General features: G+C 37.2%; 3 protein-coding genes and 2 pseudogenes across 3 annotated transcripts in view; all 5 read right to left on the bottom strand.

Annotated features, from left to right (window-relative positions):
* The window catches only part of LOC101123793 (olfactory receptor 9G1-like), a 924-nt gene extending 478 nt beyond the window's left edge, over positions 1 to 446 (bottom strand). Inside the window, exon 1 of the mRNA XM_004051145.5 lies at positions 1 to 446. This exon is cut by the window's left edge and continues 478 nt beyond it. Coding sequence (XP_004051193.5) covers positions 1 to 446 — 446 coding nt within the window.
* A 20697-nt stretch (positions 447 to 21143) lies between these two features.
* LOC129525542 (uncharacterized) lies at positions 21144 to 21753 on the bottom strand (annotated as a pseudogene).
* Positions 21754 to 39351: 17598 nt separating this feature from the next.
* Positions 39352 to 40268, bottom strand: LOC101152574 (olfactory receptor 9G9). The gene is given in 2 exon segments (XM_004051140.5): positions 39352 to 39746; positions 39749 to 40268. Coding segments are annotated over 2 exon segments (915 nt in total).
* A 7614-nt stretch (positions 40269 to 47882) lies between these two features.
* On the bottom strand, positions 47883 to 52668 carry LOC115936189 (olfactory receptor 9G1). Its single transcript, XM_055356421.2, has 2 exons — positions 52573 to 52668; positions 47883 to 51392 (listed from the first exon to the last, which is right to left on the bottom strand). The coding sequence occupies exon 2, from the start codon at positions 51372 to 51374 to the stop codon at positions 50457 to 50459; it is 918 nt and encodes a 305-aa protein (XP_055212396.2). The 5' UTR covers positions 51375 to 51392; positions 52573 to 52668; the 3' UTR covers positions 47883 to 50456.
* Positions 52669 to 60293: 7625 nt separating this feature from the next.
* On the bottom strand, positions 60294 to 61490 carry LOC101152211 (transmembrane protein 230-like; annotated as a pseudogene).
* Positions 61491 to 72089: the final 10599 nt, after the last annotated feature.

Genomic DNA, 72089 nt, shown 5'->3' with positions numbered 1-72089 from the left:
GTATAGGAATATAAAACCAAACAGATGCACAATCTCCTTGGCATGGTCTGAGCATAAAGCAGGGGCTTGGAGATGGCCACATAGCGGTCATAAGCCATGGTAGCCAGTAGGTAGCACTCACAATAGGCCAGCCCAGCAGAGAAGAAGAACTGACACAGGCAGCCAGCAAAGGAGATGCTTTTGTCTTCAGAGATGCAGGTCACTAGGATCTTTGGGGTGTAGACAGAAGAATACCAGAGATCCAGAAATGACAAATTTCCAATGAAAAAATACATGGGTGTGTGTAGGCGGGAGTCATTACAGATCAACACAATGAGGGTGCTATTTCCTACCACAGTCAGACAGTACACACCCAGGAACACCACAAAGAGGCCCAGCTGCATCCCTTGATCTGTGGTGAAGCCCAGCAGGATGAACTCAGTCACTGTGTGATTGCTCCTCTGCATGGCTTATGGATACCATGCCTACAAATAGAGTGGAAAAGAGTTTAATTGCCTCAACCGATACCAAATGACGGCATTTTCTATGCTAAGCACCTGACATATAATCAACACTAAGCAGAAATTTTGGCTGCCTTGGGCAGGTGATGGGAGTTTTCTGAGCTTCAATATATTTATTACAATAAAACGCATTTAATAACAGAAAAGCCTTAATTGAAATGTTTATTAATTTTTTTTTGAAAAACAAAATATTTATTGAGCCCTGTGTGCTATTCCAGACAGTGGGATATAGCGGTGAAGATGATAGGGCTGACTCCTATCCTCCTGAGCTTTTATTCTAGAAGGGAGAGTTACATAAAAAACAAATAGGTACAGTGTCAATTAATGTTAAATGCTAATAACAAAATAAAACTAGATGATGGGATAAAAACAAACTAGGAAAGAGCTCATCTAATGTAGATACTGAGAGAAAAAAAAAATCCTTTTCCTGTTCCCAGTTATGGATGGACAAATTGTTCAGAGCCTATGAAAACTGGGAAGGACCCTATGGTTTAGAAGGTGGTAACACTGTATTTTTCCACAATCACAGAAAAAATTGTCTGCTTAGTTACTCTGTAGGAGTCTTTGGTACATTTATCATAAATTCCAGGGAAGGAATCAGGTTGAGAATTAGCGTGAAGCTCAGGTAAAGACCAGTGAATTTATCTGTATATGCCAAGTAAAAAATGTGTGATGTTTTTATGTGTATTTGGGGTATAAAATGTTGAGACTCAGCATTATCTCTCAGCCTCTATAACTAGCCATGAACATAGTTCTTAAAAGGACAGTTAGCCCAAGTCGATATTGTCTATAGCAATAGTTCTGAATGTTATCACACTGGAAAAATCTTGTCAAACAAACATTTAGAAATGCTTCCTTTAGATTCTTGAAATAATACGTGTAGTTAATGTAACCTAAGTATAAACATGTATATATGTATGTAAACTATCCTAAGTCTAATGTAAAAGAGATATGAAAGAAAAATAATTCATAATACAATTGTATGAAATAATTATAATATAGGATTTATTATAAAATAATTTGAATATTCAATATATAAATGCTGGATCACTTGGTGAGACATAGATAGTAAAATCAACACATGTAGAATCATCATTAATGTGTTGGTGACTCAAATATCAGGGGTCACATTGACATTGGTGATGTTTTCCTGACAAGTTGGTCAAGTCTTGATGAAGTTTCAAACAAAATAAATGACAATCTTTCCTCAGTTTTATTAAATTGTTATATAGGAGAACCTTGCAAAATATGTTTTCTTTGTCTGTAGAGCAGAGTAGATTTCAAACTGATGTAATTATAACAATATTTTCTAATGCACAAATACGCATTGGGAGTCTGGATGTAGGGAGTGCAACATTTTTCTTTGCATAAGGCTGTCCCTATGGATGCAGGATGTGTTCATACTTGTCTACTAAATACTAAATATCCAGTAGTCCTCTTATCTTTGTGATAATAATAAATCCAACCACACACTTAAGAAATGCCCTTCAATGGTAAACTAGATAAAGCAAATGTGACACATATACACCATGGAATACTATGTATCCGTAAAAAAAAATGAGCTCATGTTCTTTGCAGGGACATGGATGAAGCTGGAAGCCATCATTGTCAGTAAACTAACACAGGAAGAGAAAATCAAACACCACGTGTTCTCACTCATAAGTGGGAGTTGAACAACGAGAACACATGGACACAGAAAGGGGAACATCACACACTGGGGCCTGTTGGGGGTTGGAGGGCAAGGGGAGGGAGAGCATTAGGACAAATACCTAATGCATGTGGGGCTTAAAACCTAGATGACGGGTTGATAGGTGCAGCAAACCACCATGGCACATGTATTCCTAGGTAAGACAAACCTGCACGTTCTGCACATGTATCCCAGAACTTAAAGTAAAATAAAGAAAAAAAAAAGAAAGAAAAAGAAAACCCAGCAGCTATAAGCACACACAAAACACAAGTTTTGGTAACTAAATACCATTTTTCCACTGGAAGGACCCAGAACTCCTTGAAACTCCCAAGTTTTGGTCAAGGATTGCATAAGATGAGTCTGGGACATCTTGTGGCGGAAACTAAGAAAATATTCAAAAATTATAGGGACATGTTTAAACGACCCAGAAGCTAGCTTGAAGAAGTTTCCACTGGATGCATTTTAGACAATTTCATATTAAAAGTATAATGACCATAATTGAATAAAACATATTGAATATAAAATAAAGAAAGAACCACTCTTTAAAGGATGTTTTCATTTATTGAGACTCCACTACTTCAAAACTTTGCATTTTACTTTATGAATCTTCATAGGCTTTTCTAGGAATTGTGTAAAGAAATGCAAAATAACTGGAAAATGTTGCTAAATGGTCAAATTACCTGTGGCAGTACAGCTCTCTATTTACTTTTTTTTTTTTTACTGGGTCACTGGGGTAAAGCGGAGATAGAAGCCCACAGCATAGAGCAAGGATTTTTGTTTCTTTTGCTTGTTACATATCTCCACTTCTTAGAATAGTACCTGGCATATAATAGATGTACAATAAATATTTATGGAATAAACGAATGGGTAACCCCGACTCAGAAGACAAACAAGTCAAGAGAATTGATGTTCTGGGTGTCCTCTAATGATGTCATTATACCCAAAAACCACTACAGAATTGTTTGGTATTCCACATGCATTTCCCAGCACCAGCAATCCCAGGTCATTTGTGTATTTTGCAGACAGGTGCAGGGACAAACAAAGAAATCAGTCCACAATACAGTCAGCCTAAACAAATATTTGTTTTCCCAAAAGGAGTGTCTGTGAAGAAATTGTTTTTCATCTGAGCAACAGATTGCCTGTCATTATATGTCATGACGTTTAGGAAGCATGCCTAAGAAATCAGAGCTGACTGCTCACCCTAGAGACAGATGGGATATCCTTGAAAAAGCATTTGTCTTTCAACAACTAAGAAGGATTCAAGTTCTCCATCACTAGTCAACAATGTAAAGCCTCAATTTCTTCATATGTAAGATAGGGATAATTCATCTCTTTTTAGGGTTGTTGTAAAGGAATTTACTCAAGTAAGGACTACATACAGTGCCTAGCATGTTATAAACACTCAGGTAACAAATGGTTCTCAAATTCTTTTCACCTAAGAGGGCCCCAGTGTTTCTAACTTAGGAGGTTGCAGGTCAGCCCCCAGGAATCTGCTTTCATTAAAGCAGCCCAAGCGCTTGTAATGTGGGTTGTTTGTAGATTATGTTGAGAAATACTAAAATGAATATCGGTTGCATTTATAAAAGTTTCCGGAATCGAAATGAAGTCACTAGTGTTAAATAAAAACAAGTGACAAATATGGCTGGGCATGGTGGTTCATGCCTTTAATCCCAGAACTTTGGGAGGCTGAGGCAGGAGGGTCTCTGCAGCCCAGGAGTTCATAAACAGTGTGGGCAACACGGTGGGACCATGTCTCTATAATTAGTAAATACATACATACATAAAAAATAATTTAAAAAGTGACAAAAAGAGCCGCGAAGGGAATTAAGAGAGGTGTCTCATGCTTGTATTCCTGATAAAACTATCATAAAAGACTGCAAAAACCACACCTTGCACAAAGGTCATCACAACTTTACAGAAAAAGAGTACTTCTGCAAGGACACCTACCCAGAAACTGCCTGTCCAGCCAAGCAGCGACCAGGCCATGGACCGCCTGCTACTGCTGGGTGCTGGAGAATCTGGTAAAGGCACCAATGTGAAGCAGATGAGGATCCTACATGTTAATGGGTTTAATGGAGAGGGCACTGAAGAGGACCTGCAGGCTGCAAGGAGCAACAGAGATGGAATATGTTACCCCTGGATGATGGCTACAGCTTCTCATCTTCCTGGCTATGTCCTCTCACAATTCGCATGCTGGAATTGCTAGGTCTTAGGAACTCCTAGTAAGAATACTATTCTGTTGTCTGGAAGGGAGCGGGGATGGGGCTCCTACTTCCTGACCTTGAACTATGATTGAAAAAAATAATAAAAAATGGACTGAAATCCTTAATTGGTAAAAATGTAGTATGACAATTATCCAAAAAATCATCTATATAAGAAATGACTAATTGACAATCTAAGGTACCAACAGTTGGCATTTGAGCAAAATATGACAAGTCCTTAGTGAGCAACCTACTGTGTACTGAATGTTGTGCGAACCCTACTAATACCTTGCCTGCATATCTCTCTGTGACTCTGTTCTGCAAGTAAATATAAGTATTAACATTTGTGATAAATAAAAATTCTCTGCATGTTTCAGCAAAACCAACAAACAACAAAACAACAACAACAAAAAAAAACAGGCATCACCCTTGCCATCAATCTTTGTAGCCAAAGATTATTATTTCAAAATAATCACATAATTCTCATTTTTAAAAAAATCTTTGTCTTCCATTACCTCCCCAAATATGCATATGGTTTACTGCGGCATTTGTATTCCCACAGCAACACTCTATTCTCAGATAAACCTATTTTTCTTTTAGATAGCCTCTCTGTGTTTGTTATTTAGGTTGACATATATGATGTCAGAAATAGAACCCGAAAAAGATAATGATCCAAAGAAACTGGTGATTCTTGAACTGATGTGCAGTGCTCACTTGAGGCCCTTGTGCTTTCCTCCACTTCCTTGGCTCACTTTTCTGCCCTGATGAGTCTTCTCTTAGGCTGAGCCTGCCTCTTTTAGTAGAGGCTTTTTTATATTAGTCAGGATCTGTTTTTTTATAAAGTCACCTAATAAGGGACTATGCATCCCTCCTGGGGTGATAAAATACTTTTTGTCTTTTGTGGTATATCTTTTCTGGTGTAAAGACATGTGTCTTTCTGGATTGAGTCCTCTGGTTCTACAGAATTTACATTCTATCTAGAAGGCATGTCTTTTGCAGTGAATTCACTTTTGGTCTCTGTGCCTAGTTGAATATTTTGTTTGATCTCTATGCCGAGGTTGAAATTTTTATGAATGCTCTTATCTTGGTTTCTTTTGATTTGGTTTGATTCTTTTCCCTTGCTTTTTAAAAAATTATTCTGAAAGCAAAAATATAATCCAAATGTTGGGTGCAGAAAGGTTAATTAAAAGCCATTAGTGCAATTGCTACCATCTAAAACACTGCTCTAAACTCCTGACATTTCCTGAGAGGAATGATGATATTTTCTTTGTTCTCAAGAGATGAGTAAGAAACAGAATGGGTTTTTTAAACATAAAGGCATGACAGGTTTTTGGGACTCCAGCTAGCCACATTTTATGGCCCATGCTTATGCATATTTTAAAATTGACAAGCAATGTTACATCAAGAAAAATTCAGAGCTCAAATGTTTATTATTTAAACTCTTTTTAGAGATCTGCAACTACCATGCTAAGCATGTAGAGACTTCTAAGTTCACTGTCTCTCTTGTTTTTTCTTACTGCCTACTTTGAATCTGCTGACTTTTCTACTGGGGTTGACATAAAACTCACCGCTTGTGGCATTCTAGTCAAGACTTTTTTAAAAGTATTAAAGGGCTTTTAAATTAATAGCTTCACAAATTTCAAGAGCTCCATGGTAACCAACAACCCAGACACCATTAGAAAATGTAAATTTAGGTTTACCTGACTAAAATTTGTTTATGGTGATGAAATAATTTATTGAAAAATTAATAATCTATAAAAAGAGCTAGATAAATATGTATAAATGTTAGGCTCTCAGGTCTAACAGGTCAAAATCTTGAACTCAAAACAATACAAATCATCTTTGTCTGGCATAAAAAATTTGCTTTTTCTGCCACACAAAGACTAACCCCCCCATCCCCTGCGAAAAAAACAACAAATCCTGCTAAAATTCTTTCTTGTCTCCATTTGTTAATCAAGCAAAACAGACCTGCAAAAAAAAAAAAAAAAGATAGATTTGTTACTAGTTCAACACTGAAGATTTTGTCTTTCTAATACAATTCAACCAGTCCTAGCTACAATGTAAACAATTGAAAATTTAACTCTAAACTCATTTGAGACTGAATAAATAAAATATAAATGTTAAAGAGGCTAAGAAAAACAAACAAACCAACAAACAACAATAAAACCCAAGCTACTATATAAATTGCTTCACCCAAATTTTGGTCTGCAGCCTTCATTAGATTACATATTGAGGAAAGTTATCACATCTTTGTGTGTGTGCATATATGTGTTTAGGTGCATATATGTGTACGAACATGTATTATGTGGCACGTTGTTTCTACATGGTAAAATCTGGCATAGTTGGCAAAAAATTTCCTATTTTTATTTTTATTTTTTTGAGATGGAGTCTTACTCTTTCACCCAGACTGGACTGCAGTGGCACTATCTCAGCTCACTGCAACCTCTGCCTCCCGGGTTTAAGCGATTCTCCTGTCTCAGCCTCCTGAGTAACCCTCCTGGGATTACAGGCACGTGCCGCCACCACTCCTGGTTAATTTTTGTATTTTTAGTAGAGATGGGGTTTTGCCATGCCAATTGGTCAGGCTGGTCTTGAACTCCTGACCTCGTGATCTGCCTTCCTTGGCCTCCCAAAGTTCTAGGATTACAGATGTGAGCCACTGTGCCCTGCGGCAAAAAATTTCTTAAGGAATTCTATTCACATATCTTAGATAAATGAGCACTCATAAAAAATGTATAATAACCCAAATGCTTTTTAGCTCATGTGACTTAAGTCCATCTTTAATAAATAAGCTGGTTTTAAAATTATCAGGAAATTGTCAACATATGTTTTTGCCCAGGTGTACTGGTAGAGTTTTATTTTTGTCTTTGCTAGATGTTTTAGGGTGTTGGGGTTTGACCCAAAGGTTATAAAACTATGAACTCAGCCTAAAACAGAATAATCTTTGTCAACTCTTTGATAATTAAGGCTAGTTTAATGATGTTTGTTTAGTAAAAAAAAGCTATATCTTCTAAGTTATAAGCAAAATATTCATATAATTTAAGATTTCTACTTAGGTGCACACCTGATATTCATAAGTTATACAAATAGGAAAATAACTAGAAATGATGATTAGCTTTATTTCATATCTCAATTTTCATAACTAATCTATGTAAACTGTAAAAAATTGAATAAATTAGATAATAGAAATGAGGTAAATGTCTGTAAATATAGTTTTCATGTAATTTGAAATCTTAAAGTTATGTTATATTGATTTAAATGATATTCATTAAATGTCTGAGTCATTTCCAAATAATATCATAAAACAAAATTCTGACCATAAATATAAGTTTCTTTTCTTGGATTCTAAAATAATATAGAAAGACTAAATAGATTTGGTTCCATGAATATATGTAAAATTCTGTTATAGAAAAACATGTTTTTAAAAATTATAAAGATTTTCATATATAAAATACTGATATGACAGATAATTCAAGATTTCTGGCTTCCTAGGTTTTCACTAAATTTAAGGTTATTAAATTAAAAATACTAATTAATACCTCTAGAACTATAATATAAAATCTCTCAAAAAAGTAAGACGTGTTTTAATAAAAAATTATAAGAAAGGCATAAAAGCATATTCTTTATCAAGAAAAAAAGAATAATTCTGCATAATTTAGAGTTATTTAAAGGTTTTTTTTGCAAAATATAAATTTAACAAGTATAAAACAATAGGCTACAATGTGATGGAAAAGTAACAGTAAGTAGGAGAGAGACAGAGATAGGAAAAAAGTTATGGGTATGAAAATATATTTTTGCAAAAGAAGTTGAAAAGAAGATATTTTTGTATGAGAAAGAATCTTCTGTGGTAACTTTTTGTTCTAAAGTAAAATGACTGGTTATTTAAGAAAGATTAAGTATAAGACATAACGGAAAGTTTAAGCATGCTGTAAATGGTCTGAGTAGGTATGGTGTTTGTGAAAGGGGGAATTTATAAAAGAAATTTTGTATGTGATCAAGTTGGCTATACTTTAAAAAAATTTATGACTGTCTAAAAAATGAGACTTAACATTGAAAATATACTAATATTAAACTACAAAATTTGGTCCCCTATATTAGAAAAAGATTTTCTTAATATATTGATTTGCTCTTAGTAAGACTGCAAAAATTTTTTATTTTTAATTCTGAAATGTGTTTTTCTTAATGGTGATATTCTAAACTACAGACAATTTCTATTTCTGCCATATTTCTTCCTGAGATCTATTTAATTTCTCTAGTTTTCGTTTTGAAATGCTGTCTTTTTCATCCAGAATTGTACTTTTATTTTTGGAGGTAAATTTTTTCTGGAAGCATTTCAGATTTATGTCTCCGAAGTTTAACTTTTGCTGTATCTTGCTGCATATAATTGGCAGGTCCTGAATCACTGTCTTCAGCTCTCTTTCTTCCCTTAAAAATGTGTGGGTTTGTTGTTGTTGTTGTTGTTGTTGTTGTTGTTTGTTTTTTTGCTTGGCTGGAGTGATAGCTCTTTCTTTCAACCTTTTCATCAACTCTTTTTCTTCCTGGTTCTAACACTGTTGTTATAGCCTGATGCTGAAATACTTATCTTAAAGGCCTAGAAAACCAATGTTTTCCCTCAGTATAATTTGATTTTATACTTTAGGTTTTTCTTGCTGTGTGTGAATTGTGACCAGGAAAGTTTCCACGTTGTTACTAAGAGCCACGTATTCCTCTGTTCAAGATATTAGTTTTCTTGTTTACATTCCTCTATAATATAGCGTAACCTTACAACCTGGACACACTCCTCCTGTGTCTGGTTAAATTCAGGTGCCCTTTTCATCAGGTTTGACTTCCAGGTTATCTAAATGAGCTTCCCTTAAGGAAAAACAATGAAACTGCAGTACGTTTATCTTTACCTTTTTAATAACTGGCTTTATAAAAAATAAAGATTTAAAATTTTATAAAGATAATTTCCTATGTTGTCTTTATAAAATTTTTGATTACTTAGAAAAACTGAGCTTTAACAGGGTTAAGGTTCTTACACCCATGTAACTTTCTGCATTGATTTTGAAGTCATATTACTCTGGTTAATGACTGATATTTTACAGAGACCTGTGATTCTGTTTTGATCAAGTCTTTTGAAACTTTGACATCTGGTAGACTTCCCTCAGGTCAAAATCCTAAATTAAATCTTTTGACCTAGAATTAACTTAGAGATTTTCAGTTAAGTCCTTGGAGAGACTTAAAGAATGTAGCTCTCATTTTGTAGAAATATTAAATGATTAGGCTTATTTGGTAAATTAAAGAATTGTCAAATGATAAACGATACTAGATTTTCTTTCAGTTACATTTACAGATATATTATTGTCTAATTTTTTCAAAAATATATACATGCTACATTTAATGTTATGAGTCATAATTTTGTTTGTTATGTTAAATATTTTCTAAAGTTATGTGTGTGTGATATGTTATTAATGTGAGTATTCTAAAGATTATATAAAATTTATAAATGTCTACAAGTTCTGATGTGATGCTATCAGTTATGGTTCTTGTTGTCATCTTAAAATGTACATAAATAGGCCGGACGCAGTGGCTCACGCCTGTAATCCCACCACTTTGGGAGGCCGAGGTGGGCGGATCACCTGAGGTTGGGAGTTCAAGACCAGCCTGACCAACATGGAGAAACCCCGTCTCTACTAAAAATACAAAAAAATTAGCCGGGCATGGTGGCCCATGCTTGTAATCCTAGCTACTCAGGAGGCTGAGGCAGGAGAATCGCTTGAACCCGGGAGGCAGAGGTTGCAATGAGGGGATATCATGCCATTGCACTCCAGGCTGGGCAACAGGAGCAAAACTCCATCTCAAAAAAAAAAAATGCATAAATACAAATAACTAAATTAAAATCCCTTGTCAATTGTGAATTCTCATTACATTTTTAACCATGGCTATTCTAAGTTTTTGTCATCCACAGTTGTTTTGAATCCTCTGTAAAATCATTTGTAGTCACCTATATTGCTTTTCATGGAAAAGACTATAACAAGTACTCTTGAACATAGATTTCTGATACCCTTAAGATTGAAAGACAAAAATCAAAATGTTCAGAGCTCTAACAAAGAAACGGATGAGTTCATGAAGCAGTTAATCAAGATGAAGCAAAACAAAAAATTAATTATATAAAATTAAATAATCGATGGTAATGTTTTTAGAACTTATTTAAATAATTGTTGATTCTTTACTTAAACAATTTGTTTTCTGGGTTTAAGGACATTTTCTCTCATACACTATCTATAGTTTATAACAATTCGGTAAAGTATACTTTTGTGAACAAAGGTGGAAGCATTTGATTTTTCTCCCTACTTGATTCCTGCAATATTTGGAAACTATTCATGAGTATACTTATTGCTTTATAACAATAGGATTGTTAACATACATTCAATAAAATTTTGTTTCCTCTTTTTAAGAGAATAAAATTGGAAACATTGGTTATATTGCCAAGGTTTTGACTAAACTAAAATATTTGAGAATGAACTTTAAATGCTTGGCCTCATAGGGTTTTCATCCTTACAGTGAATAAATAATAATTGTCACTTCCTGGCAGGACTAGGAACCTTAAGAATGGAAGTAAAATGTAAAGCCTACCTTGGTTTGGCTTCCTAGCCTCAATAAGGTTTCAACTTGGAGATTTTTATGTCGTCAATACAGGAAGAAAACATTATGATTCTAAAAAAAAAAAAAGCTATAATAAACATTAGATTGTAGTCATATGCATTGCTTTCAAGTTCTTGTTATCCACCTTGTTATCCATCTTGTTAACTAGATTAGATCCTGAATGTATAGAGAAAAATTGTTTCTAAAGAAAATTATAATACACTTGTTATTAGATTGTGGTTCTGTGCATTACTTTTAAGTTCTTATTACGTATCTATAGACAGGATTAGAACCTGAATTCTCCTCCAATATTTGGCTACAATTAACAACAAAACCTGATTTTTTCCTAAAGCCTTATAAGCTGAAACGAGATGAATTTTAAGGGACAAGAATTGTGTCTGATGTGTGGGCCACCCAAAAAGTTTACCAAGCTACCTGATGTCATGACCAGAGACATTCTAACCAGGAGGAGAAATTCACATTTTTTTTTTTTTTTGGTCACTGTATACAGCTTTCCTAAAGAAATCACAATGACTCCATGTCATAATAAGACTCTTACTCCTCTTAATGCTACCTTTCTTACTTGGCAAAATAGTAGTGTAATTAAAGTTTTACAATCAGTAGTTTATGCTGGTATCTTAACAAAACCTAATACAAGAAATTATTTATTATCCACTGGTAAAATAAGAAAATGTCTGTGCTATTGCTAATACTACATTATGTACTTGGATAAACTCCTCCGGGGAAGTTGGGACCCACATATGCAAAATAAGAAAACAGGCCATCTGATTACAACAGGTCTCACCTAATCCTCTAATGTCATTTGCTTTATTCAGCTGGTTGCCTTTAAGCCTGGGTTTATGACTGAAAACTATTATATAAAATGGAATTGTGATATTACTATTAATTTTACTTTGTATTTTCCTTTTTTAAACTTTGTACCTGTTACTTCTTAAATATTTGTGGAAATACAACTCCTAAGGATATAATGTTGGCCCAGCACTTTGGTATGGTTGCAAAAGACTACAGAACAGATAAAATTCAACTTAATAATAAACTCCAGGTAGACTTAGCCTGTGTCCCACTCCCTTCAAACTTCCCTTGTTGCTCAGTGTGGCTAAAGAGGTTTTAACACTGACTGCTAGTCACCAAACTCTCCCCCTAGGGTGGGATGAGGCCAGCCCAGGCATAGGTCCATTCCAGCACCAAGGGATATCAAAATCTAATTACATGATTATTGTTCAGTGATGCCTTTGGAGAAAGTCTTGATCAAAAGGGAGAAAATATGAAAGTTGTCAGAACCAAAATGGAGTCACTAATATACAAAAAAAAAAAAAAAGAAAAAAAACTCACAAAGTGAGCTGGGGAAAGCATGAAGAGAGGGTTCTCAAGCTTGTATGCCTGAGAACAAAACCATCACAAAAGATTCTGCAAAAAATAACAGCCTTGCACAAAGTCCATCACAACCTTGCGTAAAAAGTATTTCTGCAATTATAACAAACTATCTCTCAGACCACAGTGCAATCAAACTAGAACTCAGAATTAAGAATCTCACTCAAAACCGCTCAACTACATGGAAACTGAACAACCTGCTCCTGAATGACTACTGGGTACATAGCGAAATGAAGGCAGAAATAAAGGTGTTCTTTGAAACCAATGAGAACAAAGACACAACATACCAGAATCTCTGGGACACATTCAAAGCAGTGTGTAGAGGGAAATTTATAGCACTAAATGCCCACAAGAGAAAGCAGGAAAGATCCAAAATTGACACCCTAACATCACAATTAAAAGAACTAGAAAAGCAAGAGCAAACACATTCAAAAGCTAGCAGAAGGCAAGAAATAACTAAAATCAGAGCAGAACTGAAGGAGATAGAGACACAAAAAACCCTTCAAAAATTAATGAATCCAGGAGCTGGTTTTTTGAAAGGATCAACAAAATAGATAGACCGCTAGCAAGACTAATAAAGAAAAAAAGAGAGAAGAATCAAATAGACACAATAAAAAATGATAAAGGGGATATCACCACCGATCCCACAGAAATACAAACTACCATCAGAGAATACTACAAACACCTCTATGCAAATAAACTAGAAAATCTAGAAGAAATGGATAAATTCCTCGACACATACACTCTCCCAAGACTAAACCAGGAAGAAGTTGAAACTCTGAATAGACCAATAACAGGAGCTGAAATTGTGGCAATAATCAATAGTTTACCAACCAAAAAGAGTCCAGGACCAGACGGATTCACAGCCTAATTCTACCAGAGGTACAAGGAGGAACTGGTACCATTCCTTCTGAAACTATTCCAATCAATAGAAAAAGAGGGAATCCTCCCTAATTCATTTTATGAGGCCAGCATCATTCTGATACCAAAGCCGGTCAGAGACACAACCAAAAAAGAGAATTTTAGACCAATATCCTTGATGAACATTGATGCAAAAATCCTCAATAAAATACTGGCAAAACGAATCCAGCAGCACATCAAACAGCTTATCCACCATCATCAAGTGGGCTTCATCTCTGGGATGCAAGGCTGGTTCAATATACACAAATCAATAAATGTAATACAGCATATAAATAGAGCCAAAGACAAAAACCACATGATTAACTCAATAGATGCAGAAAAGGCCTTTGACAAAATTCAACAACGCTTCATGCTAAAAACTCTCAATTAATTAGGTATTGATGGGATGTATTTCAAAATAATAAGAGCTATCTATGACAAACCCACAGCCAATATCATACTGAATGGGCAAAAACTGGAAGCATTCCCTTTGAAAACTGGCATAAGACAGGGATGCCCTCTCTCACCACTCCTATTCAACATAGTGTTGGAAGTTCTGGCCAGGGCAATTAGGCAGGAGAAGGAAATAAAGGGTATTCAATTAGGAAAAGAGGAAGTCAAATTGTCCCTGTTTGCAGACGACATGGTTATATATCTATAAAACCCCATTGTCTCAGCCCAAAATCTCCTTAAGCTGATAAGCAGCTTCAGCAAAGTCTCAGGATACAAAATCAATGTACAAAAATCACAAGCATTCTTATACACCAACAACAGAGAAACAGAGAGCCAAATCATGAGTGAACTCCCATTCACAATTGCTTCAAAGAGAATAAAATACCTAGGAATCCAACTTACAAGGGATGTGAAGGACCTCTTCAAGGAGAACTACAAACCACTGCTCAAGGAAATAAAAGAGGATACAAACAAATGGAAGAACATTCCATGCTCATGGGTAGGAAGAATCAATATCGTGAAAATAGCCATACTGCCCAAGGTAATTTACAGATTCAATGCCATCCCCATCAAGCTACCAATGCCTTTCTTCACACAATTGGAAAAAACTACTTTAAAGTTCATATGGAACCAAAAAAGAGCCCGCATTGCCAAGTCAATCCTAAGCCAAAAGAACAAAGCTGGAGGCATCACACTACCTGACTTCAAACTATATTACAAGGCTACAGTAACCAAAACAGCATGGTACTGGTACCAAAACAGAGATATAGATCAATGGAACAGAACAGAGCCCTCAGAAATAACGCCGCATATCTACAACTATCTGATCTTTGACAAACCTGAGAAAAACAAGCAAAGGGGAGAGGATTCCCTATTTCATAAATGGTGCTGGGAAAATTGGCTAGCCATATGTAGAAAGCTGAAACTGGATCCCTTCCTTACACCTTATACAAAAATCAATTCAAGATGGATTAAAGACTTAAACGTTAGACCTAAAACCATATAAACCCTAGAAGAAAACCTAGGCATTACCATTCAGGACATAGGCATGGGCAAGGACTTCATGTCTAAAACACCAAAAGCAATGGCAACAAAAGACAAAATTGACAAATGGGATCTAATTAAACTAAAGCGCTTCTGCACAGCAAAAGAAACTACCATCAGAGTGAACAGGCAACCTAAAAAATGGAAGAAAATTTTCGTAACCTACTCATCTAACAAAGGGCTAATATCCAGAATCTACAATGAACTTAAACAAATTTACAAGAAAAAAACAAGCAACCCCATGAAAAAGTGGGTGAAGGACATGAACAGACACTTGTCAAAAGAAGACATTTATGCAGCCAAAAAACACATGAAAAAATGCTCATCATCACTGGCCATCAGAGAAATGCAAATCAAAACCACTATGAGATACCATCTCACACCAGTTAGAATGGCAATCATTAAAAAGTCAGGAAACAACTGGTGCTGGAGAGGATGTGGAGAAATAGGAATACTTTTGCACTGTTGGTGGGACTGTAAACTAGTTCAACCATTGTGGAAGACAGTGTGGCCATTCCTCAGGGATCTAGAACTAGAAATACCATTCGACCCAGCCATCCCATTACTGGGTATATACCCAAAGGACTATAAATCATGCTGCTATAAAGACACATGCACACGTATGTTTATTGCGGCATTATTCACAATAGCAAAGACTTGGAACCAACCCAAATGTCCAACAATGATAGACTGGATTAAGAAAATGTGGCACATATACACCATGGAATACTACGCAGCCATAAAAAATGATGAGTTCATGTCCTTTGTAGGGACATGGATGAAACTGGAAATCATCATTCTCAGTAAACTATCGCAAGAACAAAAAACCAAACACCACATATTCTCACTCATAGGTGGGAATTGAACAATGAGATCACATGGACACAGGAAGAGGAACATCACACTCTGGGGACTGTTGTGGGGTGGGGGGAGGGGGAAGGGATAGCATTGGGAGATATACCTAATGCTAGATGACAAGTTAGTGGGTGCAGTGCACCAGCATGGCACATGTATACATGTGTAACTAACCTGCACAATGTGCACATGTACCCTAAAACTTAAAGTATAATTAAAAAAAAAATAAATAAGACGGTGGCACCCTAGCACAATAAAGAACAGTGCTGGCAAAAAAAAAAAAAAAAAAAAAGAAATTAACAAATTTAAAGATTTGCTGCATAAAGTTATAAATTTTGTTCTTTTTAATTTTAAAGTTATACATTTTATTCTTTTTAATTTTAAAGTCATAAATTTTATTCTTTTTAATTTTAAAGTTACAAATTTTATAAGATGATCTATAAACATCTACATTTGAATCCTGATGGCAACAATTTCTATAATAGGGACTTTGGAAAACTCATTTAAATTGCTTTAATTTTATTTCTTATCTATTAAATGAGATAATAATTTCCTCATATGATGGTAGAAAAATCTAGAGAGATATTGTATATAATGTGCTTAGTATATTTTAACTAATGATGTTACACTGTTGTAAAGCAATGGATTGCTTTTGTTTTTTTTTTTTGAGACAGAGTCTCGCTCTGTTGCCCAGTCTGGAGTGCAGCGGTGCGATCTCAGCAGCTCCCTGAGACCTCTGCCTCCCAGGCTCAAGTGACTCTCCTGCATCAGCCTCCCCAGTAGCTGGGATTACAGACATGTGCCACCACACTCGGCTATTTTTTTTGTATTTTTAGTAGAGACAAGGTTTAACCATGATGGCCAGGTTGGTCTCAAACTGCTGACCTCAAGTGATCTGCTTGCCTCAACCTTCCAAAATGCTGGGATGGATTGCTTTTTTATGTAAAACATTTCAATGTATTAAATTTTTATATATTATCACCTACTGACACTTTGATGTACTTTCTTCTCCTATCAGCATTCTCTTCTCCATCCCATCACCATTAGCCTTTGCTCAACAGTTCACAGGTCTAACTATTCTTATGGAGCCCAGGGTGATGCTCTTTCCCTTTGACTCTTCCATCCCTTCGTTCACATATTTTGCTCTGAGGTTCATTACTCAGAAAAGATAATTGAGTTTTATTGAGCTCAGCTACCTCTGAGACTGTTAAGAAAAGTATATAATTCTTCTCACTGGAAAAAACAATGCTCATAATACACCCTGGGACACACACACAAACACACACACAATGGTAAAACACACATTTCCTTTGTGTTTCCCCGGATACTTACTTATGTACACTGGTAGAGAGGATGGTTTGACAAGCCAACATCTGTATTTCTTAATCAGAACAAGAAGACTATAATAGCTGGCAGGAAGTACTAACCAACTAACATGCTATCCTTCCTAACTAATATTATATTTTTATATTAAAAGCTAAAAGTGCATTCTTCATCCAAAATTATTAAAATACAACTTTTTCTATTTAGAGATATGCTTCTATTGTTGGAGGTTTCCTTAAAATTACCATGTGCCTTCACACTTTCTTAAAGAATATCAAACTTTAAAAGCAACATATTAAGCTTTTCTTGATGTCTTTTGGCCGTTAGACTGATAATATCTTCCATTTTATTCTTTCTTCTCATTCTTGCTCTTGAGATATTAACAAGACTATTTCTTTTGTTAGTGGCTCCTAATCGTTGCCTGTTTGTGCATTTTTTTTTCTTCCCTTGCAATTTTCTGTGTTGTTAATTGCTCTTTTTTTTGAATCTAATAGTGTGAAATTCTACTTCTGTGTGTGAGCTGCCAGCAGTTTTAGAAATTAAAACAGGAAGATGATGAATATATTTCAAAACAGGGGCAATAGCTCACACCTGCAATCCCAGCACTTTGGGAGGCTGAGCGTAGGAGTTCAAAACGAGACTGGGCGACAAGGTGAAATCTTGTTTCTACAAAAAAAAAAAAAAAAAAAAAAAAAAAAAAAAAAAAAAAATTAGCCAGATGTGGTGGGGTGCACCTCTAGTCCATGCTCCTCCAGAAGCTGAGGTGGGAAGATTGCTTGAGCTTGGGAGATTGAGGTTGCAGTGAGCCACGAAAGCACCACCACTGCACTCCAGCCTGGGCAACAGAGTGAGACTCTGTCTGAAGAAAAAAAGAAAAGCTTTCTTTAGCACTTATCATATATTACTATGTAAATGGTTATTGGACTGGTTATGAGGAAGAAGAAAAATTTTCCATCTACATTTAACATTTGAATTAAGCAACTTACCTAAAATTCTCAGCAACACCATCATCTCAATAGAATTTAAGTTTGCCTTTCCCAGATTCTTTTATGTCAGAATATGAATTCCCAGGGTTACAGATTCCTGAAACCCCTCAGAGTTTCACAATTTGGAGAATAGCTAACAAGGCAATTAAACTAAATTTTGTATTGACGAATTGGGGGTTATTACTGAGAAAGGAGGAAAAATTTTGGAGACTATGATTCCCTTGTGAAAAATGTAATTAGTTATAATTTTTATTCTCATTCTCCCTTGAGTTGTGTAGAAGCTTAACTATAATATGTATACACATATATTATGTGTGTTATTAATATTCATATGTTTACATTTGCATATTAAAACACATATGACCTTCCTTACTAATATTTCTGTTGTATGTTGGATATATCTCATTTCTCCCTCCAAATCCATTCTCCATCCTTCTAAACTCCTTTTTTTGCTCCAGGATGTTCACCTGTATTAATTTGCATCAGTGGGATCTTTGCTTACTATTTAATAGGTTTACCCAATGGTTATCGATGGCAGGGAGGACAGTGAAGGCAGAGAGTTTCTCCCAGGCTCCTTATCTACAGACATGGCACAGCTGGTGTATCCATGGCCTTAGACCGTAGCTACTAACAGGTGACCCTTTTTCAAAACTCTTTCTTCAGTGCCCATAACCTCTCTCTCTTCTTGTATGATTAAGGATAGAGGTGGTAACAGTGCTCAGAAGTTATTAGTTCTAGGGTGTATTAGTAAGGGTTCTCCAGAGAGACAGAACCAATAGGAGATAGATGATAGATAGATAGATAGATAGATAGATAGATAGATAGATAGATAGACATAGAGGTTTACAAGAGGGGGTTTATTAGGAAAATTGGCTCACGTGATTAAGGAGACTGAGAAGTCCGACAAAAAGCAGACTATATGCCGGAGACCCTAGAATTCCAGTAGTGTGGTTCAGTCCAAGTTCAAAGGGCTGAGAACCCAAGAGGCTTGTGGTGTAAATCCTGGAGTTAAAAAGCTAAACAGCCTGGAGTTCTGACATCCAAAGACAGGAGGAGGAGTACATCCCAGCTCCAGAATAGAGACAAACCAATTCACATGTCCTCTGTTTTTATTCTGTCTGGGCCCCCAGTTGATTGGACGGTGTCAACCTGCATTAATTGCAGATCTTCCTCATTTAATCCATTCCAGCTCACATGCCAATTTTCTCTGGAAACACCCTCACAGACATACCTTAAAATGACGATTTATTATTTCTCTAGGTATGCCTTAATCCAGTCAAGTTGATACCTAAAATTAACCATTAAATAAGCTTATTCCCAGAATTTCCTTGGAATTACCTACATCACATATGTTTCTTTGTAGTAATCCCTTTATTAAACCCTGCTCCAATGAACCAATTTTAATGGTCATCTTTACTTGCAAGATTTGTGACTACCACTGGTCCTAGAAGTAGTCCAAGAAGATAAATATTCACATGGGATTGGGTTGTTTACGTATTTGAAGATTAGGTGGAGAAATATGTGATGGAAGAAATGAGACGTTAATAATGTATGAAATCTGTTAAATGATCACCAGTGGCATCAAAGTATGAAGGGCAGATCAAGGGCAAGGCACTGAGAGATAAATTTACTGTGACAAAGGCATGAATATAGTGATTATAAATCTTATGTGGTGAGCTGGATTTGCTGAAATTAAAATCTGTTACCATCCAACTGAAAAAACAAACAGGAAGTCAAAATGATTCTTATCTTCTGTAGTCCTTGGAAAAATACAGTGAAAAACAAATACTATGGGCCAGACGTGGTGGCACATGCCTGTAATCCCAGTGCTTTGGGAGGACAAGGCAGGAGAATCAGTTGAGGCCAGACTAGCCTGGGCAACATAGTGAGACCTTCGTCTCTATAAAAAATAAAAAATTAGCTGCATGTGGTGTGCACCTGTAGTCTCAGCCACTCAGAATGCTGAGCTGAGAGGATCACGTGAGCCTGAGGATGTGAGGCTGCAGTGAGCTATGATTGCACCACATCACTCCAGCCTGAGTGACAGAGCAACACCGTGTCCCCAGAAAAAAAAATGCTATGTCCTGATTGCTGGCACTGCAAAGATGTAGCCCAAATAAATGCTTAACGTCGGCAAGTATTTAATGAGAAAGGTGTGATGTCCTGAGACATAGGATTGAGGGCATTTAGGCCGAGAAAGACAAGTCTGAGAATTCTGAACCTCAAATTCTCTTGAGCCTCTTTTTAAAAATAGGTTTTTTTCCCCCCAGAACCTGAGAGAACAAGGACTTTCCCTGGATGAATGCATTTTACTGACTGCACCTGAAAGAGGAGATCACATGCTGTTACCATTCTCCTCAATGCCCAGTCCCATTATTCCACATTACTTCTGGGTTCCTGATGAAACTTAAAAATCATCATAGCCCAGACAGTGAGATATCAAATCTGATCTGGTAGGCTGGACATAGTGGCTTATGCCTGTAATCCCAGTGCTTTCAGAGGCTGAGGCGGGCAGATCATGAGGTCAGGAGTTCGAGACCCTCCTGGTCAACATGGTGAAATCCTGTTTCTACTAAAAATACAAAAAATTAGCCAGCCATGGTGGCAGTCACCTGTAATCCCACCTACTCAGGAGGATGAGGCAGGAGAATTGCTTGAACCCGGGTGGCGGAGGTTGCAGTGAGCCAAGATCATGCCACTGCACTCCAGCCTCGGCAGTAGAGTGAGACTCTGTCTCAAAAAAAAAAAAAAAAAAAATCTGATCTGGTAATATTTACAGGACCTTATCAATTTCTACCGGCAAGTGTCTGGGGAACAAGTTCAGGAATGGATTCTTAGATATGAGACCAAAGAGAAAAAAATATTGAGTTTCATATGGCCAAGTTGATTGACATGGGCATATTCACCATGGATTTGAGATTTAATGGGATCGCTTGAGTTCCTGGAATAATGGCAATAATTTTCTAAGCTGTTTAACTGAATGTTAAACTGAAAGCAGTTATAGTTATGTGAAGGGGGCCAGCCCCTCCACACCTGTGGGTGTATCTCGTCAGGTGGGACGAGAGACTGAGAAAAGAAATAAGACACAGAAACAAAGCATAGAGAAATAACAGTGGGCCCAGGAGACCGGCACTTAGCATACCAAGGACCTGCACCGGCACCGGTCTTTGAGTTCCCTTCAGTTTTTATTGATTATTACTTTCACTATCTCAGCAAGAGGAATGTGGTAGGAGAACAGGGTGATAATAGGGAGAAGGTCAGCAAAAAAACATGTGAGCAAAAGAATCTGTGTCATAATTAAGTTCAAGGGGAGGTACTATGCCTGGATGTGCACATAGGCCAGATTTATGTTTCTCTCCACCCAAACATCTCAATGGAATAAAGAATAACAAAGCAGCATTGCTGCCAACATGTCTCAACTCCCGCCACAGGGCAGTTTTTCTCCTATCTCAGAATAGAACAAAGGTGCAATCGGGTTTTATACCGAGACATTCAGTTCCCAGGGACAAGCAAGGGATGGTGGCCTTCCTCTATCTCAACTGCAAGAGACTTTCCTCTTTTACTAATCCTCCTCAGCACAGACCCCTACTGGTGTCGGGCTGGGGGACGGTCAGATCTTTCCCATGCCATGAAGCCATATTTCAGACTATCATGTTGGGAGAAACCTTGGACAATACCCGGCTTTCCAGGGCAGATGTCCCTGCGGCTTTCCACAGTGCGTTGTGCCCCTGGTTTATAGAGACTAGAGAATGGTGATGACTTTTACCAAGCATACTGCCTGTAAACATTTTGTTAACAAGGCACCTCCTGCACAGCCCTAGATCTCTTAAACCTTGATTCCATACAACACATATTTTTGTGAGCTCAAGGTTGGGGCAAAGAGGTTGGGACAAAGTGGCTGGGGCAAAGTTACAGATTAACAGCATCTCAGGGCAAAGCAATTGTTCAGGGTACAGGTCAAAATGAAATTTCTTACATCTTCCCTTTCTATACAGACACAGTAACAGTCTGATCTTTCCTTCTTTTCTCTACAGTTATGGAGGTAAAAATGTTTGAACAACCTGACAGACTACAGAAGATGATGTCTGAAAGTATATGAAGATAGATATATTGTAACTGATGCCATATGTGTAATCCGCTCTGTCACTGCCTAACTAACCATCACCGCCTGCTCTCCCCCCACCCCACAATCTCTCATCTGGCTCACCCTAGGGCTCCAGGGATCTCATTTTATTAATGCATTAAGGAATACACTGTTGACAAAGTCATTGTCATTGTTGGAAAGCTCTGCAGGGCTCCCAATGTAGGTTAGGGATGATGATGAGTAAAACTGCTGTGGAATTAAGTTTCCAGGGTAGTAGAAACTGGTTTATGGTGCATAACTGTCAGAGATAAGATGGGAAGCAATTTCCCATACATACTGCAGGATGTAGGTGGTAATCAGGTATTTTGTTGTGCAGACATCTGTAGCAACGTCTTATGGATTTGGTGGATGCTAAGTAATGAATTATATGGCTAACAAATCAAGGTGCTTTTTTCTTTTTTTTCATTTTATTATTATTATATCTTAAGTTTTAGGGTACATGTGCACAATGTGCAGGTTAGTTACGTATGTATACATGTGCCATGCTGGTGTGCTGCACCAATTAACTCATCATTTAGCATTAGGTATATCTCCTAAAGCTATCCCTCCCCCCTCCCCCCACCCCACAACAGTCTCCAGAGTGTGATGTTCCTCTTCCTGTGTCCATGTGATCTCATTATTGAATTCCCACCTATGAGTGAGAATATGTGGTGTTTGTTTTTTTGTTCTTGCAATAGTTTACTGAGAATGATGATTTCCAATTTCATCCATGTCCCTACAAAGGACATGAACTCATCATTTTTTATGGCTGCATAGTATTCCATGGTGTATATGTGCCACATTTTCTTAATCCAGTCTATCATTGTTGGATATTTGGGTTGGTTCCAAGTCTTTGCTATTGTGAATAGTGCCACAATAAACATACGTGTGCATGTGTCTTTATAGCAGCATGATTTATATTCCTTTGGGTATATACCCAGTAATGGGATGGCTGGGTCAAAAGGTATTTCTAGTTCTAGATCCCTGAGGAATCGCCACGCCGACTTCCACAAGGGCTGAACTAGTTTACAATCCCACCAACAGTGTAAAAGTGTTCCTATTTCTCCACATCCTTTCCAGCACCAGTTGTTTCCTGACTTTTTAATGATTGCCATTCTAACTGGTGTGAGATGGTATCTCATTATGGTTTTGATTTGCATTTCTCTGATGGCCAGTGATTAAAGCCTTAAATGTTAGACCTAAAACCATATAAACCCTAGAAGAAAACCTAGGCATTACCATTCAGGACATAGGCATGGGCAAGGACTTCATGTCTAAAACACCAAAAGCAATGGCAACAAAAGCCAAAATTGACAAATGGGATCTAATTAAACTAAAGAGCTTCTGCACAGCAAAAGAAACCACCATCAGAGTGAACAGGCAACCTACAAAGTGGGAGAAAATTTTCACAACCCACTCATCTGACAAAGGGCTAATATCCAGAATCTACAACGAACTCAAACAAATTTACAAGAAAAAAACAAACAACCCCACCAAAAAGTGGGCAAAGGACTTGAACAGACACTTCTCAAAAGAAGATATTTATGCAGCCAAAAAACACATGAAAAAATGCTCACCATCACTGGTGCTTTTTTCTTATAAAAAGGAAACATTTTATTTGTACAGGAATGTAAAAGAAGTCAATTTCCTCTAGTAGGGAAACACAAGCTCATAAAATTCTCCCACCTATGCTCAGCTATTTCACAACCACTGAAACCATACATTGAAAGAGAGGATAGAACCGTTTGTGAAAATCTCTGAAACTTAGCCTCGGGTATACAGTCTGTGTTGCTTAATGATGGGAAAATGTTCTGAGAAATGCATTGTTAGATGGTTTAATTATTGTGCAAACATCATACAGTATAATTACACAAACCTAGATGGTGCAACCTACTACACACTTAGGCTGTATGGTATAGCCCATTGCTTCTATGCTAAAACCTGTATGGCAGGTTACTGCATTAAACACCATAGACAACTGTAACTTAATGATACATGTTTGTGTATCTAAACATAGAAAATGCACAGTAAAACTACTGTAGCATACTTGGCATGAGTGGAGCTTGCAAGACTGGAAGTTGCTCTGGGTGAGTCAGTGAGAGTGATGAGTGAACGTGAAAGCCTATGACATCACTGTACACTAGTGTATACTTTATAAATACTAGACAATTAGGCTACACCCAATTTATACAAACATTTTTATTTCTTCAATGATTAATTAACCTTAGTTTACTGTACTTTTTTAACTTTATAAACTTTTAAATATTTTTAAACTTTTTGATTCTTTGTAGTAACACTTAAAACACATATTGTACAGCATTAGAAAAATATTGTCTTTCTTTACATCTTTATTCTAAAGTTTTTTATTTTAAAAATTATTTATTTATTTTTGCTTTAATTTTTCTTTTGTTAAAAACTAGACACAAACACACAAATTAGCCTAGGCTTACACAAAGTTGGGATCATCAATATCACTGACTTCCACCTCCACATCTTGTCTTACCGGATGGTCTTCAAGGTCAATAACATGCATGGAGCTGTCACTTCCTGTGGTAACAATGCCTTCTGCTGGAATACCTCCTGAAGGACCTGCCTGTGGCTGTCTTATGGTTTACTTTTTTATTTAAGTAAAAAAAGCATTCTCTAAAGTAATGATTAACAGTATAGTGTGACAAATAAATAAGCTGGTAGCACGGTCACTTATTGTCATCATCAAGTATTATATATTGTGCGTAATTGTAGGTGCTGTACTTTAAAATGACTGCCAGTGTAGTAGGTTTGTTTACAGCAGCATCACCACAAACATGTGAGTAAAGCATTGCACTATAATGTTACAAGGGTTATGATGTCACTAGGTGACAGAAATTTTCATGCTCCATTATAATCTTATGGGGCCACCATCACATATGCAGCTCATCATTTACTGGAATGTCATTCTTAAGGGCATGACTGTACTTACATCTTTCTCCGTGCATTTTCATGAATGATTTTCAGACATTTACCAGAGTAATCCTACACTCTGCAAAACACATCCCAGACATTTTGGGTATTGTTGGATATCGGCTTTGGAATGACACTAATGTCTAGAGGTAGGAAAATGCCAGTGAGGTACATTCTCAACAGTGTGGCTAATGAAAGCAATTTGAAAGATTATTTTGGCCTGAGTGCATCTCTAGATGGGTTCAATGGCACCAAGTATATAGCTCATGATTATCTACCCAGGCCCGAAAATTATATTGGGTATAGACACACAGAATGAAGCAAAATCTTCATTTTAATTTCCTTTCTCTGACACTTGAAATGAGAATTATAATTGTTGAAAGGTTCACACGCAAATGAAGTTCTTGAAATTGCTCCCTGAAGACACTCTCTGTGATAATAGTAAAGAAAATTCAGCATCACATCCCTGAGAAAAATGCTTTTTGATGGAATCCCCAAGGCTTCATGACTGAGTTCTGGAAACAAAGAAAAAAGAAATACTTTGTCAAGCAAGATGACATCTTTTTATCTTTCAATACCTTTTATCTTTGAATCTTTGAATCTCTGAAAACCTACAAGTCATCCCTTTATTGTACCATGGGAAAAGTGTATCACCGTTACAAATGGATTTGAAGAGAAATTCCTCTATGCAACTCACCTAGTGCTCATTTGTGCAAGCCCACTCTGGAAGTTCAGAATGGAGGAAGGACTGATGGAAGGCAAGGGACAGAGATCATGACAAAACACCCTAGGTTTGTGAGGGACCACACATGCAGTGCCAGTGGACAGAGCTGCTCAGGGAAAGCTTGTCCTGGGGCAGGGGCCAGAAGTCATTTTGGGGAAAGACAGAAAGAAGGACCAAGGATTGCATATATGTAACATATGGGTGATTAAGGATCTTCTGTGATTAAGGAGATCTCATTAAACAGAATGGAAAGATGAGATTTGGGTAGTTTCTACCTCTGTAGGTAGAAATGGAATCAGAGGCTTTGCGGTTGTTGAATTGTGACCCCATTATAAATCACTAGCCCCTCTCACCAACTGAACACCAATCTGACAACTTTACAAGATAATGGGTCAGGTTTCTTTGCAGGATATGTAAAGGTCATACATTACAGCCTTTCTGTCTAGGCACATCTTCTGCTACTCACCACCACCATGCCCTTGTTAGTGATGACTCACAGAACTCAGTGCTGTTACCTGGAAAAACCTCCAGTATTACCACCTGTAAAGTTTGTCTGTGGTTTTCTTTTTTTTGTTATGTCCTTTGCTGGCTTTTGTATCAGTGTGATGTTGGCCTTATAAAATGAGGTAGGGAGGATTCCTTCTTTCTCAATCTTTTGGAATAGTTTCAGTAGGATTGGTATCAATTCTTCTTTGAATGTCTGGGAGAATTCAACTATGAATCCATCTGGCTCTGGACATTTTTCTCATTGGCAATTTTTTTAATTACTGATTCCATCTCACTGCTTGTTATTGGCCTGTTTCTATTTCTTCCTGATTCAAGCTGGGAGAGTCATGTTTCCAGGAATTTATCCATTTCCTCTACATTTTCTAGTTTATGTGCATAGAGATGCTTGTAGTTGTCTTGAATGATCTTTACCATTTCTGTGGTGCTGGTTGTAACGTCTCCATTTTCATTTCTAATAGAGCTTATTTGAAACTTCTCCCACAGGCCAACATTCAAATTCAGGAAATACAGAGAACACCACAAAGATACTCCTCGAGAAGAGCAACCCCAAGACACATAATTGTCAGATCAAGGTTGAAATGAAGGAAAAAGTGTTAAGGCACCCAGAGAGAAAGGTCGAGTTACCCACAAAAGGAAGCCCATCAGACTAACTGTGGGTCTCTCAGCAAAAACCCTACAAGCCAGAAGAGAGTGTGGGCCAATGTTCAACATTGTTAAAGAAAAGAATATGCAACCTAGAATTTCATATCCAGCCAAACTAAGCTTCATAAGTGAAGGAGAAATAAAATCCTTTACAGACAAGCAAATGCTGAGAGATTCGTCACCACCAGGCCTGCCTAACAAGAGATCCTGAAGGAAGCACTAAACATGGAAAGGAACAATCAGTACCAGCCACTTTAAAACCATACCAAATTGTAAAGACCATCAATGCTATGAAGAAACTGCGTCAATAAACAGCAAAATAACCAGTGAACATCATAATGACAGGATCAAATTCACACATAACAATATTAACCTTAAATGTAAAAGGGCTAAAGGCCCCAATTAATAGACACAGACAGGCAAATTGGATAAAGATTCAAGAATCATCAGTGCGCTGTACTCAGGAGACCCATCTAATGTGCAAAGACACACATAAGCTCAAAATAAAGGGATGGAGGAAGACCTACAAGCAAATGGAAAGCAAAAAAAAAAAAAAAAAAAAAAAAAAAAGCAGGGGTTGCAATCCTAGCCTCTGATGAAACAGACTTTAAACCAACTAAGATCAAAAGAGACAAAGAAGGCCACTACATAATGGTAAAGGGATCAATTAAACAGGAAGAGCTAACTATCCTAAATATATATGCACCCAATACAATAGCACCCAGATTCATAAAGCAAGTCCTTAGAGACCTACAAAGAGACTTAGACTCCCACACAATAATAATGGGAGACTTTAACACCCCACTGTCAATATCAGACAGATCAATAAGACAGAAGGTTAACAAGGATATCCAGGACCTGAACTCAGCTCTGCAACAATAGACGTCTAATAGACATCTACAGAACTCACCACCCCAAATCAACAAATGTACACTCTTCTCAGCACCACGTCACACTTATTCTAAAATTGACCACATAATTGGAAGTAAAGCACTCCTCAGCAAATGTAAATGAACAGAAATCAAAACAAACAGTCTCTCAGACCACAGTGCAATCAAATTAGAACTCAGGATTAAGAAACTCACTCAAAACTGTACAACTACATGGAAACTGAACAACCTGCCCTGAAGGACTACTGGGTAAATAACGAAAAGAAGGCAGAAATAAAGATGTTCTTTGAAACCAATGAGAACAAAGACACAATGTACCAGAATCTCTGGGACACATTTAAAGCAGTGTGTAGAGGGAAACTGATACCGCTAGATGCCCATAAGAGAAAGCAGGAAAGATCTAAAATTGGCACCCTAACATCACAATTAAAAGAACCAGAGAAGCAAGAGAAAACACATTCAAAAGCTAGCAGAAGGCAAAAAATAACTAAGATCAGAGCAGAACTGAAGGAAATAGAGACACAAAAAATCCTTCAAAAAAATCAATGAATCCAGGAGCTGGTTTTTGGAAAAGATCAACAAAATTGATAGACTGTTAGCAAGACTAACAAAGAAGAAAAGAGAGAAAAATCAAATAGACGCAATAAAAAATGATAAAGGGAATATCACCACCGATCCCACAGAAATACAAACTACCGTCAGAGAATACGATAAACACCTCTATGCAAATAAACTAGAAAATCTAGAGGAAACGGATAAATTTCTGGACATATACACCATCCCAAGACTAAACCAGGAAGAAGTTGAATCGCTGAATAGACCAATAACAGGATCTGAAACTGAGGCAATAATTTATAACCTACCAACCAAAAAAAATCCAGGACCAGATGCATGCGCAGCCAAATTCTACCAGAGGTGCAAAGAAGAACTGGTACCATTCCTTCTGAAACTATTCTAATCAAGAGAAAAAGAGGGAATCCTTCCTAACTCATTTTATGAGGCCAATATCTCCTGATACCAAAGCTTGGAAGATACACAACAAAAAAAGAGAATTTTAGACCAATATCCCTGATGAACATTGATGTGAAAATCCTCAACGAAATACTGGCAAACTGAATCCAGCAGCACATCAAAAAGCTTCTCCAGCACAATCAAGTTGGCTTCCTGCCTGGGATGCAAGGCTGGTTCAACATATGCAAATCAATAAATGTAATCCATACATAAACAGAACCAATGACAAAAACCACATGATTATCTCAATAGATGCAGAAAAGGCCTTTGACAAAATTCAACAGCCCTTCATGCTAAAAACTCTCAATAAACTAGGTATTGATGGAATGTATCTCAAAATAATAAGAGCTATTTATGACAAAAACTGGAAGCATTCTCTTTGAAAACTGGCACAAGATAGGGATGCCCTCTCTCACCACTCCTATTCAACATAGTGTTGGAAATTCTGGCCAGGGCAATCAGGCAAGATAAAGAAATAAAGGCATTCAATTAAGAAATGAGGAAGTCAAATTGTCCCTGTTTGCAGATGACATGATTGTATATTTAGAAAACCCCATCATCTCAGCCCAAAATCTCCTTAAGCTGGTAAGCAACTTCAGCAAAGTCTCAGGATACAAAATCAATGTGCAAAAATCACAAGTATTCCTATACACCATTAACAAACAAACAGAGAGCCAAATCATGAGTGAATTCCCATTCACAATTGCTTCAAAGAGAATAGAATACCTAGGAATCCAGCTTACAAGGGATGTGAAGGGTCTCTTCAAGGAGAACTACAAACTACTGCTCAATGAAACAAAAGAGGACACAAACAAATGGAAAAATGTTCCATGCTCATGGATAGGAAGAATCAATATCATGAAAATGGCCATACTGCCCAAAGTAATTTATAGATTCAGTGTTATCTCCATCAAGCTACTAATGACTTTCTTCACAGGATTGGAAAAAACTACTTTAAAGTTCATATGGAACCCAAAAAGAGTCTGTATTGCCAAGACAATCCTAAGCCAAAAGAACAAAGCTGGAGGCACCACGGTACCTGACTTCAAACTACACTACAAGACTACAGTAATAAAAACAGCATGGTACTGGTACCAAAACAGAGATATAGACCAATGGAACAGAATAGAAGCCTCAGAAATAACACCACACATCTACAACCATCTGATATTTGACAAACCTGACAAAAACAAGAAAGGGGGAAAGGATTCCCTATTCAACAAATAGTGCTGGGAAAACTGGCTAGCCATATGTAGAAAGCTGAAACTGAATCTCCCTTCCTTACACCTTATACAAAAATTAATTCAAGGTGGATTAAACACTTAAATGTTAAACCTAAAACCATAAAAACCCTAGAAGAAAACCTAGGCAATACCATTCAGGACATAGGCATGGGCAAGAACTTCATGACTAAAACACCAAAAGCAATGGGAACAAAAGCCAAAATAGACAAATGGGATCTAGTCAAACTAAAGAACTTCTGCCCTGCAAAAGAAACTACCATCAGAGTGAAAAGGCAACCTACAGAATGGGAGAAAATTTTAGCAATCTACCCATCTGACAAAGGGCGAATATAGAGAATCTACAAAGAACTCAAACAAATTTACAAGAAAAAAACAAACAACCCTATCAAAAAGTGGGCACAGGATATGAACAGACGCTTCTCAAAAGAAGACATCTATGTAGCCGACAGACACATGAAAAATGCTCATCATCACTGGCCATCAGAGAAATGCAAATCAAAACCACAATGAGATACCATCTCACACCAGTTAGAATGGCAATCATTAAAAAGTCAGGAAACAACAGATGCTGGAGAGGGTGTGGAGAAATAGGAATGCTTTTACACTGTTGGTGAGAGTGTAAATTAGTTTAACCATTGTGGAAGACAGTGTGGCGATTCCTCAAGGATCTAGAACTAGAATTACCATTTGACGCAGCAATCCCATTACTGGGTATATACCCAAAGGATTTTAAATCATGCTACTATAAAGAAACATGCACACATATGTTTTTTTGCGGCACTGTTTGCAATAGCAAAGACTTGGAACCAACCCAAATGTCCATCAATGATTGACTGGATTAAGAAAATGTGGCACATATACACCATGGAATACTATGCAGCCACAAAAAAGGATAAGTTCATGTCCTTTGCAGGTAAATGGATGAAGCTGGAAACCATCATTCTCAGCAGACTATCACAAGGACAGAAAACCAAACACCACGTCTTACTCATAGGTGGGAATTGAACAATTAGATCACTTGGACACTGGGCAGGGAACATCACACACTGGGGCCTGTCAGGGAGTGGTGGGCTGGGGGAGGGATAGCATTAGGAGAAGTACCTAATGTAAATGATGAGTTGATGGGTGCAGCAAACCTACATGGCACATTTATACCTATGTATCAAACATGCACATTGTGCACATGTACCCTAGAACTGAAAGTATAATTTAAAAAAAAAGGAAAAAAAAGAGAAACTTCTCTCTTCTTAGTTAATAGCTAATGGTCTACCAATTTTGTTTATCTTTCAAAAAAACCATTTTTTTAGTTTGAATTTCATTTAGTTCTGCTCTGATCTTTGTTATTTCTTTTCTTCTGCTAGATTTGGGTTTGGTTTCTTCTTGTTTCTCTACTTCCTTGAGATGTAACATTAGGTTGTCAATTTGTGATCTTTCAGACAGAGTAACATATGCATTTAGCACTATAAACTTTCCTCTTAGCACTGTTTTTGCTGCATCCCAGAGGTTTTGATAATTTGTGTCACTGTTATCATTAATTTTGAAGAATTTTAAAATTTCAATGTTGATTCCTTTATTAAACCAAAAATCATTCAGGAGCTGATTGTTTAATTTCCATGTGTTTATGTAGTTTTGAGGATTCCTATTGGAATTGATTTCTAGTTTTGTTCTCTTGTGATCTGAGAAGATACTTGATATGATTCTGATATTTTTACGTTTGTTAAGACTTGCTTGTGGCCTATCATATAGTCTACCTTGGAGAATATTCCATATGCTAATGAGAAGAATGTATATTCAGCTCTTGGGTAGAATGTTATGTATCTGTCAGGTTCATTTTTTTTTTTTTTTTGGAGTTCAGTTTAAAGCCCAGTGTTTCTTTGTTGACTTTCTGCCTAGATAATCTGTCTAGTATTGTCACCAGAGTACTGAAGTTCCCCACTACTATTGTGTTGCTCACTATCTCTTTTCTTAGGTCTAATAATAATTGTTTTATGAGTCTAGGAGCTCCAGAGTTAGGTGCATTTATATTTATAATTGTTACATCTTCTTTTTGGATTGATCCTTTTATCGTTATGTAATGACCTTCTTCATCTTTTTTTTTTAGTGTTGTTGCTTTAAAGTCTGTTTTATCTGATACAGGAATAGCTATTCTTGCTTGCTTGCTTTTGGTTTCCATTTGCATGGAATATCTTTTTCACCCCTTTACCTTGAGTCTGTAAGAATCCTTACATGTTAGGTGTGTCTCTTGAAGACAGCAGATGTTTGGTTTGTGATTTTTAAAAATTTATTATGCCATTCTGTATTCACATTCAGTGTTAATATTGAGATATGGGGTACTGTTCCAGTCATCATGTTTGTTGCTACCTAAGACTTTGTTTTCTTCATTGTGTTCTTATTTTAAAGGACCTGTGAATTTTATGCTTTCAAGGTGTCCTATTCTGGTGCGTATCAACCTTTTGTTTCAAGATTTAGAAATCCTTTTAGCATTTCTAGTCTGGTAGTGACAAATCTCCTCAACCTTTTTTTGTTTGAGAAAGACTTTATTCCTCCTTCATTCATGAAACTTAGTTTTGCTGGATAAAAAATTCTTGGCTGACCATTATCCTGTTTAAGGAGGCTAAAGATAGGACCCCAATCTCTCCTAGCTTGTAAGGTTTCTGCTGAGAAGTCTGCTGTTAGTCTGATAGGTTTGTTTTATAGGTTACTTGGTGCATTTTTTCTTATTGCTGTTAGAATTCTTTCCCTTACGTTGACTTTAGATAGCATGATGACCATATGCCTTGGTGATGACCTTTTTGCAGTGAATTCCCCAGGAGTTCTTTAAGCTTCTTGTGTTTGGTTGCCTAAATGTCTTGCAAGGGAAGTTTTCCTCAATTATTCCCTCAAAAAAGGTTTTCAAACTTTTTGCCTTTCCTTCTCAATCAGGAACACAAATTATTTTTAGGTTTGGATGTTTTACATAATCTTATATTTCTTGGAGACTTTGTTGATTTCTTTTTATTCTTTTTCCTTTAGTTTTGTATGATTGGGTTAATTCAAACCCTTGTCTTCAAATTCTGAAATTCTTTTTTCTACACTGTCTAGTCTATTATTAAAATTTTCTGTGGAATTTTGTTATTCCTTAAATATGTCTTCAATTTTCAACAGTTCTGATTGTTTTTTCTTCAAAATATCTCTGTTTAGAAAACTTTTCAGTTGTATTCTTGTTTTAAAAATTATTTTACACTAGTTTTTACCTTTTTCATGTAAATCCTTGAGTAGCTTAATAATCAACCTTTTGAATTCTTCATCTGGTATGTCAAAAATTTCATCTTGGTTTGGATCCATTGCTAGAGAGCTTGTGTGATCTTTTGCGAGTGTTTTTTTAAAAACATTACCAGAATTACTTTTCTGGTTTCTTCTCAGTTGGGTAGACTATTTCTTCTAAGTATTTTTAAACTTATTTTTTATTTGACTGTGCTGTATTTTTTGTTTCTTTTTTACGCCCTTGGGCATGTGACTTTACTGTTTATAGTTTATTATTGTAATTTAGTTCAGCACTGAAAGTTTTAAAGGTTGAAGAGTATATGATTCCTTGGTTATAGAATCTTTGTTCAGTGGCTTTCTCAGATGCTGTTTGTGGTAGCAATGTTCCCAGTGTGTGAGCAGGTTCACTGTATCCTGTGGGGCTGGAATGACAGAGGTCTCATGAAGCTTATCTTGTTCCCCAGTAATGTGCATTTATTTATTTATTCTCCCAGTACTTTATTAACTGAATTGAACCGTTCAGGCTTCAGGCCAGCAGGAGGTGTTCATGGGTAAAAACCAGCTCTAGTTAAAGCAAGTGGGTAAATGCAATACCAAGTGGTAGGCAGAGGTCCTCGCTCTGACAGAGACCGCTGAGGGAGCCCTCATTGAGACACAGTGAGGTCTTTACAGAGGGTGGGGAGGAAGCCACCTTAGCTCTCCTACCAGGCCAGCAGGAAACTGATCTACCTCCCAGGCACATGAGTCACAAACTGTACCTAGTGTTCTGGTTATTCAGATCAGACCAGCACCTCTTGTCATCTGCAGGAATGCTGATGTTGCATGTGGAGAGGGATTGTGACTCTACCTCTTAGGCAGCCTGAACCTGGAGGGCACTCCTCCTGTGGGGATGAAATTACCCTGAAGTGTTCCAGAAATGCTACAGCTGCACCCACACAGAGCTCCTTTGGGAGAAGCCCCAGCTGTGTCCAAAATTGTAGGTGAGAGGGAGAAGAAGTACCCTTCTCCAGACCCTTCACAAGCACCAGGGCTGCCTGACTGTTGAGGTAGAGCTACAGACTTTCCCCACTGAGCCAAGCACTGCACTTGTCCCTCTGCTGAAATTTATCACAAGTAGAAAGTCTGAGACCCAAGACCTGCCATCTGGATTCCTTTGTCTCATGGGGTACTCTCTTGATGTGGTGTACTTCCTGTTCCCCTAAGAGTAACAGTCCCTCAGGGACAGACTACTGTGAACTCTGCTTCTTCTCTGGGTTTAGACACCCAGTGTGGCTGCTACACACCAGGCTGGTTCTGGGGAATGTCTGCAAGTGATCCAGCAATGTGACCTGTCTTCAAGTCTCCCAGCAGCAGGTATCAACACAAGATCTGATGGCATGGTATGAGACTGATGTAGACTCTGTAAGATCTGCTTGGTTATAAATAACTTTAGTGTTTTGGCTTTCTCAGATGCCAGTTGTAGTACTAATGAACAGGTCACATGGGCAGACACAAGACCTCCTGGTTAGCCAGAATGATGCAGGCAATATTGATAGCTGAGGTCACACAAAAGTTTTATCCTTCCTGGGTACTGTGTTGCTCTGCCTGCAGATGCCATAATGTACTGTGTTGATTGGCCTCCACACAGAAGGTTGTGCACCAGCTGCGGTGGTAGCAGTGATCTTTGTGTTTGCCTTACGTTACACAGAGAAGGTACTCTGGTCTTTCAGACAATGGGCATGGCCATAGACCTCCCAAAAGTCTATGTTCTTTTATTCAGTTACGAGGCTGGGTAGAGGGGCAAAGCTAGGTAAAGTCTAGGTCAGGCAAGTCTGCACCCTGGTTGCCCATGTATGGGCACAAGTAGTCACCCCAGTGAGGATTGGATGGCAGTTCCATGGCCACTAGGATGATGCTTCAGTGAGGAGTACACCTGCTCCTGCTGAACAGATGAGTCCACATGGGGAGTGGGGAGTAGCAAGCAGTATTAAGCCCCAACCAGCTCCTACATACGTGGCAAGACAGGTCTCATACCTGCAGTATTCCACCTGCAGCAGGTACCTGGTTTACAGGCAGCCAGCACTCAGAACTCAAAATGACACAAGGCCATTCCTGAGGGAGACAAACCATAGCTTTCAGACCATGTCCTTCCCATTTGTCCCATGAAGCAGGAACACCCAGCTCCTGTGCCCAAGGCTTTAGCAAACTTTATACTTGTGCCTCAGTTCTGGACAAGTGGTTTCATCTTCAATCAGGATTATATCACAAATCTCAGGAGCTTCTCTTAACCAGTGACTGCCATGTGAGTTAGCTGGCTGACTTCTGCAAAGTCCTCTGTGCCTTAGAGGATCAGGAATGGCTTTCCTGGTCCTCCCGGTGACTGGGAGTGCATGCAAAGCATGTCCTGATCCTGCTCCTTCTCATATACTCCCCACTGCTCAGTACGTCACCTCCAGTCCTGGGTAGGCTTAAGGCCTTCCTCCGTGGCCTGGATTGCCAGGTTTCCCAGTGGGAGTGCATACACCTGATGCAGTTCCTCCCACCCTCGTGCTGGAGACTCACGGTTTTCCACCTGGCTTATGGTGTAGGCTGCAGCCACCACTTCCTTCAAAGGGCCTGTGGTTTCATTCAGTTTTCCTGTTAAGTTCCTGTGTTTCTTGTTGGAAGAAGGCTCATAGCATGTCTCTGCACTATTTGGTCTTTGCAAGTGGAAGAAGCACACTAACAAAACCTTCAGTCTACCATCTTGAAAAACTACTAACAAGGTAATTTTATATAAGAAAACCAATCAGTTAACGGCCAAAACAGAAAAAAGAAGAAAAAGAATAGACCTTCCTAAGCAGGAGGGTACTCTCCTGCACTCTGCTCTCGGATTTAATCTGCACCATTGACTGTTTGGGTCTCTAAGCTGCCAGCCTGGAAGTGCTCCAGCAGCTCTCCTTGGTCTCAAGTCTCCTAGGCCACACTGCAGGTTTAGCCTTGACAGGCTTCAAAATTAATCTGTACACACACACACAAACACACACACACACATCACACACACATATATGCACACATTCTATTGGTTCTACTTCTCTGAAGAATCCAGACTAATGCAACCACTAAGAGTTGTGCATTTTTCAAAGAACATTAAATTTAGGAGATCTTTTGTAAGGACGAGACCACAGTATACTTTTGTACTTTTAGAAATGTTTTATTTATTAAAACTCATATCAACAAAAAAAATCTTACAAATCACTTTACCTTAAGAATTTCAAATTCATTTTTGACCTCAGTAGTTAAATTCCCATAGGAATTTGTATTTTACTTTCAAATTAATATGAAAGATTTTTCTGAATACTTCAAATCAATAAGTTGCAGATGAAACATTTCCAAAAGTGAATGAAAAACTTACTGCTAAATTTACACTTAAACATATTTCTAAATTATGTTATAAAACATGCTGCATGCTTATATTTTATGTTATTTATTTTTATGTTTTCCTAAGATTATTATTAGCTGTACTTTATCTTTTTACTAAGGTCTCTGTAATATTACTTAGACATAATTCTAGAGCTAACTTCCAAGTATAAAATAATATGAATATGTACTTAGCGAGCTATGTTTACAATATACGGATATATGGGCATATTCTTATTCTTATTTGAAGAATGAATTCTGGTAGGCTCCCATAAAAATATTAGAATAGAAGCCCTCAAGTAGTTTGAGACTCTTCTATAGTTACATGTCAGGGTTTATGATACCACGGTGTTTTAAGATTAGATGTGTCACATCAGTTTTACTTTCTGCAATTGATGCTTCCCTCTGGAATGATGTACTTTCTAGTTTCAGTCAAGAAACATAAAATAATTGACTTACTGCCACTGCAATATACTAATTGAGTCTGTTAACATTACTTTAAAAAATGAAGAATGTGTTTTATAGGAATTTTAATATCATTAGTGGGAAATAGAACATGTATTTTAGAAAACCAGAAGACTGAGTTGGCATATATAGCGTTCCTTTTTAGAACGGCTGACACGAGCATCTAGGAATTACACTGTTGGACTCTGTTTCAGCTATGTTACTGTGTTTTGCAACTTGCACCCACTTACTTTGTTAATGTCCATGATTGCCAGTGTGGATTTACTCTTTCTACTCTGTGTGAATCTTGTACATTTTCTGGGTCTACCTGCCTAATTCAGTTTCTTGCATTTTCTTCCTTTACTGCTTGTGCCAATTCAAACCAGAGAGTATTTATGTTTATAAGCATAAATTACATTAGTACTATCTTACATTGAAAAACTAATGAAAATTAAATGCCACTTGTCATATTCATCTTTTTAAAATTGTATTTGTATTGATAACATGTATGGGGTAAAATGCAATGCTTCAGTACATGTATACAGTGCGAATTGAACATCTCCGACTAATTATTATGTCCACCACCTCATACACTTATCATTGCTTTGTGATGAGAACATTTAAGATCCATTTTTAAGTAATTTTGAAATACACAATACATTACCGTTAACTGTAGTCACCTTGTTCTGCAGTAGTTCACCAGAACTTATTCCTCCTCCCTACATGAAACTTTGTACCCTCTGATCAACATTTCTCCTTTCTCCACCCACCCTGCCCAGTCACTGGTAACTACTATTGTACTCTCTACTTGTAGGAGTTCTAACTTTTAGATTTCACACATAAGTGGGATGACACAGATGTTTTCTTCTGTGCCAGACTTATTTCACTTATTACAATGAGATATCACCTCATATACATTATGTTAGAATGATCATTATCAAAAAGATGAAAGTTAACAAGCATTGGCCAGGATGTGGAGAAAAGAGAACTCTTATACACTGTTGGTGGGAGTGTAAATTAGCACAGCCATTTTGAAAAACAGTATAGAGGTTTCTACCAAAACTAAAAATAGAAAAACTAAAAACAGAATTACCACATGATCCAACAATTCCACCTCTGGGTAGATGCTTAAAGGAATTGAAATCAGTATGTTGAGGAGATACCTGTGCTCTCTTGTTCATTGCAGTATTATTCACAATAGCTAAGACTTAGAAAAAACCTAAATGCCCATCAACAGATAAATGAATAAAAGAAAAAAAGTGGCATATAATACACAATGGAATACTATTCAGTCTTACAAGAAATGTAATTCTGTCACCTGCAACAACGTGAATGAACCTAGAACATATTACGCTAAGTGAAATTCCTTTCGTGGAATCACCCCTGTATGTACATATTCTCTCTATAAAATATCTATTAAAAATAAATACAATAAAATATTTATTGAGCAATGCGTACTCACAGACTTTTATTTTTTAAATTGTTTCACTTCACCAAAATTATTATTATTTTTTAAATGACGATGATTGCCCTTTGATGCTCAGAAGGTCACAATTTTAATGTAAAAGTCCTTGTAAGTTCGCCCCTGTAAAATAAAGAGGAGCTCTGAGAGTTACACAGTGAATTACAAAAATCATATGTATAGGATCTTAATGAATTTTTTCTTAATCAAGAAACGTGTATAAGAGACACACAACTTAGCAAGATCATACCTTTCTGGGTCTCGTTTGTATTGAGTTATTTCTTGGGTGCCTCTAGATCTTTGCGCTAATACTTCTTGGGAGGAAAGTAATGTATAATAATCCTTAAGATATTCTGTTAAGGGAATGGAAAGCGATGAATGTCATCTAGTTATTAAACATAGGAAAATATTAAAACTGGACTGACCACAATTCTTCCTAGTTCTAGGAACAACATAGATGCTATTCTACACATATCCGTTAGGCAAATCTTAGGCTAATGAGGCAGGCTGTTCATCACTTTATGAAGGTACAGGAGAGGTTTTGGGCTTAAGTTTTATGTTTGCTTTTAATAAAAGAGACAGGAAATACACTTCAATTCTTATATATTCAGAAGTTTTTCTTCTAAATTTTCCTAATTTTCTTATTGTACGTGTCTGTAACTGACTTGTGTCAAGAGGAGGATTGATTGTGATAAAGCACAATGGTAACTCCGTTTGAAATACAAAAAACTACATCTAAAATAGTCTTTGTTTCTCCTCTGGTGGAGATAGTCTTGATTTATGGGAGAAGTTTTTTCAGAGCCTCTTTCACATCCTTATTCCTTAGGCTGTAGATCATGGGATTCAACATGGGGAGTACCACAGTATAAAATGTAGAAACTATTTTGTCCATATCAAAAAAATAGCTAGAGCTAGGGAGAGCATAGATGTAGAGAATGGAGCCATAGTATAAAGTGACAGAGCTCAGGTGGGAGGAGCATGTGGAGAAGGCTTTGAGGCGGCCCTTGGAGGAGGAGATCCTCAAGACGCTGGTGATGATAAAGAGGTAGGAGGCTGGGATGAGCACCGCGGGGCAGATGACATTGGAGGCCAGTAGGAAGTACATCAGAATTTTATAGCCACCCTTCTTGCCACAGGCCAGCTCCACCAAGGGAAGTAAATCACAGAAAAATCATCAATGATGTTTTCATGGCAGAAGTTAAAGGAAAACGTTTTCTTGGTGATGATTGAAGCGTTAATAAAGCCACCATAATATGAGACTGCTACCAGCAATGCACACAGCTTTATGGACATGGCCTGAGCATAAAGCAGGGGCTTGGAGATGGCCACGTAGCGGTCATAAGCCATGGCAGCCAGCAGGTAGCACTCACTATAGGCCAGCCCTGCAGAGAAGAAGAACTGACACAGGCAGCCAGCAAAGGAGATGCTTTTGTCTTCAGAGATGCAGGTCACTAGGATCTTTGGGGTGTAGACAGAAGAATACCAGAGATGCAGAAACGACAGATTTCCAATGACAAAATACATGGGTGTGTGGAGGTGGGAGTCATTACAGATCAACACGATGAGGGTGTTATTTCCTACCACAGTGAGAGAGTACATGCCCAGGAACACCACGAAGAGGCCCAGCTGCATCCCTGGGTCTGTGGTGAAGCCCAGCAGGATAAACTCAGTCACTGTGTGATTGCTCCTCTGCATGGCTGTAAGGAATCTCACCTGTGGGGAAAGAAAATGAGCTCAGTCTGAATCACAGTCATGAATATGTAGAATTATGCTACATAAGATCACACTTGCAGTAATCTTTGAAATCTAGAACCAACAATCTAATTGTTTGTTTTAGAAAGTTTTCATTTTGCAACAGACTTTGCAATTATGTATTCAATTCTAAATTTCTTAAGTTGTTTAATTATGTTTTTCCTTTAGGAATGACTGTTCAAGGAAAGAAAAGATGTATTCATAATTTCTATTTTTCCTATACTTTGATCCTCTTCTTGTCAATTTTCTCTTTTGCTAAATGTGTACATTTCTATTTTTAAATATCACTTGTTTGTCTTTAAAATACTGGGCATCCCTCTTTTAAATATAGCTTAAAAAGAATAAAGTATTTTTTCTTGAGTGCTTCTATACACTGAACCATTATGAAAGCATTATAAATTCATATCTCATGATATTATATATAGGCCTAAGAAGATACTAAGAGAAGTGTAATGGAAAAAGAGAATAGATACAAAGTTATGGGGAAAATGTGTACAGAAGAACGCTATGCAATGATGAAATTACAAAGTACACAGTATTTACTATATTTTACATATATTTTATAATAAATACAATAATAATAACTTAAACACCAATTTTAAATGTAATTTATGTATAGTACAGTATCACTCCACTCACTCTCTTCAAGATTCTCTTCATACAGAACTACAAATGTTACTAGAGAAATGGGTTGAGAGAAATATATCTAGCAAATGTACATATGTCTTACACTGTAAAGACAATTCTTGACACACTAACTTCTCATTAACCTAAGTCATTTTGTAGGTAAATAAATTAAAATTCAAGTGTACATGGTATTTATTTGTATGCTCATCCTCTTGGGACCTAGGAAAAACACTCAGTTCACACTCAACTTTCAATATTAGCATTAATAAATATCAATATCAACAAACAGTGTTATTTCTGAGTAAACATAGAACAATATAAGATTGTTCCACTTGAGCTTTTGCTGCCTCTACTTCACTCAGGTTTCAGTAATCTCACATGGCTAAACCCAATGATGAAGTTCTCATCTGATTAGATCTCCCTGCAGCATTTGTCATAGTTTCTCGCTCCTTCTCTGCTGGAAAATCTTTACTTGGTTTTCAGGTTGTCATACCTGTCTGGTTTGCTTCCACTTCTCTTGCTGCATGTGTCTCAGCGCTACAGAACCGACTTTTGAATTTTGGAGTGCCCCCAGAATCAGCGATTGAAACTCTTGTCTTCTCCATCTGCCATCGGTTTCTGGTAATCTCATCCAATCTCATGACTTTAAATGCTTCTATATGCACATGACTCCAATGTTACCTCCCTTAACTATGCCTCCTCCCTGAAGTGAGACTCATGGATTCAAATGTCTAATTAATATATATGTATTTTTGTAATGTTTCCTGGGCATCTCCAGAAAATTGAGTTCACAGGGAATACTGTTTTATCATCGTATTCTAAAAGCTACATTATTTACTTATGTGTTGTCACTACGAAGAAATTTTTATTAATAATCCTTTTAACCCTATCCTCATTCAGTCTTCTCCACTGCAGTAAATGGCATTATTCCTTGTTAGGAACAGTCATTTTATGTTATTCTTGACCATTCTCTTGTTTTCACACTGTTGCTTTTTAATTAGCAATATCTCCTTGATTCTTTGAAATATACCTAGAACCAGACTAGTTTTTCCCAGCTCCAATGTTTTCACTCTATATATGAGGCCATGATTAGCCTCTAATTGGTCTTCCTGCTTCTATTCTTATCCCACTTGAGTTTTTCCACATGGCAGAATGGTCCTGTTAAAATGCCAGTTAGATCATGTTAGTTTTCTGTTCTAAGAAGTCCAATGGCTTTTCCACTTATTCAGAGTAAAATTCAAGTTCCTTACAAAGATGTGCAAGATCTCTGTGCTTGTGCCCTCATTACCTGTTGGTTCCCATCTCCTAGTCTTTTTGCTCTGTTCAATCCATTCCAGGCATGCTATCTGCCTTTCGATTTTTAGAATAAACATGGAATGATCAATGCTTTGTCTTCGTTCCACCCATTGTTGCAATGCTCTTCCCCTTAGAAGTCTTTATAGCCAGTTCCCTCACATTTCTCAGTTCCTAATGGCTTCTATTATTACCTCCTAAAGATGTTCCCTGATTACTATATTGCAATCCACTTCCCTGAAATTCTTATGTCCCTTTCCTACTTCATTGTCCTCTTGTGGTTCTGCTCATATTACATCTCATTAGTTTAACATCTTTTCTTTTCCCTTCACTAGAAAATGGTCTTTCCATCTGCATTTGATGGAAAACATGTATTATTTTAATGTTAAATACTATTGATTTGTAGTTTTATTCTGTGGCGATGTGGGCTGTTTTAAATTGATTACCTCATACAAAATAGGAACAATGTTTTTGGATGATGCAAAATCTTTGAAAACATGGATCCAGCGGAACTCCAAGGGGTTTCCTGAAGAAAAATTTGAAAACTGCTGGACACAACATCTTCTGATTCTAATGTTCTCTCACTCTAATGATGATTCAGGAATTTGATCATGTTTAAAAGTAACAGCAGATATTTGGTTTGTGATTTTTAAAAATTTATTCTGCCATTCTATATTCACATTCAGTATGTGTGTGTGTGTGTATATATATATATATATATATATATATTTTATTTTTTTTTTGAGATGGCATCTCACTCTGTCGCCCAAGCTGGAGTGCAATGGCATGATCTTGGCTCACTGCAACCTCTGCTTCCCGGGTTCAAGCGATTTTAGTGCCTCAGCCTCCTGAGTGGCTGGGACTACAGGCACCCGCCACCACACCCAGCTAATTGTTATATTTTTAATAAAGATGGGGTTTCACCATGTTGGCCAGGATGGTCTTGATCTCTTGACCTCGTGATCCACCCTCCTCGGCCTCCCAAAGTGCTGGGATTACAGGCGTTGAGCCACTGAGCCCAGCTATTCAGTGTTAATATTGAGATGTGAGGTACTGTTCCAGTTACCATGTTGATTGCTATCTAGTGACTTTGTTTTCTTTATTGTGTTACTGTTTTAAAGGACCTGTGAATTTTATGCTTTTAAGACGTTCTATTCTGGTGCATATCAACCTTTTGCTTCAAGATTTAGAAATCATTTTAGCATTTCTAGTCTAGCAGTGACAAATTTCCTCAGCCTTTGTTTATCTGAGAAAGACTTTACTTCTCTGTCATTTATGAAACTTAGTTTTGCTGAATAAAAAAAATTCTTGGCTGACTATTATTCTTTTTATGGAGGCTATAGATAGGACCCCAATCTCTTCTGGCATATAAGGTTTCTAGTGAGAAGTCTGCTGTTAGTCTGATAGGTTTGTTTCATAGGTTACTTGATGCTTTTTTCTCACCACTGTTAGAATTCATTCCTTTTTGTTGATTTTAGATAGCATGATGACAATGTGCCTTGATGACCATTTTGCAATGAATCCCCAACGAGTTATTTGAACTTCTTGTATTTGGATGTCTAAATCTCTTGCAAGGCCAGGAAAATTTTCCTCCATTATTCCCTTAAGTAAATTTTCCAATCTTCTTGCCTTTCCTTCTCACTCAGGAACACAAATTATTTTTAGGTTTGGATGTTTTATATAATCTCGTATTTCTTAGAGACTTTTTGATTTCTTTTTGTTCTTGTTTTTTTAGTTTTGTCTGACTGGGTTAATTCAAATCCTTGTCTTCAAGTTCTGAAATTCTTCTTTCTACTCTGTCTAGTCTATCGTTAAAAATTTCTGCTGCATTTTGTAATTCCTTAAATACGTCTTTCATTTCCAACAGTTCTGATTTTTTTTTCTTCGAAATTATCCACCTGTTTAGAAAATTTTTCATTTGTATCCTTAATTGTTTTAAAAATTTCTTTATGCTGGCTTTCACCTTTCTCTTGTATATCCTTGAGTAGCTTAATAATCAACTTTTTGGATTCTTTATCTGGTATGTCAAAAATTTCATCTTGATTTGGATCCATTGCTAGAGAGCTTGTGTGATTTTTGCAAGTGTTATAGAACCCTGTTTTTTCACATTATCAGAATTATTTTTCTGGTTTCTTCTCATTTGAGTAGACTATTTCTTCTAATTATTTTTAAATTTATTTTTGATTTGACTGTGTTTTTTTTAAAGTTTTTTTTACCCCTTGAGGATGTGACTTTACTGTTTATAGTTTATTGCAATTTAGTTCAGCTCTGAAAGTTTTAAGGGTTGAAGACTCCATAATTTCCATGGTTATAGAGAGTCTTTGCATAGTGGCTTTCTCAGATGCTGATTGTAGTAGCAATGTTCTCAGTGTGTGAGCAGGTGCACTGTCTCCTGTGGAGATAGAATGGCAGAGGTCTCATGAAGCTTATCTTGTTCCCCAGTAATACGCACTTTATTTATTCCCCCAGTATTTTATTCACTGGATCAAACAGTTCAGGCTTCAGGCCAGCAGGAGGTTTTCATGGGTAAAAACCAGCTATAGTTAAGTGTGGGAGTAAATGCAATAACCAATGATAGGCAGAGGTCCCAGCTTTGACAGAGGCAGCTGGGGGAGCCGTCAGTGAAACGCAGTGAGGTCTTTAGAGAGGGTAGAGAGGAAGCCACCTCAGCTCCCCTATCAGGCCAGCAGGAAATTGATCCACCTCCCAGTCACGTGAGTCACACACTGTACCTAGTGTTCCAGTTATTCAGATCAGACCAGCACCTCTTGTCATCTGCAGGAATGCTGATGTTGCATGCAGAGAGGGATTGTGACTCTCCCTCTCAGTCAAGTCTGACCTGGAGGGCACTCCTCCCGTGGGGATGAAATTACTCTGAAGTGTTCCAGAAATGCTACAGGTGCACCCACACCTGTAGGTGGGAGAAGCCCCAACTGTGTCCACAATGGTAGGTGAGAGGGAGAAGAGGTATCCTTCTCCAGACCCTTCACAAGCACCAGGGCTGCCTGACTGTTGAGGTAGAGCTACAGACTTTCCCCACTGAGCCAAGCACTGCACTTGTCCCTCTGCTGAAATTTATCACAAGTAGAAAGTCTGAGACCCAAGCCCTGCCATCTGGATTCTTTTGTCTCACAGGGTTCTCTCTTGAGGTAGTGTACTTCCTGTTTCCCTAAAAGTAGGAGTCCCTCAGGGACAGACTACTGTGAATTCTGCTCCTTCTCTGGGTTTAGACACCCAGTGGGGGTGCTCTAGGGAATATCTGCAAGTGATTCCCCAGAGCTCCCAAGATTGGGATCCCCAGAATCCCCAAGATTCCTCAGAACTCCAGGCTGGTCCTGGGGAATGTCTACAAGTTATCCAGCAATGTGACCAGCCTTCAAGTCTCCCAATAGCAGGTATCAGCACAAGATCTGATGGGGTGGTAGGGAAGTGATGTAGACTCTGTAAGGTTCACTTGGTTATAAATAGCCTTAGTGTGTTGGCTTTCTCAGAAAGTTGTAGTAAAAATGAACAGGTCACATGGGCAGATGGAAGACCTCCTGGTTAGCCAGGGTGATGCAGGCAATATTGATAGCTGAGGTTACACAAAAGTTTTATCCTTCCGGGGTACTGTGTTGCTCTGCCTGCAGATGCCATAATGTACTGTGTTGATTGGCCTCCACATAGGAGGTTGTGCACCAGCTGCGGTGATAGCAGTGGGATTTGTGCTTGCCTCGTGTTACCCAGAGAAGGTACTCTGGTCTTTCAGGCAATGGGCATGGCCATAGAGCTCCCAAAAGCCTCTGTTCTTTGTGTTCGGTTACAAGGTTGGTTAGAAGGCGAAGCTGTATGAGGGCTGGGTTGGGCAAGCCTGCACTCTGGCTGCCCATGTGTGGGCACAAGCAGCCACCCCAATGAGGATCGGATGGCAGTTCCATGGTCACTAGGGTGATGCTTCAGTGAGGAGTACAGCTGCTTCTGTTGAATGGAAGAGTCCACATGGGGAGTGGGGAGTAGCAGGCAGCAGTAAGCCCCACGCAGCTCCCATACATGTGGCAAGACAGGCCTCACACCTGCAGTACTCCATCTGCAGCAGCTACCTGGTTTACAGGCAGCCTGTGCTCAGAACTCAAAATGACCCCAGGCCATTTACCTTCCTGAGGGAGACAAACCCCGGATTTCAAGCCATGTCCTACCCATTCGTCCGATGAAGCAGGGACACCCAGCTCCTGTGCCCAAGGCTTTAGCAAACTTTCTACTTCTGCCTCAGTTCTGGACGAGGAGTTTTATCCCCACTCAGGATTATATCACAAATCTCAATTGGGAGCTTCTCTTAACCAGTGAGTGCCATGTGAGTTAGCTGGCAGACTTCTGCAAAGTCCTCTGTGCCATAGGATCAGGAATGGCTTCCCCCATCCCCACTGGTGACTGGGAGGGCATGCAAAGCATGTCCTGATGCTGTTCCTTCTCATATACTCCTCACTGCTCAGTATGTCAGCTCCAGTGCTGGGTAGGATTCGGGCCTTCCTCCGTGGCCTGGATTTCCAGGATCCCCAGTGGGAGTGTATACACCTGATGCAGTTCCTGCCACCCTCGTGCTGAAGACTCACAGTTTTCCACCTGGCTCATGGTGTAGGCTGCAGCCACCACTTCTTTTAAAGGGTCTGTAGTTTCTTTCATTTTTTCTGTTAAGTTCCTGTGTTGCTTCTTGGAAAAAAGCTCAGAGTATGTCTCTGCACTATTTAGTCTTTCCAAGTGGGAGATGCACGCTAAGAAAACCTTCAGTATAACATGTTGAAAAACTACTAACAAGGGAATTTTAAATGAGAAAACCAATCAGTTAATGGCCAAAATAGAAAAAAGAAGAAGAAAAATGGACTTCCCTAAGCAAGAGGGAATTCTCTGGCACTCTGCTCCTGGATTTAATCTGCACCATTGACCTCCTTGGCCTCTAAGCTGCCAGCCTGGAAGTGCACCAACAGCTCTCCTTGGTCTCAAGTATCCCTGGCCACACTGCAGATTTAGACTTGACAGGCTTCAAAATTAATCTCTCTGTGTGTGTATATACACACACACACACATACACACATATATACACACACACATATGTGCCATATATATATACCTTATATGAATACACAAACACACACATACACATATGAGCACAAAATTTGCACACATTCTATTGCTTCTACTTCTCTGAAGAATCCAGACTAATGCAACCACTAAGAGCTGTGCATTTTTCAAAGAACATTAAGTTTAAGAGATTTTTTTTTTGTAACGGAGTCCATACACTTTTGTACTTTTAGAAATGTTTTATTTATTAAAACTTATATATCTAGAGGAAAAATCTTACAAACCACTTTACCGAATTTAAACTTCATTTTTGAATTCAGTGCCAAATTCCCTTAGGAATTTGTATTTTAATTTCAAATTAATATGAAAGATTTTTCTGAATTCTTCGAATCTATAAGTTGCAGATGAAACATTTCCAAAAGTGATTGGAAAACTTACTGCTAAATGTACACTAAAACTTATTTCTAAATTATGTTATAAATCATCAATGCCACATGCTTAATTATAGTTTATGTTCTTATTTATTTTTATGTCTTCCTAAGATTATTATTAGCTGTACTTTATCTTTTCACTCAGGTCTCTGTAATATTTCTTAGACATGATTCTAGAGCTAACTTCCAGCATCAAATAATGTGAATATGTACATAGGCCAGCCACGTTTATAATATATGGGCATATTCTTATTCTTATTTGAAGAATGAATTTTGGGAGCCTCCCCTAAAAATATTAGAATAGAAGCCCTCAAGTAGTTTGAGACTTTCTTCAATAGTTACATGTCAGAGTTTGTGATACCACGGTGTTTTAAAAATAGATGAGTCACATCAGTTTTGCTTTCTGTAATTGATGCTTCCCTCTGGAATGATGTGTTTCCTGGTTTCAGTCAAGCAACATAACATAATTGATTTACTGCCACTGTAATATAATAATTGAGTCAGTTAAGATTACTTCAAAAGAATGTATTTTATAGGAATTTTAATATCATTAGTGGGAAATAGAACATGTATTTTAGAAAACCAGAAGACTGAGTTGGCATAAATACTGTTCCTTTTCAGAACATTGCCTAAGTCGGGCATCTTAGAATTACACTGTTGAACTCTGTTTCGGCTGCATTACTGTGTGTTACAACCTGTATTGATTTTATTCCTTGCACCCACTTACTGTGTTAGTGTCCATGATTGCCAATGTGAATTTAATCTTTCTACTCTGTGTGAAACTCCTACATTTTCTGGGCCTACTTGCCTAATTCAGTTTCTTGCATTTTCTTTCTTTACTGCTTATACCAATTCAAATAAGGAAGTATTTGTGTTTATAAACATAAATTACATTAGTACTGTCTCACATTGAAAAACTAGTCAAAATTAAATGCCACTTGTCATATTCATCTTTTTGTTTTTTAAATTTTATTCATATTGATAAATCATAATTTTATACATGTATGGGGTAAAAGACAATGCTTCAGTACATGTATACATTGTAGATTGAACATCTTGGACTAATTATTACGTCCATCACCTCATATACTTACCACTGCTTTGTGGTGAGAAGATGTAAGATCCACTTTTTAAATGATTTTGAAATACACAATACATTACTGTTAACTGTAGTCATCTTGTCCTGCAATAGTTCACCAGAACTTCTTCCTCCTGTCTACATGAATCTTTGTACCCTTTGATCAACACTTCTCCTTTCTCCACCCACTCTGCCCCAGTCACTGGCAACTACTATTGTACTCTCTACTTGTAGGAGTTCTAACTTTTAGAACCCACTCATAAGTGGGATGATGCAGTATGTTTTCTTCTGTGCCTGGCTTATTTCACTTATCATAATGAAATACCACTTCGTATATTATACATTATGCATTATATTACAATGGTCATTATCAAAAAGATGAAAGTTATCAAGCATTGGCCAGGATGTGGAGTAAAGGGAACTCTTATACTGCTTTGATGGGAATGTACATTAGCACAGCCATTTTGAAAAACAATATAGAGGTCTCTCCAAAAACTAAAAATAGAATTACCATATGATCTAACAATTCCACTTCTGGGTAGATGCTTACAGGAATTGATATAGGTATGTTGAGGAGATATCTGTGCTTTCATGTTCATTGCAGTATTATTCACAATAGCTAACATTTAGAAACAACATAAGTGCCCATCAACAGATAAATCGATAAAAGAAAAAGTGACATATAGTACACAATGGAATATTAATCAGCCTTATAAGAAATGTAATTCTGTCACCTGAAACAATGTGAATAAACCTAGAAGACATTATGCTAAGTGAAATATCCTTTTGTTGAATCACACCTGTACATACATATTCTCTCTATAAAATATCTATTAAAAAATAAAAATAAAATATCTGTTGATCAATGTGTACTCATAGACTTTTATTTTTGAAATTGTTTCACTTAGCCAAAATAATAATTATTTTTTAAATGATGATAATTGCCTTTTGATGCTCAGAAGGTCACAATTTGAATGTAAAAGTCCTTGTAAGTTCACCCCTGTAAAATAAAGAGGAGCTCTGGGAGTTATACAGTGAATTACAAAAATCATATGTATGGCATCTTGATGAATTTTTTCTTAATCAAGAAACTTATGTAAGAGGCATAGCAAGGTCATGCCTTTCTGGGTCTCATTTGTACTGAGTTATTTCTTGGGTGTCTCTGGATCTTTGTGCTAATTCTTCTTGCGGGGGGGAAAGCATGTAGAACAATGTTTAAGTTATTCTGTTCAGGGAATGGAAAGTGATGAATGTCATCCAGTTATTAAACATAGGAAAATATTAAAAATTGAGCACAATTCTTCCTTGTTCTAGGAACTATATAGATACTCTTCTATATGTATCAGTTAGCCAAATCTTAGGCTAATGAGGTAGGCTGTTCATCACTTTATGAAGGTATAGGAGAGGTTTTGGGCTTAAGGTTTATGTTTGTTTTTAATAAGAGAGATAGGAAATTCAATTCAAATTCTTATATATTCAGATGTTTTCCTCCTAAATTTTCCTAATTTTCTTATTGTACATGTCTGTAACTGTCACATGTCAAGAAGGGGACTGATCATGATAAAGCACAATGGTAACTCTGTTTGAAATACAAAACACTCCATCTAAGGTCGTCTTTGTTTCTCCTCTGGTGGAGATAATCTTGATTTACGGGAGGAGTTTTTTCAGAGCCTCTTTCACATCCTTATTCCTTAGGCTGTAGATCATGGGATTCAACATGGGGAATACCACAGTGTAAAATGTAGAAACTATTTTGTCCGTATCAAAAGAATAGCTAGATCTGGGGAAAGCGTAGATATAGAGAATGGAGCCATAGTATAAAGTGACAGAGGTCAGGTGGGAGGAGCATGTGGAGAAGGCTTTGAGGTGGCCCTTGGAGGAGGAGATCCTCAAGACGCTGGTGATGATAAAGAGGTAGGAAGCCAGAATGAGCACCGCAGGGCAGATGACATTGGAGGCCAGCAGGAAGTACATCAGAATATTATAGCCGCCCTTCTCGCCACAGGCCAGCTCCACCAAGGGAAGTAAATCACAGAAAAAGTCATCAACGATGTTTTCATGGCAGAAGTTAAAGGAAAACGTTTTCTTGGTGATTATTGAAGAGTTAATAAAGCCACCACAATATGAGACTGCTACCAGCAATGCACACAGCTTTATGGACATGGCCCGAGCATAAAGCAGGGGCTTGGAGATGGCCACGTAGCGGTCATAAGCCATGGCAGCCAGCAGGTAGCACTCACTATAGGCCAGCCCTGCAGAGAAGAAGAACTGACACAGGCAGCCAGCAAAGGAGATGCTTTTGTCTTCAGAGATGCAGGTCACTAGGATCTTTGGGGTGTAGACAGAAGAATACCAGAGATGCAGAAACGACAGATTTCCAATGAAAAAATACATGGGTGTGTGGAGGCGGGAGTCATTACAGATCAACAGGATGAGGGTGATATTTCCTACCACAGTGAGAGAGTACACGCCCAGGAACACCACAAAGAGGCCCAGCTGCATCCCTGGGTCTGTGGTGAAGCCCAGTAGGATGAACTCAGTCACTGTGTGATTGCTCCTCTGCATGGCTGTAAGGAATCTCACCTACGAGGAAAGAAAATGAGCTCAATTTGCATTACTGTCATGAATATGTAGAATTATGCTACAAAAGATCACATTTGCAGTGATTCGTGAAGTCTAGAACCAACAATCTAATTGTTTGTTTTAGAAAGTCTTCATTTTGCAACAATCAGGCTTTGCAATTATGTATTCAATTCTAAATTTCTTAAGTTGTTTAATTATGTTTTTCCTTTAGGAATGACTGTTCAAGTGAAGAAAAGATGTACTTATAATTGCTATTTTTCTTATACTTTGATCCTCTTCCTTTTGTCAATTTTCTCTTTTGCTAAATGTGTACATTTCTATTTTTAAATATCACTTGTTTGTCTTTAAAATACTGGGCATCTCTCTTTTAAATATAGTTTAAAAAGAATAAAGTATTTTTCCTCGAGTGTTTCTATGCATTGAAACATTATGAAAGCATTATAAATTCATATCTCATAATATTATATATAGGCCTAAGAAAATACTAAGAAAAGTATAAAGGGAAAAGAGAATAGAAACAATGTTTTGGGGAAAATGTGTACAGAAGAATGATATACAATGATGAAATTACGAAGTACACAGTATTTACTATATTTTACACATATTTTATAATAAACACAATAATAACAATAATTGAAACACCAGTTTTAAATGTAATTTATGTATACTACAGTATTGCTTGTGATGACTTGAAAATCTACCCACTCTCTTCAGGATTCTCTTCATATAGAACTACAAATGTTCAACTGAAATGGATAGAGAGAAATATATCTAGCATACCTCTGTCTTACACTGTAAAGACAATTCTTGACAGACTAACTTCTCATTAACCTAAGTCATTTTGTAGGTAAATAAGTTAAAATTCAAGTATACATGATTTGTATTTGTATGATCTTCCTCTTGGGACCTAGGAAAAACACTCAGTTCACACTCAACTCTCAATATTAGCATTAATAAACATCAATGTTAGTAAACAGTGTTATTTCTGAGTAAATATAGAACAATATAAGATTGTTCCACTTGAGCTTTTACTACCTCTACTCCATTCAAGTTGCAATGATCTCACATGATTAAACGAATGATGAAGTTCTCTTCTGATTAGATCTACTTGCAGCGTTTGTCATAGTTTCTCACTCCTTCTCTGCTGAAAAATCTTTACTTGGTTTTCAGGTTGTCATACCTGTCTGGTTTGCTTCTACTTCTCTTGCTGCATGTGTCTCAGTGCTACAGAACAAACTTTTGAATTTTGGAGTGTCCCCAGAATCAGCGCTTGAACCGCTGGTCTTCTCCTTCTGCCATCAGTTTCTGGTAATCTCATCCAATCTGATGACTTTAAATGCTTCCATATGCACATGACTCCAATGTTACCTCCCCTGACTATGCCTCCTCCCTGAAGTGAGACTCATGGATTCCAATGCCCTATTAATATTTCTTCCCTAATGTCTCCCGGGCATCTTAAGAAAATTGAGTTCACAGGGAATACTGTTTTATCATTGTATTCTAAGAGCTATATTATTTGCTTAAGTGTTATCATTAAGAAAAAAGTTTTACTAACAATCCTCCCTAACCTTATCCTCATTCAGTCTTCTCCACTGCAGTAAATGGCATTATTCCATGTTAGGGAGAGTTGTTTTATATTATTCTTGACCACTCTCTTTCTTACACTCTGTCGCTTCTTAATTAGCAACATCTCCTAGATTCTACCTTCAAAATGCATCTAGAACATGACTAGTTTCTCCCAGCTCCAATGTTTTCACTCTACATGGGGCCATGATTGGCCTCTAATTGGTCTTCCTGCTTTTATTCTTATCCCACTTGAGTCTTTCCACATGGCAGCCAAAATGGTCCTGTTAAAATGCCAGTTAGATCATGTTAGTTTTCTCTTCTAAGAACTCCGTCCAATGACTTTTCCACTTATTCAGAGTAAAAGTTAGACTCTTACAAAGATGTGCAAGATCTTCGTGCTTTTGCCCTCATTACTCACTTGCTTGTGTCTCCTACTCTTTTCCTCTTTGTTCAATCCATTCCAGAGGGTTTCTAGAATAACATCGTATGATCTAGAATTCAGTTTCTAGAATAACATAGTATGATTCTATAATTCAGTTTCTAGAATACCATGGTATGAGCAATGCCTTGCCTTCACTCCACCCTGTTGTTGCAATGCTCTTCCCCTTAGGAGTCTTTATAGCCAGTTCCCTCACATTTCTCAGTTCTTAACGGCTTCTTAAGTTGTTCCCTGATCACCATATTGCAACCTACTTCCCTGAAATTATGTCCCTTTCCTACTTCACTGCTGTCTTGTAGTTCTGCTCATTATCTTATATTACATCTCATTAGTTTAACTTCTGTTCTTTTCCCTTCACTAGAAAATGCTCTTTTCCATCTGCATTTGATGGAAAACATGTATCATTTTAATTTTAAATCACATTGATTTGTAGTTTCATTCTGTGGCTATATGGGCTGTTTGTTTTAAATCGATTACTTCATACAAAATAAGAGCAATTTTTTGGATGAGGCAACATCTTTGAAAACATGGATCCAAGGGAACTCCAAGGGGTTTCTTGAAGAAAAAATTTGAAAACTGCTGGACTCAACATCTTCTGATTCTAATATTCTCTCTAATGATGATTCAGGAATTGGATCATTTATAAAAGCAATAACTATCATTTAAGAACACTTCACTCTAAATCTAGTACTGTGCTTAGTGTTTCTCATGTTATATTTATTTATTCTTCGCAACATCCATCATAGCTATGTTTCAAGATTAACAGCAATAATTTTACACAAGACCAAATTGAGGTTTAATAAGCAGCTAGTTTTTACACAATTGGTAAGTGGTGTTGTCTTTCTCAGAGGATGTAATACTTAAGAGTAAGCCACCTTCTTTCATACTTGACGTTAGGTTAGCAGTTGCTGTTGGGCTCCATGGGTCCCCCTCTTTTTGGTTATAACACCTAACCCCAAACCAGTAGGATAATGCTGAGAGATTCACATTTTGTCACTAGTAAGTACCTCATATATGTGAGGTCAATAAATGTTTCCAAGCACTGGCTCAATTGTTTGCTATGTCTCTTATATTTACAGCCAACCTTGAATATGAGTACAGAAGCATTGTGTTATTTCCACTCAGTACCAGAACACTTATCTGCAACTGTCACAGTCACAAACAACAGAGGATCACATGGTGGATCCAGGTGTTCTTCAGGGTTCCCAGTGTATTTGATTCCTTAAACACCTCAGGAGTTGATAGTTTTGAAGGTCTCTGAAAAGGCAATTAATAAAAAAAAAGTGGCTTACTTTATTTTGGTGCTCAGTGCAGAAGAAGGAAATGATTTAAAAATAATGATAATAACTGTTATATATTGGGAATCTATTCTTTGCAAAATGCCCCCCTGGGAATTTTCTTTGTTAAATAATTCTTTGAAGTATGTATTATTGTTCATATTCCAGACAAGAAAATATATCTAGACCAGCATTAACTTGCCCAAAGTAAATTCAGAAGTAAGTGCAATTAGGATTTGAACCCAAGGCAATCTCATTATAGAATTCATGGTTTTTCCTCTACACCAATGGCGCTTTAGAGAAGCGTAATCTTTGATTATCAATTTACTTATTACTACATGCCTTTACAAATGGATTTTACTTATCCTGAGTGTCCAGAGAGGTATATTTTGCAAGAAACATATGCATTCTCAGTTCTCAACTCATTACTTAATTTTGAAGTGATAAGAAAATTATCGTATTAGCTAATGTGACAACTTTGGTTAATGTGGCAATTTTAACCAAGGTGTCATACTGGCTAAACAACTTGTCAGCTTTCCCCATAGTAATATTTATTGAGCATGTATTATGTGCCAGATACCCTGCTAAGTGATTTAAGTGTCATCTCATTTAGACTTCAAAATAATCTTGTAAAGTAAGTGTAATTATGGTTCTTATTTCACAGATGAGTTACCTGAGACATAAAAATGGTTGTACATACATTGTTCAAGGGCATAATATTAAAAGTGGCAGAGCCATGATTCAAAACCAGTCTTTCTAATGCTCATCACATCCCAAGAACTGCATATCTTTCTAGAATTACTGTGTTCTAGATACTCTGAAAGGCACTGGGGACAAGAGATAGGACTAAACCATGTGTTCTAGTCCCAAGGAGGAGGTAGTTTATCGGGAGAAATGAAATTTTTTTGAAAACAGCTACTGCAATATGTCTTGAGAAAATTGTCATACCAGATGGTGGGAAGCAGGCCAGTGTGGAGACCCTGCTGGGAGTGGCAAGAGCAGCATTTTGTGTGCCATGACAGGTTTTACACAGGAGGAGAAAATATGCCTCTGTGCTTGAAAAATGTGTGAGCTGTTTCCCCATTTTTTTCTATTTAAAAAAAAAAAGATCTCTGACTCTAGTAACTTTCATTGGCTCACCAAAAACAATTCCTATCAGACTAATCTCACTGCTTTGAGAGGGTTATTTGGTGGAGCAGGAAAATAAATGTCTGTAGACTTCAGGAAGGCACATGATACATAATAACTTTGTATGTCAAGTTTATCCCTTTTATAGAAAAAAGACATCTGCCCCATGTGGTAGGAAGGCATTCTGGCAAAAGAAACCACAGCTTTCAAGGCACAGAAGCAGTCAGTGGAGTGTAGGGTGGAGGAATGGTTGGAAATTTGTCAGAGCTGCCTGGTGTACCGAGTGTATTGGAGGAAACAATAGGAATGAGGTTAGATGAGATCATGAAAAATTTTTTAGGCTATACTCAGAATATTGTTGGAGATGGTATTAATCATGTTATTTTTAAAATGTTCTGTATTTTATGATACTTTAACATCTTGGGGGCCTTACTAATCCTCAAGACTGCTCCTCCCAGAGCCAGCTAATTCTTAGATATAAAGATCAGCATGTCCCAGTGAATGCTTCTCATATGTAAACCAGTCAATCCAAAGCCCATGTGCCCTTCACCTCCTTTATGTTACTCACACATACACAAAGCCAATATTTCTTCTGCCCTAAATCACTCCAGGGCCAGGTACCTCACAACTAGAAACCACCCCTATAGTCCAGAACATGTGGAAAGTATTCAAATTATTCAATTCAAAACTTGCTCAAGCTTACCTACCCTGCCTTGCCCATTCCTCCACACAGAAGCCCCAACAAGGGCTTTGGGCTCTTTTGCCTCCTGACCAAACCTGGTGTTTACCCACGTGGTCTCGCATCATATGGCCCTGTGTGTGTGGGATGGGGGGGAACTATTAGTAATAAACATTTCTACATTTCTTTTAAAGGCAGTTGTTTCCATGTCTGTCACCTACCATACTTAACTAAATCTCAGGTACATATCAAATCAGAGAAAATGGCTTATACTTCATCAGTGTTAAATAGCTTGGAACTTCAGGTGGTATGGCAAATAGTGTAGAAGGATTGGGGGGCAATTAGCACTAAACAGATCAATGCATGCACAGCCAGCCTCCATAATGGATGTATAAACACTCCACTCTACCCCTTCTCCAGATCAGAACACTCACCTCTAACACCATAGTTCTATAATGGACTCCTAGACCATAGATCCTGAAAACGTTAATATTGTCACTGAGCTCACCCTCTGTATCAGAAGTGCTTGAAAATTTCATGGCTTAGATCATTCTGGAAAACCTGATTAGGCCACACAGTTATTCACGGAATCAGGTTAGGCTTACTTCCTAATAATAAAATTACTCATAATGAATTGGAGATAGAGAAAGAGGAAAAAGAAGAAATATATATCCTAAGCAAGGCACTGTACTAGCTACTTTAGACATATTATTTTCACTCTTTATAACAATGATGAGGTAGATATCTGTTATGGACTAAATTGTGTCCCTCCAAAATTCACATTTTAAGGCTCCCCAGTGTGACTGCATTTGGAGATAGGGTTTTTAGGAGAAAATTGAGTTAAATGAGGTCATAAGATGGGATCCCAATCCTATAGGATTGATGGGCTTGTAAGAAGAGGAAGAGAGAGAAACCTCTTTCTTTCTCTGCCATGTGAGGACACAGTAAACAGGTGACCATCTGCAGGCCAGCAAGTCATCCTGCCTAGAATTTTTTTCATCCCTTTCAGTTGCTCAAGAATATGGAGCCTTCTCCCTGTGGTCTTCCCCAACCATCCCTGTTAAAATTGTGCCTCCTTTCACACCCTCAGCACTCTCTAGCCTCCTTCCCTGCTTATTATTCTCCAGAGCACTTACTCTTTGGCTCACTGTGTAGTTGACTTATTTATCTTATTTGCTATCTATCCCCATCCACTAGGATGCCAGTTCAAGAAGAGCATGTTTTGTAGTTTGTTTTGTTCACTTATTGTTTTAATTGTATGGTTTTATTTTCCACCCCTTCATTTAACACAAATTGCCCCTTTCACCACAAATAGTAGATGCAGTTAAATCTATCTTTTCACTCTCAGCAGTTTCAGAAGTTGCCATAGAATAATGGTGAGGTATGAAAATGAGGCTTTGTGGTTCCTGTAACATAACAGAATGTAAATGGATGTTGAGTTATTGTGGGACTAAAGCAACATTTCTATGTCACTGGTAATAACTGACTCATACAATTGACCAAAATTTGCAGCAAACACCTCATTCCCATATTCCAACATTAAAATCAGCTAGTTTCAGAATCTTTTACAAAGATGGTTAGATCCCAAGGGTTTATAGTCGTGGACTTCCTCATGGTTTTATAGCTTGAGAAAGTAGCAAATAAAGCAATTAAACAGAACGAGGCAATATCAATTAAAAGCTAAACATTTCCAGAGGTTGCATGATACACTAAAAATATGGATGGAGAGAGGAATTGGGACTATATGGAATAAGGACATTAAGCAGCCAAGGAGAGAGCTAACAACAACAACAATAACAAATCCTTGCATGTAGAGAGAATCTCTAACTTCCTCTTCGGAAGAACCCAGCTTACCCTTGGACAAAAGTCTCCCGAAAACTGCACTTAGAGAGTTGCCTCATAAGTGGATAAATTCTCTTTAGCACTTAACTGTATCCCTCCAAAGTGTTTTTGTAGTGAAGCCTAAATATTACTAACACAAATAAAGGAATTTGAGAATTGCTCTTATGGAAAATATATACTAAAAGAGTTATGGAATCTTACCAAATTATATTAGCAGGAGTCTAGAAAATATGTGTGAGATTGGACTCTAAGGCGGTAAACCAAGGAGAATAAAATGTAAAAATTAATAAAGCCAAATGTATCAACACAGTGCACTCACATAAAACTCAGATTTTTTTCCCCCTCAAGTTCCTGGAGGATCTTAATATACGAGTCTGTTAGAATTTCTCTTTCGTTTCTATCAAAAATAGCCAGAAGCTTTTGGTCTTGACATATTGGAGAAAATAGCATGCCTTTACTTTCTTTCATTTGGATCTATTGATCTTTTGTTCTTTGTGATTAAATAGTCTGGGGGGACTTTGTTTCCATAACTTATGGAACATTAAGGGAAGTTGTGAAGAAATTGGTGTCTTGATCATGTACTTAGAGAAAAAAAAGAATACTGGAAAATTGGTAACAAGGAAATATGTGGAGGAGTTAATGTAGGTGATGTTCTCAGCATACGTACAGGTGTAAAATTAACTTTGTTATGTTTTGTGATAACTGTTATTGATTGTTATTAGTATTTATCAATGATGATAATTACCTCCTATTCTTTGTAGAACTCCTAATTTTGCTGAGACTATTTGGAAAACACAGTTCTTTACATTTATTACTTACTGCTCATGTCAATAAAATATGGGTATATATTTATTTGCATTTCTATATATTTGTATATCCTGCATATATATTTAATCATGTCACTATCTTACATTTAAAATCCAATCAACATGAAACAATCTGTTATATTTATCCTCTTTTGTTTTATCAGTACTTTCTTATATTCTTTATGGTACTTTTTTGTTTTTGTTGAATATCCTTGAATCCTTGTCTTTCATTGTTTCAATATACTGCAATTAGAAATGCATATTATTTTGTTATTATAATGATTTCTTTGGCACTCAGAATGTCACAGCTTCACCAGGAAAAATTCCATAAGTTGACTCCTTTAGTCTCTGCCCTTATCATTTGTAGAGGCTTTGATGTTTTCTAGACACAACAGAATGTGGGAGGCACATGTTATTTATTTTCTTACTCGGAAACGTAGATTCAGCTATCTTCTAAGAATTCCCTATTCTTTTAGGGGGGCAATAATATTGGGGATACAAACTTATGTCCAAGGCATGCACATGCATAATATTAAGAACACATAGGATTGTCTTCTTTTAGCATGGAAGTATTTTGGTCTGGTGTCTCCACCCTGTTTCATAGCAGTAACCAGTGAGTTGTCCCACTGAGCAGAAACAGAATAGACTAGAAAAATAGTCTGGGATAGGTATATAGATGAAACTCTAGTGAAGGACAGTGTGAAGGTATTTATGATTCCATTGTAAATGTTCACTAAAGGACATCAATTGCAGAAAAAAGAAATTCACTAATGAGATGGACGAGAAGACACACACTGAGGTAGCTGGTAAGTCTCTTTCCTTCTCCATATCCCTATACTTAAATAGTATGCCCATGACAAATTAGCCATGGGAACAAAGCTGGAGGGCGTGGAAAATTGGTTTCCTTTTCCTTCTTCCAATTTAGCCATCTTTTTTTTTTTTTTTTTGAAGTTAACTCATTTTATTTCTAGGATTTGGATTTCAACATTTTAATTTCTTTGGAATATAAGTCACTTTTTGCAAGCTAAAAAATAGAATCAAACTAAGGCGATCTAGTCCTCTAGGCATCCAGGCTGATCCTTGGAATCATGAGCAGAATGATGACATACTACAAGGTACTGGCAATAGGGCTATAAACTCTAAATAATAACCACTAATCTACATGTTTCATTAGGAAATAGCCAAGAGTCTGGCCGTTAAAGGAATAATCTGCAGAACATCTTGATTTACAAGGGACAAAATGATGCAAATTATATGCTGTCCAACCTACTGGTGAACTGGATCAGAATGGGCCAAGGACTGTTAAACAGAGAAAGTATTTACATTTTGAAAACTTGCTCTGCAGGATAAAAAAATTCCTGGTTGCTGTCAGTAAGAAAGCAAGTAAAAAAATATTACAGATGAACTCACTGATCTTTGATTTTACTAAGGTCTTCCACTGGAACATGAAGGTAGGGATAAGTGTACAGGATAATATACTCTGATATTTTTAAAATAAATTACTTAATAATAAGAAATTAGCCATGCTACATTCTTCCATTTGCTACAAGAACAAATTGGCAATGAAGACTATTTAAAAGAAATGCTCAGCTCTGCAGAGGGTGGTGGCAGGCAACACTTTTCCATTACAGAATAACCTCTATTCTACCATGATACATATTCCTGTGGAAAAACTTGTCAGGGCCAAGGGATGAAAAACAGAGCATGTCCTAATTAGCTAACTGTAGGTTCACTTAACATCTTTGGGAAGGACCCAAAAAATCTGGCCATTATTTTCTTAAACATCTGCAAGCTGCAAAATTCCTTAGTCCTCAGCTATAGTTTCTGCTAGATATCTTAAAGCTGGGACAGTTCCACTGTGACTCTTCTCCTCAGCTATGGGGTGGGTGCTAGTCATCAAAGTCTGGAATGTCATCATAGGAGTAACCACGGTAGCCTTTGGATGCATAGTAAGCGATGCGCAGGTGGTAAAATCCGGGTAGGAACACCAGAATGCCAATGATCAGGACTGGAACGGCCCGGTCTGCCCCGCCTTTGCTGATGTAGCCTGACAGCAGGAGGGAGCCTATAATAATGAGAAAGGCGCCAGTCAAAAACAGCACAGTGGCAAGTGCGATGGCCTTATAAGGGATCTTAGGAGGGGTTTTCTTAAACTGAAGGTCAATGTAGCCATCGTCTGTACTGGAGAGCCTTGAATATTTCACTTTACTACTGGGGATTCCAGTAGCCAGTTGGTACGGGACGGCATCATAACACGCTGACACAGCGGAGCGCCGAGCCAGGCCGCCCGCACACCCAGAGCTCGCCCACGGTTGGCAGCGCCCAAGGTTGCATGGCATGGCCCGCTTAAGTGCCACTCAGCCGGCCCCAGCCGGGATCAGTGCGCCAGAAGTCCAATTTAGCCATCTTTTTGAAGACAATTCTAAGCAGAGTCACCACCAACTCTTCCTACCTAATGGTACCATTGTTCTATTTTTGTGTTCTCTAAAATCTGTTTTCCTCATGACAGCCACAGCGACTTTAGATCACAAATTAGGTCATAGTTTATTTTTTCTAAATCCTCATATATAGTTAGAATAAAAACTTACTATGATCTCAGTTTGTGCTACTCAAAGTGTAATTCAAAAGCCAGAATCATGAGTATCAGGTGGTATCCTGTTTGAAAGGAAGACTCTCAGGCCTACCCCAGAACTACTGAATTAGATTTTGTATTTAAACAGGAAACCTATGTTATTCATATGCATATTAAAATTTGAGGATTACTGGTCTGGAAGGCTCTGCATAATTTATTCCTTGCATACCTTTCTTTTTGTAAAAAACATATATATATATATGTGTGTTTGTATACTTACATGAAGTGAACTAAATGAACTAAGAAAAGCATATAGTTCAATGAACTTGCACAAATTAAACACATCCTTATGACATACTCATAGATAAAATAGAACATTACTCCATCCTTAAAGCCATATCAATCCCACTTTCTAGTAACTTCCCATCCCCCCACCAAATCATTATCTTAACTCTTTTTAAATTTTATCTTATCTGTTTTTAAATTTTATCTAAGGAAAAAATTAGTCTTATCTGTTTTTAAATTTTATCTAAGGAAATCAAACACTATATACTTTCTTTTTCTTTAATGCAAGATCATATTTGTGAAATTCCTTTGTAGTCTTGTATGCTATCATTATTTATTCATACTTATTGTTTAGTATTTCTTGTTTGGAAATACCACAATGTACTTATCTATTCTATTTTTGATGGTTATTTGAGGAGATTTTTAGTTGGGAACTGTTATGAAAACTGCGTGCATTCTGGTACTTGTATTTTGGTGCCTTTCTGTTGTGTGAATATTTAGTAGTAGAATGGCTAGGTCATTCAACTTTAGTAATACTGACAAATAATTTGCTGGAGTAATTGCAGTAATTTTTACTCTCATCAACAACATACATGACTTCTAGTTGTTCTAGATCCTTACCAAAACAACTTCGGTTTTTTTTTTTTTTTGTCTTTTTAATTTTAGCCATTTTCATTGGCGTGTAAAGTTATTTCATTTTTAAAAGATTTTATTTTTTTAGAGTGGAATTCAGTTCCAGGAAAAAATGAAAGGAAAGTATAGAGATTTCCTGTATGCCCCTTGCTCCGACACATGCCTTTGTAAATGAAAGCAATGAAAGACAAGCCACATACTGGGAGAAAGTATTTGTCAAAAGCATGTCACATAAAAGACTGTGGACATCAGTGGTTGCCAAAGTGGTTATAAAAGGCATATCTCATAAAGGACTGTCATATTCCCCTTTACAAACATCCCCCACCAGAGTGTTACATTTATTTAAAATTGATCAACCTACATTGACACACCGTTATCACCCAAGGTCACAGTTTATGTTAGCTTTCACTCTTGGTGTTGCATATTGTGTGGGTTTGGACAAATGTATAATGACATCTGTTCATCACTATGTCATTATTCACAGTTTTTTTGATTATCTTAAAAGTCCTCTCTTCATCACTATGTTATTATTCAGAGTTTTTTGATTATCTTGAAAGTCCTCTGTATTTTGCATATGCATATGTTTCCTCTAACCCCTGGAAACCACAGACTTTTTTTTTTTTTTTTTTTTTACTGTGTTTTTACTGTTACCTTTTCCAGAATGTCATATAGTTAAAATCATACAGCACATAGCTATTTCAGATTGGCTTCTTTCTCTTAATAACATACATTTAGATTCCCTCCATATCTTTTAATGGCTTGATATCTTATTTCTTTTTAGTGCTGAATAATATTTCATTATATGGATGTATCACCATTTGTTTATTCATTAACCTACAAAAGGACATCTTGGTGGTTTCCAAGGTTTTGCAATTATATATAAAGCTACTATAAACATTCATGTTCAGTTTATGTGAACATAAGTTTTCAGCTCCTTTGGATAAATACCAAGGAGTTTGACTGTTGAATTGTGTGGTAAGAGTAAGTTTAGTTTTGTAAAAAATTGCCAAACTGTCTTCCAAAGTGATTGTTTCATTTTGCATTCCCACTAGCATTGAATGAAAGTTCCTGTTTCTCCAAATCCTCACCAGTATTTGATGTAGTCAGTGTTCTAGATTTTGGCCATTCAAATTAGTGTGTACTGGTATCTCTCCAGTTTTAATTAGCATTTCCCTGATGACATATGATTTGAACCTTCTCTTTATATGCTTATTTGAAATCTGTCTGTATTTTTGGTGCGGTGTCTGTTAAAATCATTAGCTTATTTGTAAGTCAGATTGTTTTTGTATTGTTAAATTTTAAGACTTCATTGTATGTCACAGTCCTCTATGAGATACACCTTTTACAAGTATTTTCTCCCAGCATGTGGCTTGTCTTTACATGATTTTCACATCATATTTTGCAGTGCAGAAATTTTTAATTTTAATGAGATCTAGGTTATTAATTCTTTCATAGATTGTGTATTTAGTGTCATTCATAAAGTCATTGCCAAACTCTATGTCATTTAGATTTTTTGTATGTTATCTTTTATGAATTTAATAGTTTTGCATTTTACATTTAGGTCTCTGATCCATTATGAGTTAATTTTGTGAAGGGTGTAAGGTCTGTGTCTAAATTCAATTTTTTACATGGATGCCTGGTTGTTCCAGCACCATTTGTTGAAAGTCTATCTTTCTTGCACTGTATTATCTTTATTCTTTTGACAAATATCAGTTGAACACACACACACACACACACGTGTGTGTGTATATAAATATAAATATATATATACATATATGATACATAAAATATTAGGGATGGGGTCTCATCCTGGAGTGATCATACCTCCCAGCAGCCTTGAACTCCTGGGCTCCTGGGCTTAAGTGATCTTCCACCTTAGGTTCACGAGTAACTGGGACAATAGCGATGTTCACATTTCTTCTTCCCTTCTTCCTTCCCCCCCCCCACCCCTCCTCCTCCTTCTTCTTATTCTTATTCTTCTTTTAGAGGTGAGAATCTTATCTGTTGCTCAGGCTGGTTTTGACTTCCTGGTAATGGCTGTAATAACAGCAATTACTCCAGCAAGAACCTTCTGCCTCAGGTTCTTGAGTAGTTGGGATTGCAGGCATGAGCCCCCTCAACAGCTTGCAGTTGACTATATTTAATATGGTGTATTTCTGGAATCTCTAGTCTGTCCCATTGATCTCTTTGTCTATTCTTCACACTCCATTGATTACCATAGCTTTACAGTGAGACTTAAATACAGATGTGCCAGTCTCCAACTTTGCTATTTTCCTTCAATATTGTGTTGGCTATTTTGGTCTTTTGCTTCTCCAAATAAACTTTAGAACTGTTTGCTGATATCCACAAAATAACCTGCTGTAACTTTGATTGGGATTGCATTGTATGTATGGATAAATTTGGGAGGAACTGACATGTTAACAATATTGAGTCTACCTATCTACATGGAATATTTCTACATTTATGTAGGTTTCTTTTGATTTTTTTTGCAATGTGGCTTATTTTATTTTGCTTTATTTTACTTTAATTTTGTATTTCCATAGGTTTTAGGGCAACAGGTTGTACTTGGTTACATGACTAAGTTCTTTAGTGGTGATTTGTGAGATTTTAGTGCCCCCATCACCCGAGCAGTGCACACTGATCCCAATTTGTACTCTTTTATCTGTCCCCTCACTTCTACCCTTTACCCCATCGCCAAAGTCCATCATATCATTCTTATGCCTTTACATCCTCATAGCTTAGCTCCCACTTATAAGTGAGAACATACAATGTTTGGTTTTCTATTTCTGAGTTACTTCACTTATAATAATAGTCTCCAGTTCCATCCAGGTTGCTGCAAATGCCATTATTTCATTCCTTTTTATGGATGAGTAGTATTCCATTATGTATATCACAATTTCCTTATATATATATTCTTTATATATATCACAATATCTTTGTCCACTCATTGATTGATGGGCATTTGGGCTGGTTCCATATTTTTGCAATCGTGAATTGTGCTGCTATAAACATATGTGTGCAAGTATCTTTTTCATATAATGACTTCTTTTCCTCTGGTTAGATACCCAGTAGTGGGATTGCTGGATCAAATGGTAGTTCTACTTTTAGTTCTTTAAGGAATCTCCACACTGTTTTTCCTAGTGACTGCACTAGTTTATATTCCCACCAGCAGTGTAGTCGTGTTCCCTTTTCACCCATTCATGTCAACATCTATTATTTTTTTATTATGGCTATTCTTGCAGGAGTAAGGTGGTAGCACATTGTGGTTTTGATTGGCATTTCCATGATCATTAGTGATGTTGGGCATTTTTTCATATTTTTGTTGGCCATTTGTACATCTGACAAAGGACTAATATCCAGAATCTACAAGGAATTCAAATAAATTAGTAAAGAAAAAATAATCTCATCAAAAAGTGTGCTAAAGACATGAATAGACAATCCTTTGACTGATCAGAGTTGTGTCGTTTTTCCTTATATAGATCTTATAGATACTTTATAAGAGTCATACCTGTTTCATTTATTGTGAGTATTAATGTACAATATTTTGAGTTTTTGATTTCAAATTCCACTTATTCATTCACTGCTGTTACATAGCAAAGTGATTGACTATTTATTAACTTAATATACTTCAATTGAATTCTAATCACCTATTACTTCCAGCACAAACTTATTAGTTTGTGAACAATTTCCTGTTTCCTACGCAGATAATCATGTCATCTGAAAACAGACACTTTCATTTCTTCCTTCCCAATCAGTAAACATTTTAGTTCTCTTTTTTGTTTTATTGAATTAGCTGAGATTTTTAGTGTAATGTTGAAAAAGTCTTGTTTTCTTTTAGCATTAAAAAATCATCTAATTTTTCTTTTATTGTTTTTCTTTCTCTCCTTCATTTTCTAGCCACACTACTATTTTATGGGCCTTTCTCTGCCTACTGTTCATATCTGAGTTTTGCACTAGGGACTGCTTTCCCGAATATTCACCACTTAGCTGCTTATTATTTGGGTATCAACCCAAACATCATCTACTTACAGATTCCTTTCTGACCACTCAAGCCAAAGCAACCCCTTTTCCTGAGTTAGGCCTGTTTGTTATAACCAATTTGATTTTGTTCTTGAAATTTATAAGTAACTATTTTATTTTTTGCTAGTTTATTGCCTATTAGTTCAATATTAATTTCTGCTCTTTTTGCCACTGCTTAAACCTCAGCACCTAGAAGAATGCCTAACACATAGTAGGCCTTCAATAAATAATTGTTGCCTAAGTGACTTCCTTGACAAACAGGACTTGTTTGGGGCAATTAATACCAAAGGCTGGGTTTCATTCATGGCCCTTAGGTACTAAGTAATGTCTACAAGCATAAAAATGGTCAAGCTTTGCTCACGATGGGATCATATTACCTTAGGAACCACACTGGTTCAAGGAACCTAGCCCTTGGGCTGACCATGACCTAGAGAGTGTACATTTTAATGTGAGAAAGCTTCAAGTGCTTTTCTTTATATATATATTATACTTTAAGTTCTAGGGTACATGTGCACAACATGCAGGTTTGTTACATATGTATACATGTGCCATGTTGGTGTGCTGCACCCATTAACTTGTCATTTACGTTAGGTATGTCTCCTAATGCTATCCCTCCCTCCTCCCCCCACCCCACAACAGGCCCCAGTGTGTGATGTTCCCCTTCCTGTGTCCAAGTGTTCTCAATGTTCAATTCCCACCTATGAGTGAGAACATGTGGTCTTTGGTTTTTTGTCCTCGTGATAGTTTGCTGAGAATGATGGTTTTCCAGCTTCGTCCATGTCCCTACAAAGGCCACAAACTCATCGTTTTTTATGGCTGCATAGTTTTCCATGGTGTATATGGGCCACATTTCCTTAATCCAGTCTATCATTGATGGGCATTTGGGTTGGTTCCAAGTCTTTGCTATTGTGAATAGTGCCGCAATAAACATACGTGTGCACGTGTCTTTATAGCAGCATGATTTATATTCCTTTGGGTATACACCTAGCAATGGGATGGGTGGGTCAAATGGTATTTTTAGTTCTAGATCCCTGAGGAATTGCCACACTGTCTTCCACAATGGTTGAACTAGTTTACAGTCCCACCAACAGTGTAAAAGTGTTCCTATTTCTCCACATCCTCTCCAGCACTTGTTGTTTCCTGACTTTTTAATGATTGCCATTCTAACTGGTGTGAGATGGTATCTCACTGTGGTTTTGATTTGCATTTCTCTGATGGCCAGTGATGATGAGCATTTTTTCATATGTCTGTTGGCTGCATAAATGTCTTCTTTTGAGAAGTGTCTGTTCATATCCTTTGCCCACTTTCTGATGGGGTTGTTTGTTTTTTTCTTGTAAATTTGTTTAAGTTCATTGTAGACTCTGGATATTAGCCCTTTGTCAGATAAGTAGATTGCAAAAATTTTCTCCCATTCTGTAGGTTTCCTGTTCACTCTGATGGTAGTTTCTTTTGCTGTGCAGAAGCTCTTTAGTTTAATTAGATCCCATTTGTCTATTTTGGCTTTTGTTTCCATTGCTTTTGGTGTTTTAGACATGAAGTCCTTGCCCATGCCTATGTCCTGAATGGTATTGCCTAGGTTTTCTTCTAGGGTTTTTATGGTTTTAGGTCTAACATTTAATTCTTTAATCCATCTTGAATTAATTTTTGTATAAGGTGTAAGGAAGGGATCCAGTTTCGGCTTTCTACATATGGCTAGCCAGTTTTCCCAGCACCATTTGTTGAATAGGGAATCCTTTCTCCATTGCTTGTTTTTGTCAGGTTTGTCAAAGATCAGATAGTTGTAGATGTGTGGTATTATTTCTGAGGGCTTTGTTCTGTTCCATTGGTCTATATCTCTGTTTTGGTACCAGTACCATGCTGTTTTGGTTACTGTAGCCTTGTAGTATAGTTTGAAGTCAGGTAGCATGATGCCTCCAGCTTTGTTCTTTTGGCTTAGGATTGCCTTGACAATGCAGGCTCTTTTTTGGTTCCATATGAACTTTAAAGTAGTTTTCTCCAATTCTGTGAAGAAAGTCATTGGTAGCTTGATGGGGATGGCATTGAATCTCTAAATTACCTTGGGCAGTATGGCCATTTTCACGATATTGATTCTTCCTATCCATGAGCATGGAATGTTCTTCCATTTGTTTGTATCCTCTTTTATTGCATTGAGGAGTGGTTTGTAGTTCTCCTCAAGTGCTTTTCTTATCATTTATGTGCTATAGCACCAAACAAGTAATCTGCCCCCTCTGGAATTGAGTCTGTGCATTTATAAAATGGGGATAATAAGTTGAGTCCACTATGCTTCTTAGAATCATACCATCTATTATTATTTTCATTGCAAACCAAGTAGTTTCCATAGCAATTCCAGAGTCAATAAACACTAAAGTGGATGGTAGCCAGTAGGGAGCTGATCTGGGAGACTCCAGCTTTATGAAAGTAGAACTCAACATTACAAAAGGTCTTCAATGGACCTGTTACTTTTTATATTGATTTTACACAACAGCTCTTAAATGTTAGAATGCAGTAGGGGAATCAATAAAAGCAACATGGAATTTCCTAACAGGATGAATATTTTGGGCTGAGCTTTGATAAAATCCACAAATGTATCTTTTTTTTTCAGTAAAATTATTGGAAAATAACACTTCAAGTGCTCACCAGGGGAGCTTTTAAAAGCATCTATATTTTAGGCTGGGTGTGGTGGCTCATGCCTGTAATCCCAGAAATTTGGAAGACCGAGGTGGGTATGTCACTTGAGGCCAGGAGTTCAAGACCAGCCTGGCTAACATGACGAAACCCTGTCTCTACTAAAAATACAAAAATTAGCTGGCTGTGGTGGCTCATGGGAGGCTGAAGCATGAGAATTTTTTGAACCCGCGAGGTGGAAGTTGCAGTGAGCCAAGATCAAACAGAAACAAACAAACAAAATCTATATTTGAATTCTATCTGCAGAGATTCTGATTGTTTGTTTTCAATATCATTGCCCAGGTCCTGGGATAAATAACGACAGCCAACTATGGCGTCTTAAGGATTTGAGAATCACCAGATTAAGTGATATTATTTTGTAGAAGCATTATTTGGGTCAGTTGGCTCTTTGTACATTGTAGGCACTTAATTAATGTTAACTTTCTTCCTCTCTACCTTCCTTTTTTTTTATCCCTTCTCTTGAGGACCATAATAAAGGAATAATGTAGCAGTGTTAATACTTTTAAGCCAATTTTAATAATAAATAAACATTTGGCAAACATCTGTTCAAATCTTTTTCCTATTTTTTAATCAGGTTATTAGTTTCCTTGCTATTAAGTTTGGTTTTCTTATATATTTTGTTTTTGTTTTTTTCCAACTTGGTGTTATTTATTTGCAGGCTTTCTGAAATTATACGTTCTATCATTTTAGAAAATTTTTATGGGTATATAGTAGGTGTATATATTTACAGGGTGCATGAAATATTTTGATACAGGCATACAATGTGCAATAATCATACCAGGGTAAATGGAGCATCCTTAAGCATTTATTATTTCTTTGTGTTATGAGCATTTTGATCACAGTTCTTTTAGTTATGCTAAAATATGCAATAAATTATTGTTGACTGTAGTCACCCTGTTGTGCTATCAAATATTAGGTGTTATTTATTCTTTCTGACTATATAGGGTAGATATATCCGTTAACCATCCCCATTTCCCCAACCTCAAATATCCTTCCCAGCCTCTGGTAACATCCTTCTACTCTCTATCATCAAGAGTTCAATTGTTTTAAATTTTAGCTCCCATAAATGAGTGAGAATGTGCCATGTTTGTTATTCTGTGCCCAGCTTATTTCACTTAACATAACATCCTCCAGTTCCATCCATGTTGTTACGAATTACAGAATCTCATTTCTTTTTATGTCTGAATATTACTCCATCATGTATATGTACCACATTTTCATTATACATTAATCTGTTGATGGATGCATGAGTTGATTCCCAGTCTTGGCTATCATAAATAGTGCTGCAATAAACATGAGAGTGCAGATATCTCTTCGATATGCTGATTTCCTTTCTTTTGGATATATATCTAGCAGTGAGATTGCTGAATCATATGTTAGTTTTAGTTTTAGTTTCTTGAGAAACCTCCATACTGTTCTCCATAGTGCCTGTACTAACGTACATTCTCACCAACAGTGTATGAGGCTTCCCTTTCTCCACATCCTCACGAGCATTTGTTATTGCCTATTTTTTGATAAAAGCATTTAAGTTGAGGTGAGATGATATCTCATAGTTTTGATTTTCATTTATCCGAAGGTCAGTCATGTTTAGCAATTTTCCATATACCTGTTTGTCAATTGTACATCCTCTTTTGAGAAAGGTCTATTCAGCTCTTTTCCCCATTTTTTAATTATTAGATTTTTTTCTTATGGAGTTGTGTGATATAACCAGAATAATATATATTCTGATTATTAATCTCTTATAAGATGGGTAGTTAACAAATATTTTCTCCCGTTCTGTGGGTTATCTCTTCACTTTATTTATTGTGCTTTTTGCTATGCAGAAGCGTTTAAACTTGCTGTGATCCCATTTGTCCATTTTTGCTTAGATTGCCTGTGCCTTTGAGGTATTACTCAAGAAATCTTTGCCCCACCAGTGTGCTGGAGAGTTTCCCCCATTTTCTTGTAGCTCATAGTTTGAGGTCTTAGATTTTAGTCTTTGATCCATTTTTTTTTTATATGGCAAGAGATAGGGGTCTAGTTCATTCTTCTGCTTATGGATAGCCAGTTTACCCAGCACCATTTATTGAAGAGATTGCCTTTTCTCTAATGTATATTCTTGGCACTTTTGTTGAAAATGAGTTTTCTGTAGATGTGGGTATTTCTTTCTGGATTCTCTGTTGGTCTGTGTGTCTGTTTTTATGTCAGTACCACGCTTTTTGGTTTCCATAGCTTTGTAGGATAATTTGAAGTCACGTAATGCAATTCCTCCAGTTTTGTTCTTTTGCTCAGGATTGCTTTTGCTATTCTTGGCTTTTTGTGGTTTCTTGTGCATTTTAGGATTTTGTAAAATTTATTTCTGTGGATAATGTCATTGGTATTTTGATAGAGATTGCATTGAATCTATGGATTGCTTTGGGTAGTATGTTATCCAGGGTTATCTAGAGGAACACGACTAATAGAATAGATATATATATGAAAGGAAGTGTATTAAAAAGTATTGATTCACATGATCACAAGGTGAAGTCCCACAATAGGCCACCTGCAAGCTGAGGAGCAAGGAAGCCAGTATGAGTCCCAATACCTCAAAAGAAGGAAAGCTGACAGTGCAGCCTTCAGTCTGTGGCTGAAGGCCTGAGACACCCTGGAAAACCACTAGTGTAGGTCCAAGAGTCCAAAAGCTGAATAACTTGGAGTCCGATGTTCAAGGGCAGGAAACTTCCAGCATGGGAGAAAGATGGAGGCCAGAAGACTTAGCTAGTCTAGTCCTTCCACATTTTTCTGCC

This window comes from Gorilla gorilla, chromosome 9 (assembly GCF_029281585.2).
Source record: "Gorilla gorilla gorilla isolate KB3781 chromosome 9, NHGRI_mGorGor1-v2.1_pri, whole genome shotgun sequence".
NCBI classification, from domain to species: Eukaryota; Metazoa; Chordata; class Mammalia; order Primates; family Hominidae; genus Gorilla; species Gorilla gorilla.
This window is presented reverse-complemented; position numbering and strand designations above follow the sequence as displayed.

Excerpts from the sequence above, each read along its gene's own strand:
- LOC115936189 (XM_055356421.2), bottom strand. The coding sequence starts at position 51,374 with ATGCAGAGGAGCAATCACACAGTGACTGAGTTCATCCTACTGGGCTTC.